The sequence below is a fragment of the Acanthochromis polyacanthus genome, chromosome 11 (assembly GCF_021347895.1).
Source record: "Acanthochromis polyacanthus isolate Apoly-LR-REF ecotype Palm Island chromosome 11, KAUST_Apoly_ChrSc, whole genome shotgun sequence".
In the NCBI taxonomy this organism is placed as follows: Eukaryota; Metazoa; Chordata; class Actinopteri; family Pomacentridae; genus Acanthochromis; species Acanthochromis polyacanthus.
The window spans coordinates 23,257,348-23,320,749 of record NC_067123.1 but is presented as its reverse complement, the minus strand read 5'-3'; the positions used below and the strand labels follow the sequence as shown (position 1 = coordinate 23,320,749).

General features: G+C 41.2%; 3 protein-coding genes and 1 pseudogene across 4 annotated transcripts in view; 1 reads left to right on the top strand and 3 right to left on the bottom strand.

The window, feature by feature from the left end:
- Window positions 1-3,405: 3,405 nt before the first annotated feature.
- Window positions 3,406-4,594, bottom strand: LOC127536187 (terminal nucleotidyltransferase 4A-like; annotated as a pseudogene).
- A 2,606-nt stretch (window positions 4,595-7,200) lies between these two features.
- Window positions 7,201-18,676, bottom strand: srd5a1 (steroid-5-alpha-reductase, alpha polypeptide 1 (3-oxo-5 alpha-steroid delta 4-dehydrogenase alpha 1)). Of its 2 annotated transcripts, none has more exons than XM_022205388.2 (5): window positions 18,225-18,676; window positions 17,510-17,676; window positions 14,981-15,082; window positions 8,813-8,963; window positions 7,201-8,691 (listed from the first exon to the last, which is right to left on the bottom strand). In XM_022205388.2, the coding sequence occupies exons 1-5, from the start codon at window positions 18,533-18,535 to the stop codon at window positions 8,625-8,627; spliced, it is 798 nt and encodes a 265-aa protein (XP_022061080.1). In that variant the 5' UTR covers window positions 18,536-18,676; the 3' UTR covers window positions 7,201-8,624. The 2 variants fall into 2 exon arrangements, with proteins under 2 accessions (XP_022061080.1, XP_051811847.1); XM_051955887.1 differs by having other exon boundaries at window positions 18,162-18,365.
- Window positions 18,677-19,090: 414 nt separating this feature from the next.
- On the top strand, window positions 19,091-33,160 carry nsun2 (NOP2/Sun RNA methyltransferase 2). The gene is made up of 19 exons (XM_022205389.2): window positions 19,091-19,332; window positions 20,559-20,716; window positions 21,161-21,265; window positions 21,350-21,455; window positions 22,206-22,277; window positions 22,452-22,536; window positions 22,635-22,827; window positions 23,428-23,502; window positions 23,657-23,787; window positions 26,017-26,090; window positions 26,169-26,299; window positions 27,507-27,603; window positions 27,815-28,032; window positions 28,358-28,450; window positions 28,538-28,673; window positions 30,107-30,187; window positions 30,728-30,866; window positions 32,288-32,327; window positions 32,444-33,160. Exons 1-19 carry the CDS (start codon window positions 19,150-19,152, stop codon window positions 32,766-32,768), a joined length of 2,442 nt encoding a protein of 813 aa, XP_022061081.1. The 5' UTR covers window positions 19,091-19,149; the 3' UTR covers window positions 32,769-33,160.
- Window positions 33,161-59,795: 26,635 nt separating this feature from the next.
- ube2ql1 (ubiquitin-conjugating enzyme E2Q family-like 1) overlaps window positions 59,796-63,402 on the bottom strand; it is a 16,986-nt gene continuing 13,379 nt past the window's right edge. Inside the window, exon 3 of the mRNA XM_022205391.2 lies at window positions 59,796-63,402. This exon is cut by the window's right edge and continues 394 nt beyond it. The gene's annotated coding sequence lies outside the window, so the exon portion shown is untranslated.

Here is a 63,402-nt window from a genome sequence, read left to right as displayed (position 1 = left end):
ATTTCACATTGCCATTTATATATGAGTATACAATTCACAATTTGATAATTGCAGATGCTTTGGAAGAAAAAAAATCTATCATTCACAGTTATGTTTAAACCCCTCATCATGTGAGTGCCAGGCAAGTCATTTTAACAGTATGTTCTAATGGAAATCCAGTGTATTTTATCAGTGTTTGATAGTTATAATGCCCCCAAAAAACAAAACTAAGAAAGCACTTCAACAACTGAGCTGCTGACACTGTTCTTAAATGGATCAGGTATCAACCACACGACTATCCATAGTGCCTTATTAATGTAGAGATGTCAATAGCAGATCCTGAAGTGCTTTGTCCGGGCAGATCCAGGCATGTTGTATTCAGAATTCGATTATTCTTTACTATGTATCCACCGCAGCCTGCTACTTTGGGCAGTGCTGCTCTCCTTAATGATAGCCAGCTTCCACACTGGAAGCATTTCAATGCATATGAGAGTGTGAAGTGGGAAATGAGTTGGTCACACAGGTCACTGACTCTGTTCCGACACCTGGGTTGGCAAAAATTCACAAAGCTCCAAGTAGTAACAACTCACAAAATCTCACCCAGCTCTTTTCTTATTGGCAGTGTTTAAAACTTTCATTTTAACCTGTGCTGATCACTTTTAATGTTTAATATGACATGATGTGTCCAGGCATATAGGTCATTTTCAACGAGGTCACAATGAAACTTGGTCATTGTTTGGTCTTTGGGCTCTCTGTGCAATCTGTACTTTACCATAGATTGTTTTCAACAGCATCACTTTACATCCATGTGCATTTCTGCTTCTACAACATTGATGTGTCTCCTCTCTTGGAAATGGTGAAAACATCACCCCACACAAGCTTTCACTACTATCAAAGCACTAATTTAAGTTGAGAAAAGTAACAGTTTGGGCCAGAGATAAAAATAGTATGTCAAACTTACAGGCTACAGCTGTTCAGTGTGTCAGATAAATATTTAATCAGCACTAAGGCAAATATATACTGGGCTTAAAGATGACCAGCACTAAATAAATATTATAAAAAAGGGAAAAAATTAATAATTTCTCTGCCCTAGATTTGGCCGTATGTATCACACTCTGTAATTGCAATCCTTAATGTAACTACTCGCCCAACAACAAGCCAGAACTCATTTGGTTATAGTGAGGTAGGAGAAAAGCTTAGGATTATTTTGATCTTCGGGAAAAACAAATCAAAACATGTGGTTCATGTGTTGACAAAGGTACAACACAAACCTGTGATTTTGTAAAACAGAATTTAGTATAAGACTGTGGGTCACATCATCCAGACTGAGCCTGAAGAGTCTCAGGCTCACTGCTGATATGGTTTCACAAATGACCGCAGAGGGGCATAATGTAAAGATTTCTAACCAGTCAAATGCATTCGAACAGTGGAAGTCTGTTCATGCCTGTGGCCATTCATTTTTGTAGGAATGCATGCCATGATGTCAGTGTGAAATACAGAACAGGGGGACTGTCACAATCAATTAGCAGAGCCCTGGAGGAAATGCACTCAGCCCATGTGCCCACTCCTTGGTGAAAACTCTGCCAGCAAACCAGTCGGACCAGGCGTGTCCATGTCAATGGTCCAGCGCTGACAGAGGACACGGGTATTGCTGGGTACCTCTGTGACAAAATATGAACTGCTCTACAGCCATCCGAGACAAACTAGCTTAAGGTCAAACATTCTTTAAGCTTCCAACTTCAAACACACTTCAGTGACTTTAGGGCCCAGAACTAAAGTAATTAATAATATTCCCTGCCAGACTCTACGGTAACGGTCTAATATGTTATTGTTACATTCACAGTTTAACTTTAACCTATACTTGAATCTCTGCTTATCACAAAATTGATCCAGTGTAACAACAGTTATCTGTATTGCACTCTCAGTTTTAAGTGCAACTACCTTCCAATGTTGGACTACAGAGAGCACCCTGAAGGCAAATCACTGCAAGACTCGTCAGTGCAGCAAGCCAAAACTTGCAGAAGAAACCCTGTACAAAAATAATACTCTGAGAAAATGAAACATGCTATTAATTCACTCATTATGGGGAAAATAACAATAGTAAGCAACTTACATTTGCAGTTCACTAAGATTTAGAGGCATTTGGGAAACTTAACATAGGCATGTGGAACTGCTTTCATGACAAACACTGATTCGTTGTACAGAAAATTCCCAGATGGGTGCAAGCAGCTTTTACAAATATCACAAGTTCTTGCAACACATTTGGAACTTCTTTGGTCATTTGTTTTGTAAGAAGGCTTCGGTCTGTGCAAAATGATCACAGTTATGGAAAAAAAATAAATCAAGCACAAAAATCCCAATATATTCAGTTCCACAGTTCTTATTACACCAGCAGGGTAGGTGTCATACATTTGCACTGCACTGACTGAGCATTCATATCAAACAGCAAGAAAGTGAGATCAATCTTAAAATACATACTCCAATTAATATGTGATCAGTCTAGTCAGTAGAACCTAAGTTTACTAAGACCCATCCCAAAATGTTATGTCACATCTCCATAAAGAATAACCGGGAAATAGACAGTTGACTGTGATTGTGAAAGGCCAATTATCCAGAACTTCATACAATGGAGTAAACATCTAACTCAACAGACTGAAAACGTTCTACTTTACTTTCATTAAGTGTAGTAAAATGCACTGAAAACTACTAAAACATACAATATTCTCATGTATACCAAGCATACTAGCATACTCTAACTACAAGCCAACCTGTTACTTTTATAATCAAGCAATTAACTCAGAAGATTAGCCACGGGTGTATAAACAGTTCAGTTACTAGCAAACAACCCTGTAAGCTAAACGGTTGAGGTATTTTATATTTATTTGCTTTAATATTTGGAGTTAATCACTAATTCAGGTTTAATTTCATTTGACAGAAGTCTAGAAATCCTGTTTTCAATTGCTAGCTTCCTAGCTTTAAGTCGAGCCTAAAGGAGAAAACCGTTAGCTAAGTTAGCTGTCAGGCTAACAACCGGACTACGTTTAAAGGCAGCAAATCCGGTCAAAACCTTCTAAATAAATAACCCACACGCAACAAACTACGTTGTGGTTACATTATTACACAACTACTCACATTAGGCGTTTTGTAACTGTAGTTCTCTACAGTTTATTGTAAATGTGTGTGTTTTTAAGCGGTGTAGTTTAAAGTTTGGAAGACAAATCACGACACTGGTCGTCTTTTTCGCAGTTATCTAAGGGCAGTGATTTAGCTAAGTAGCCGACGGCAAAGGGAGGGAGGGAGGAGGGGGGGGGCGGCAGCAAACAGCCCAACTCTATAATATTCTGCAATACTGTGTGTGATGGGGCTAGGAAACAAATACACTCCATTCTACTTTACCATACAATTTAACAGTAAAAATTGCACAAAATACACTATTTCCAACCACTAAACCGAGCACTAAAAGACAGACGTTACTTAAGTTTAGCTTTCCCCCAGAGGGGTGTTTTGTTCAGCCACTCACCCGAGGACCCCGGGGTTGTACTTCCTCGTCTTCCAGGGCGTCCAAGTGCTCGCATAATTGCCATTAGTGCAGTTTGAAAGCAAGTAATTCATCCCATAAGTGCTCGCCTTGTTGTCACTTTCCTTCGGCCTGGATGGTGATTGTGTGTGTGATTTACAGGTACAGAGGGGTGAACCGGATAACGCTTCACGCAAATCTGCGGTAAATTGAAAGCCGTGTGCTCCTGTAGGTGACGGTGATGATGGTGGTGGTAAAGGTTGACATTGTTGTCCATGCTGTCGCTCAAGTTGAACACAAGGTTGGCACCCCCGACGTTTTTATTCATGTTGCCCGTCACATTTCCACCCATAGTCCTCTCAAGTGAGCAACCAGAGGGGGGACTGTCCGTCCCGGATTCCTGTGAAGACGACGAGGAGACGGATACCGTCTTCTGGGGCAGGATTTTTCCCTCTCCTGCTTCAGCAACGTTTGCCGTGGAGAAACAGTTATGTAGGTTCCCGTTGGACAGCGCTATCCCCAGCGAGGAAATCGCAGTTCCGTTGATACTACTACTGTGTGTAGTGCCGTTCATGATGCTGTGATGGCTGCTGCCGTTACTCAGGCTGGCAGTAACGTTACCGTTGCTGCTGCAAATGCTCTTGCTCGATGCCATCGCGGTCGCCACATTTTTAAAACATCCAGCGCCGGGTAATTCACACACTGGTTGTGGTTTTGATTGTGGAGCTGCTGCTGAGTGGAGAGTGTCCGTACTCCCTGAGAGGTCTCCCAGACGTGCATCCATAAAGCGTTCGCAGGTCCTTTCTGTTCGGGCTGAATCCAAGCTACCCTCGGATCCATTCAACTTCTTTCTCTGGTCACCCCCCTACAAGTACCTAACTAGCACAAGCGAGCCCGTCGTGAATCTGCGCCGCTCCCTGGACCGTTCAAGGGTCGCTACGCTGTCCGGGGTTACCAAAACAGACGAATTTAAACATTAAACCGAATTAGGACCATTGATAAAGTGGTCCCTTTACACCGCTAGCTGGAAAAAATGCTAGCTGATTCCTACGGGAATTCAATATGGCGTATTCTCTTCAAATCCATGCGCATGCGCTCTAGCAGGGGTTTCTTTAAATGATGACTGCGCCCCCCATCCGCCCACTCCTCCATCACCCCTCAGCTGGGCGGATGATGAACTGCACAGAATAAATATTTGAATTATTTGCTATATGTTTACTTGAACAACAAATGGAGCGCACGGTGAAATGTCAATAATGAAATAAAGGGCTGCTGGAACAGAGGCTTGTGAAGCAGTGCCTCATCAACCAGAGGTCCTTGCACACTGGAGCTCAACTTCCCTGCCATCACCAGTGGGTGGGGGGGAAGGGTGGGAGGGTTCACAGGGGATCCCCCATCGATACCAGGCTGGACAGGCTGAATCTTGCAGGAATCATAGATAAGTGTCAATATCCTCGCTGCACACAGATGCTATTTTTAAACTGAAATCTTAAGGATGAAATATGTTTTTGTAAATGCACTGCTGTGGAGTTTGGTTACCAAGGACTCTCTTTCTTTGTGCGTAATCCACTCATAGAGCCACAGCTTCATGTGTGAGGAAAAAGCCCCCACTGCAAACATTTCAAATCCTTGAAAGAAAGAGCATTGTAATTCTTCAACAGAACACAATTTCCATAAACATTAGACAGACTACATCCTGTTGTCAGCTCGCATCTGAAACACCATGGGGGGCCACTATCACAACCTCTGGCCCTTGAAATGCTGCTCACACATGTACGCACATGCAGCAGTACACTCACACTGCAGTCCACAGGGTAACACACTGAGTTTATCCTCACTGTCTAAATGGAGCTCCTTCTTTTTCTGTTTATTATTTCACATGCAAGCTGCAGCCCCTGAATCCAAATGCTCATTTTTGAAGGGGTAGTACACAGCAGGTGGTGTTGATCATCCCAGACTCTGTATCAGCCCCAGCAACAGCCGTCTCCCATCCCATTAGGCTCTATGATGGAGCTGAGGCAGGCTGGGTAAGACATAACCAGCACCTTCTGGGATGCATGTTGAAGAGAGTGAGGGAGAGGGTGTCTTGCATAATGCCCGCCCCCAACCTCTGCTGCTCACGTGCAGCATGTGACAGAGTCAAGGAAAACCCCCCAGAGCAAACTATGTGTCGGCTAGGATATGTAGCTCCCTGTGTAACACACTCAGGCACACACACACAGCTGCTCACTCCCACTGTACGCCTGTAGAAATCCAAGCTCTTCTTCCAATCTCCCTCTATCTTACACTGTATGAAACACAGCCATTTGAGTGACACGCTGAACGGGTTATTCCTCTCAAGCCAAATGCCGACACTGTGCAACAGTGTGAGTGTGACTGCAAGGCTGGTTTGCCTCATTGTCAGCTTTTATGGGATTACCACATTGGTGGCGACTGGACCATAGCCGACAGATGCCTGACACACAAACACACACATAAACAGAGACAGGGTTGGAGAAGTCAACAACATGCTCACAGGCATAACAGTAACAGGAGATATTATTAAGGAAGCAGGTACTTGTCTGAAGCTGCATGTGGCTTGAATAGTAATGAGGCTGCAGCATGTTCCAGATATTTAACCCACATTAGTGTAAAGCGAGTTTGAATTTCCGCACATGAACACATTGCCCGCGGTGTGTTGCCCCCACTGCACAGGTAGGTGTAGTATACCAAGGACACCGACACAATAGACCCAGATAATATCATCTAGCCGCAGAGGAGCAGCTCCTGGAGGTTCACAAGCACAAATCTGGGCCACAGACTTTACATACAGTCAGTGATCTGGAACTGTAGTTTAACCTGCACCAAGAAAAATCACTAGAATTTGGGCCAGAAGATGTAAGCATGCTAGTGTGTGCCAATATTTTCATCACCTGTTGGGAGTGAATGTATCAAATGTACGTTTTTTTTATTTTTACAAATGACATTTGTGTTTGCGCTCGTGCTTCTTTACATATCGCATTTGAAAACCACCAAACTAAAAGAAATAGTGAGAAGTTCTGTAATCAGTGCCCACTTAGAAAAAAAATGAAGCTAGATTTTTGATTTAAATAACTTGCATACTTGTTTATGATTCTAATTGTGAACTCTGCCCTGCTTTCTCTATGACTTTTATACAGTAAAATAAATGATCAAGTAAAGAACAAAATCTTTTAGGTCTTTCTGTTGCCACAATATGACATCTTAAAGAAAGATAGTTGACAGTGGGCACTAAAAAAAAAAGCCAAAATAAAATTTAAATCTGAAACTGAAATGTTTTCACTGAAGGTGGCCCACAGAAAAGTTCTTTATTTTCTAGAATGCAGCACTGCGTTTCAACATATTGGAATATATACATTGCATATTGCAGGATAGCTCCCCTTGTAGAGTATCAGTATCCTACGTGACCGAAGGCTTGACTCTGAGAGCCATTTCATAGAGGTGCTTTGCATATAAAAAGAAAATCCATTGCCGTCTGTCTGAAGATGAATGGTATTACAGTCAAACAGCACAGCCTCTGTAAATAGTGGTCGTGTAATATACTGATGCAATTACAAGGAGCATGGATAAAGATACGCAGGGGAAATAGCCTGGAAGAGCGAGGGGGAGACCAGTAACATGAAGGATGTCACTCTGCACAGCCTTCAGCGACACGCAGACATCGCATTTCATCACACTCAGACACGGCAGTTCTATCATTTATTGATGACGCTGTGTGTAAAAATGATGACAAAATGAACATCTTTTAAATACATGTTTTTAAAATTAATAATGGTATAACCTTGGTGGTGACTGGTGGTGGAAGGAATGGAGTTATGGGAAGAAACAGCAGCTGCACTTTTTTAGAGCAGGTGCACTGCAGAAAGCTTCAGTATATACAGTAAACTGTGTAGCAACCAGCGACATTTTCCCTTTTATGTTAACTGAATTTTTACCAAAGTGATGAAATAATTGCACTTGCTTTCGGTCTGAAACTATTTTGTGAAACACATTCTTACTATCTACAAAGTAAGACATGATTTAGGAAAAGTCCTGGCTCACACTGACTGAGATTATCTGGCTCATGGTAACAGTGATGAATAACAGAGCAAATGAGATGCTGAGATCAGTACCAGTATTTACTATTCCTATCTATTCTTCCAGCTTCAATCACACAGATATTCAGTATCAGACATGCTCCTGCATTCACATATTGTCCATTTCTCTTTTTCATTTCTTCTCCACCTCTTCTTCTTTCCTCTCCTTCTCAGAAACCCCAACAGGAATGATGTGTTGAGGCAACTCTCTCGTCTTTTCATTTCAGGCATGGTTGAGTTATTGAGCCGCGCTTGATCTCCATCTGATTTTTCCTGCAGCCCACTAGCTGGAGACAGGCCTGATATAGTCTCAGTCTTTGCAGGCCAACAGACGCAGTTACCTTTTATTCCAAAGCGGCTTCTCTTCCAGGAGCTGGAGATGATGAGGTCAGTAGAAAATCTCTCTGATGACACCCAGAGCAAAATGCAGCAGGCAAGCGGGTTGAAGTTAATTCACGCCTCCACACTCTGTCTATTTAATTTGAATAAATGTTAAAAAGATGGATTTTCAACAGATGAGTCTCGAGGATTAATGAAAACTTTAAATGTCTGCTTTGCATTCCCAAATTTATGCTCCATCTGGGAGAATATGCAGATCAGAGGAGAGTCTTAAAGCTGTTTATTGCTGGTGCACAGTGTTATAAATCCAATGTATTGCTGTTGAGGTGCACGTCGTTCACTATCTTATTTCCTCTGGCGGAGCACCAAATGTTGCTGCACTTCCAGTACATTCAGTGCACGCTTGCTGAGGTTCCATGGTGCTTTACGGATATTATTACCAAAGTAATGGCAACAATAAAAATCTTTTTAAGATGATGGCTTTTAACTGTTGGTTGCTCACAGCTTGGATGAGATCTCTTACAAGCATCCAAACTGTGTGTGTCTGTTTTCAATGAGAACGATTCGGTATCTTCAAGGCTTGTTCAGACATCAGAGTTTTCCTGAATTAAAAAAAAAAATGAAGGGAACGATCCTCTCAACCGCTGCAAGATGTACGGCCCTTTTCAATCTTCTGCTTAAGTTCTCTGTGTTTTCTAGAACAGAAAGGGAATCAACGCCTTCCTGTTTTTAGGGTAGTCTTCAAACTTTTCAATGTACCATCTGCAGAGCAACAAAGAAGAGAGAGACAGACACTTTTCTATTAATAAAGCATTTTCTTTAAAGTCTGGAGCACAGTCCAGGAAAACCTTCTTACTGAGTGTATGTGTGCTGTTATTCTTACTTGTGGTGGGCCACAGCCCTGCTGGCGAGGACCACTGCAGTAAAGACGGCAAAAGCTGAACTGTGAACAGAGTGGCCAGCCAGAGCGAAGCCGGCCCACTCTGTTATCTCTCCTAAGAAGTTGGCCCCAGACACATATTCAAACATTCCGCCTGTGGGTGGAAGACACTGAAATTAGGGCAGGTGGGTTTATCCTTTTATATATTCACTCAAGCAAAAACAACCAAAATATTTTTACTTTGCAAGAAAAATAACATCAGATGGCTTTTCACAGACTTCCATTCAATACATAACAGAATAAGTAATGACATTTCCGCTATCTCTGAACGCATTTCAGAGGCAACATGCTATTAAAAAACTTAAAGGGCATTCATACAACTAGCTCCACACTGACCATAGATGGCTGAGCACTCACTATTTGACTGCAGGCCATGTGCTACCCTCTATGTGAAAATGGCAGATTCTTGGCTGAGGGGATTCCAGACGTGCCTGGAAGTTGATTTGAAGCAACAAAGCTCACAGCTTCCTCCCGCCTCGCCTTCTCCACTTCATTTTCCTTAAGGGTCCAGGACGGATTGTTTCAACAGGTTCACTGCAAGTTCAAGCTCAAGGTGCCATTGTTGTGACTGTGTTCGGACTCAGGGGACCCACTGTCTTTGTGAAGCTGTTATGATTACTGATTCATTTAGGAAAAGAAGGAAAAAGCCAGCTTACGGCTTGAATTTGCCAAACGTATAGCTTTATCTACGTACTTCGCTTCAGGCTTTTTGTCGAAAGGAATTTGGAGATGAGCCTAAACCTTGTTTACCCAACCCCCTCCTTACATGTCACATCTCATAGAATGCTCATCCATTTTCACATTGTAAAGGTCACGCACCAAAAAAAATCCACCCACTTTTATCTGCTTACACTGTTTTTAGTTTTGTTGTCTCTATGGCAGCAATATGGCGCATTCACTGCACATTGATGTTATTAAGAGCTAGTGAATAAAAAAAATTAAGTTACACATAAAATATTCCCAACGGCAGTTATTATGTCGAGAATAAGTGAAATAAAACAGCCTGTGCAGAGAAGTCTTTTCAGTGGTATTGTTTCAAGAATTTGTTAAACAAATAAGGTAATGTGGCCCTAATTTTTTCTTTTACAGGAACAGGTGACATTTTGGAAATGAAGTAGTTTGGTTTCTGTTCAGTATGAAGCTGGAGCAGGCAGTCAGTTAGCTTAGCTTAACAAAACACTGGAAACAAGGAGAAACAGCTGGCTTCGATTTTTGTACAAATGTGTTCTTTGTATGAATACATAAACTATTACTTCAATTAGATCACAAAAAGCACTTTTTAAAAAAAATATCAGTATTCTTTAACTGTCTCAGAAGCATTTACAACTCCGTATGCAGGCCATGATGACATGAACACGCTTTACAGCTGAATGCTTTCTTTAGCACGAATACTGAATCAGTCTGGTCTGCACATGTACAGACATATAATGTATATGTTCCAGTGCAGGTTTGGCTCGCTGTCCAACATGATTACTATCAACACTGTGCGGTTTAGAAAATTGTCAGTGAAAGCCAAACTAAACACATTACAAGCACTGCGACTTGGACTACATTAGAGTCCTTTTATACACTAATGTCAGGGCTCACGGAGGGCAAAGCGGGGAGGAGAAGATAACTAGTGACAACCTGTGATTCTGCTTACACTGTGATCCTGTATAATCATGCGACCACACTGGAAAATTAGCATCTAGCGTTCAGGAACCGCAGTGCTCAGTGCCACGATGTGATTACTGTTCTTTTTGACTTCCTTGTCACCCCACAGCAGTGCTGGAAAAAAAACACTCAGACTCTGAAGCTAAGAAGAAGTAGCACCACAATGTAAAATGTACTATAAAAAAAACACCATTTCTGTGGCATTTCACTGTGATAAATGGAAGTATTTTAACCTAGTATGTTTTACTGTAGATTGTCAGGGTGTTTAAAGAAAGCACAGTTAAAGCATAATCGTGCAGTGAAACAGATTTCTGTAAGTGCCAGCTGCCAGCCAGCTAACTGATTACTCATTCAAGTCCAGCAGTGCATTTTATCGTATTCATTTTTGATTCTAATTAAATAGCTTTGACTATCAAGTTGCAATTCACCATGCATCTGAGTTTTACAAGCTCTAGCCTCTATTTCAAAACACAGCAAGCAAGATGATAGACTCCCTGTCTGCATCAGTCCTGCTGGAACATGCTTGATATGGATGTGTGTGTTTGTACTCAGCTGAGCGGTTGAGTGTTGAGTGAAGAGACATCTTTAGGGTTTGACAAACATCAAGAATTGCATTGATTGTACAGGCAGATGACTTAATCATTATATGATCAGTTTGGGAAACACCAGTGGCAGCAATTTGATGATTGCGTCAGCATGAACAAATCCAGTGGAAGTCTTTTCATGTACACAGATGTTTATGGGCTTAATGAATGGGCAAATTCGTTACTTATCTTCATTTACATCGTGCTTTTTACAGTAGAACATGATTAGAGGTTGAGCTCATTTTTTTCAAATGATTTGAGTCATGAGATTCAAACGATTCGTTATTTTAGAGTTGTTGTATGTTTTTTTGTTTTTAAACAAAGATTTACTTTTATTAATAACTTGGTTTAAAACCAATACATAGGCTAGATAGAAGGTGAGATTAAAACATGTTCCTACTGTAAAGCAATACATCAATCATTGTATTATGCTATGTCTGGAATAACCTTACAGTGACTCGTTAAAATATGCAGTCATTAAGATTAGTGTGTATAATGGAATAGTTGCATTAGAATGTGACAGAGGCCCCCAGATTTGGGTATTTGTGGCTAAAATCTTTCTGCAGATCTCACCCCATTCTCTCCCAAATCCACTGTTCCTGTGGAAAGCACTGCAGCGGAATAACACTTAATTGGGGCAGTTTTTGTTCTTTAGGCTCTGTGCTCTCGACAGTTAATTTAAACTAAAATAATGGATACTACAATAAAGTGCCAAGGCCCAGTTTTAATTTAAGTAGGTTTACATCAGTATTAAAAGAACTGCATTGGAGATACAGCCCTTGTAGTGCTCGGTACGGGGGTTCAAAAGTAATGGGACAGATACAAATGAGATTCAGCTACATTCTGGAGAGCATTCTGGACTTCTTGCAATCACAAAAGAGTATTTTCCTCACCATACAAGTCATTATGTACTGTTCCACAAGACCTGCACTCCTTACTCTGCCACACAACTCTTAATCAACACCAAGCTGCAAGTGAACACATTTACAATCATGAGCTCAATTACTTTTGAACCTTTGCAATTTGGGCTCAATGTGTCGAAAGAGCTTATAACACATTTCTTTCATACTAATATCAACCCACTTAAACTAAAGCTGAGACTTGCCATTTCAATGTAGTACCAAGAATTTTCTTTCAGGTTGCATATGTTCAAGCACAAGCCTGAATAATAAAAAACATGTAGATGTCCAAATAAAGCAAAATGAAGAAACAAAAAGATAAATTAAAAAAACCCTGGTTTCTTTCAGTCTGGTGTATTTCCCATGAATGTGGCTTCAGCAGCTCAATATATCATGCTAATTTTGCGCTCTGCACCTCCCTTGTCGGGGTTTAGGGTAATGATGTAGGATCCACCAGCCATCATCAACAGTGGAACAGGACAAGAACATATTTAACACCTTCACAGCCACAGTGGAGACGAGGCTTGCTTTGATCAGTGGAGCTGAGACACAAGGACACTGCAAGCAAGATGCTTTCCACATCTGATACAAGGGTGCAAGGTAATAAATCAGCAGGAGAGCTAGAGACCAAACTTTAAAGGATTCCTCTACACGGACTCGTTTAAACCCCCACTCACTATCTGGCCAATAAAAGGAACCAAATGGCCACCAATACTCATTCTGACTGGGATGGCAACTTCAAAGACATCCCACTTACTGACAAGGAACTCTGAACTTCAATTAGAACCAACAAAGACAATCATCTCACAATTCTGAACTAAACTCATTTTGAATGTACCCATTTCACAGAACAAATGAACTTCCAATAACTTCATGGTTAATCTATATCTTGCCTTGTCTTTAATCCTGTGTTTTATTTGTTTTGGTATCAGTCATAATTTCAACATGTCTGCCAGTCACATATGATCGTGTTTGGTATCATCTTAATCAGCTATCTGTCAGTAATGCACCTAGATACATCCTGTTCACCAAATTACAACGTTTTTGAAGTTACAGACACCACAAAAATGACCTGAAAATATAACTCTGTGAGGGACATCTGGACATCAGCCCTCCCCGATGGAGGATGTACTAGACCCCTGCTGAGTTAATGATATGCAAAGGTCCACTTTAAAAGACCACATCTGAAAGCACCATTTTGAGTCCTCATTCACCATCGCAGTCAGGAGTCTCTTTCTACCATTGGGAGACCTTTTTTTTTTTTTAACCACCCTGAGTCTCTTTTACCATTTGGAGTCCATCACAGTCAAGAGGCTTCCAAACCAAGAGTTCTCCTACCTGAGAACGATCCAGACTCCGAGGCTCCACTCTGTCCACTGCTGTTCTGACCAACATCAACAAAGGCCGACCAAACCGTCCATCGAGGCATCGGCATCATCATCATGGCACGCAAGTACCTTTCAGTCACTTGAACTCGGTGCAACTTTCTCAAATGATCTTTCCAAAGATAAAATTCAAAGGCTAACAAATTAGCCTACTATCAAACTGGCTGCTTTCAGGTGTGGTCTATTATCCCTTTCCCCTCAGAACATCATATTTCAAGCGTAATATTAATCTCAGTGTTACGTTAAAATATTGTGTTCTCTTCCTTCCTTTTCCCATCATTCACATCCTACCATCTTATTTGTTTTGTGTTGTTGTTGTGCATCTTAATGCATGTTATCGTTGTTAACTTTAGTTTAATAAATGTACATGAATATAAGTTCAGTGCCTCCGTTGTTTTGTTGTTTACGTTTTGGTCCCTAACTTGTATAGATTCCAGCTACCTCAATTTTATAAGCTAGATAATTCCCCTTTCAATTCCTGAAGCTCTTCTTGACAGCGCAACAAGAAGTGTTTCATACACTAATTATTATATTTGTCTCATCTAAATACTTCGCTGGTCGAATATCAGCTAGACTATATAATAATTCTGTATAAAACCCTTAACCCCATTTGAGCAAACATTAACCCTACATGAATATTGGTGAAGAAACATTATTATAATCTTACGGTTATAATTGGTGGAGAAAATCCTTACAAACATATATTAAGAAATCCTACAATGAGGAGTCACTCAAAACAACTTGTGAACAGCATTTAGTGGCAAACTTTAGCATGATCTCTCAGCAGTTTTCCAAAGAAAGACGCTTTGTACATAGATCACTTCAAATGTTTATTTTCAATCTGACCAAAGTTAAACAAAGAAACTAGCTGCCAGGAATGGACATTTTGCCAACTGCATCAGGAATCTCCATGCAGGGATACTTGCTGATCTAATTACTGGCATAAACATCGGCACACACTGGTGTGTTTACACGTGAGCGCTGAATGTCATTGTGGGGATGAAGGCAGAGGCAGAAAGACAACAGGACGTCCCGAAAGACAGTTTACCTCGGGAAACTGGTGATGTATCTGTGCGTGTTTACAAAGAACAACAACAAAAAATCTGTGCTGCAATGAGTGGGACCTGCTGATGCCAGACAATGAGAGTAATCCCAGCTGTGGAACTACAGCTAATGAATCTGCAGCTTTGATAAACATTGTCATACTGGAGATGGTGCTTCACTTGCCCACAATCAAGTAGAAGAAACGCTCCGCTCTCCATATGGTCAGGAAAAGCTAATTCAGTTAGAAAAACATGCATTCCAGGTGGTTAATTTTTGTGTTTACTTTCAGTCTGACTCAAAAATAAACGTTTAAAATGATTAATATCAGAATCGACTTTCTTTAGAAAGCTGCAGGGAGTTGATGCTAATTGTCCGCCTGCTTGGATGCCGTTTTGCCTGAATCTCGACAATGTAGCCAAAAAGTGCAAAGTTAGCATGACGCTCAGAGCCACAGTAGCAAGATCAATGAGAAACATGACAGGTTGAAATAAACTGAACCAGTGTCTGGACTGTAAAAGCACTGGACCGAGTAAAGGCCGTCCGTACCTGTGGGAATCTTGTAGCCAGTCTCTCCAGGCTTTCTCAGGTTCCTCAGGATGTGGTCAGAGTGCACATTCACCAGCCAGCCAAGCAACCACAGAACAGACCCTGGAGACAAAACCAAAAGCTGCTTTAGCAAGACATTTTACTGACAAAAACCAGGCAGCAAATCTGTACTTTACAAAAACATTTAAACGTTTTGATCAAAACTCTTGTTTGCTTTCTTTCCAAAAGTAGCATGAGAAGAACAACAGCATCTGCATGGATTCAGTGAGTTTAGCAGTTTTCACCTGGTGATCTGGTCATGACACAGAGACTGGACCAGACACTATATGGTTTAATGAAGGGTTTACGCCGGCATTGCATACAGTCTTTTTGTCTTATTCATTTGCTTTCCACAGTGTAGAAGCGTAGAGGCCCAGGTTTGCAGAGTAGTAATAAAATAAACAAAAAATACAAGGCCAAATAGTAACAACTAAATAAAGATTTTTACAAACTGAACAAACCCTTGATCAAAAATACACTTAAAGCTCCCTAGCCTTGGCTAATACCAGCATAGAAGTCACCAAATACACACAAAGTATCTCCGAGGCTTTAAAGGTCCTGTATAGTGAAAACTGATTTTTATTGTGTTTTGTGGCTGTTACAAATTTGGAGGTGTAAAGAAAAAAAAGCTGTTAAGATATGAAGACGTTTACTTCTGCCATTCCTCAAATCCCCAGAACTAACTAGTCTCCCAGCTTTACAAGACAACAGGATTCAACTCAGCGGCTATGCAGTACCTAACTAACCAATAATCCTTCAGCTCAAACGGAACAAAAGCAGACAGTGTGCTCTTCCTGAAAGAGGCGGGAACAGCAGCAGCTCATTGCTTTTCATAGCAAAACAGCTCTTTTAGAATAGGCCTAAAACCAGGATTATACAGTCGTGGTGACATGAACCATCTTTATGTAAGTATTTTGAGCTGAAAAACTGAAGGATGCACTGTGGGGACATGCAAGACTTTGAAGAGGAAAACAATATGGGACCTTTAAAGGAGCCACATAAACAGTCCACCTACTTTCTACCATCTACACCCGCAACAGGTAACTTGGCTCATGAGGCAGGGATTTCTGAGGCCTGGCTGGGCTGGCATTGTTATGGTAATCAGCCCTCATATCTGTGCTACAAGTATGCCATTTCTCCAAGGTTCCAATCATTAAGCCACTGCTAGATGCAAATTGCTAGTATTTCTATGAAAAATACAGCATGTATCTGGTCTTTATTTCCTGTTCATCAGTAGTACTGTTGCTGTGACCTACCATAACAAATCTTATGTACCACACTACATGGATACAGAGATGTAATCTTTTTCTAAACTCATCTGTTTAGTCTGTCACATTAGTATTACCTGTCACCTACAACCTGTATCAAGAGAAACTAATTTCTTCAATGGTGACAATAGTTATTAAAAAATAAAACTAGATACATACGTGGTAATTCAGACATTGTACTCTCACATTTTTGCTGCGATTCTGGACTTTTGCTATAGATTCTATAGAGAGTGGGCTAATTACACTAATCAGTCTAATTACAGTACATCAGCCAGAGTGCAGACCTCTGAATTGCCACCCACGTCTCAGACTGAACTGCCATTTGTTATGACGTGTTGAAAAAGTCTGATTATCAGGCTATTATTACATCATTTTCAGTAAATGCATTGCCTGAAATGGATGTCAGGCTGCCATGTATTTATGAAATGGATTTCAGGCAACGTGTTCAGGGAAAATTGGAATATAAATTTCAATCAGAATGAGATTCATATTGTTGCTAATTCATTACACAGTATTTAACTTCTTGTTCAAATCTAGGTTGCATAAAATGTTCAATATTCAGAAAGTCGACGTTGTGTTTAGTTCATATCCAGGAGCCATTTGGCCTCGACAATGTTTAGGTAGGTTGAACATGTCAAAGTAACATCCACACTAATGCCAGGCATTAAGGTTTTACATTAGAACACTGCATTTCTTTCATATCTTACTTTATTTTTGAGACCAATCTTTCACAATGGCTCTTAAATTCAGAGTCTTCTTTCATTCGGTGAAACTTGTCTTTATCTGATGCAGATGCAAGGTCTGATAAGGTCTGTAACAGTTTGTTGAATTTGCTTGAGGGGAAAAAGCAAGAAAAAATGCTGGCATTGAGGGTAGGAAAGCGTAAGAGGCACCTGTGGTGGGAATGACAATACGGACAAAAGAATGTAAAGGACAGCAACGGTTTTCCTTTCTAAAAGCAAAGACTTGTTACATTTAGGAAAATAAAGAAGAGTAGAGAGAGGTAGAAGAAATAGAAATAATATATTTGTGGGATGGTATAAAATAAAGATCCTGCATCTTGCAAAATTCATGAATTATAATATATTTTTTCAACATTTCATACTAATCTGCATACACAAAATTATAATAAACCACATACAATGCTTGCACTTATGTGCAAAACAAAACCTTATACCTTACACTTGTGTTAAAAATGGGGAACCAGACACAGAACACCTACCAATGATGAAGCACGGTTGTGTAATCCAAGAAGCAGGATACTCAGCGTAATGGCTCAGGTACCTGACCTGCATGTACCCGTTGTACATGCAGAAAACAAAGGCCAGGAAAAAAGACAGAAACGGTGTCGGCTTCCCTCCTCGGATTAAAAATGGATAGATAAGGGCTCTGTAGCAAAGGAAACAAATATTAACAAGAATCAGTTGTATAAAATACTGGCTTTTATACTGACATGGTTCAGTTAGCATACTATGGATCTCTAAATACAGGGAGCCTTTTGAGATTCTAATGTTTCTGTGGCAGGTGTACAAAATTAGGGGCAGATCAGTTCCTGGTTTGGCTGATTATTGAATTGGAAAAATGATTTCCAATAAAATTAAATAGTTTTAAAATGTGCTATAACGGCTTTGATGTCACTGCCTTTTTATATGTGTTTCTTTACTGTGTGGTCTTGAACACTGCCCTGCCTTCAGCACTATCTGATTGGTTATAAGTCTTGAGTAATACCCAGCAAATGGGAACCTTCAGGAAACGTTGCAAATATCCATTGTTGATCTCGTTGATTAGAATGATCAGTATCAATATTGGCCCTGAAAACCACATCAGTTAAATCCCAGTTAAAAACACAGAAAAATCCAGATATTATTACCCACCTGACTATACACTTCAATGCCCCCAGTTGTTGAGCCACGGTTTAATTCACTGTGGTCACCTACCTCTGGACGTAGTGGCAGAAATACATGGCAATGAGCAGCTGGTTTGGCAGTAGTGACGTTTTTGCAGAGGATGTCCAAAATACCAGACAGAAAGGCAACAAGAAAGCTGGCAGCTCCTGAACGAACCAGGCAAACCTGACGTTGACTGGAAATCCATATTTGCTCGTAGCATATCGGCCGTATGGGACGTTTACGAAAAGCAAACTAAGAAAAGTGCAGGCTGCCATGAAAACCATAAAGTAACCCATGCAGTCCAGAATGTACCGCTCCTCTTCTTCAGAGGAGAAGAGTTTGGAGAGGAGTGCGTCCATTACGACGGGAGAGCTAATATTACCAAATTAAAACGTAATATAATTTATGTAACTATCTATCTGAGGGTGAGCTGCTTCAAGAGCTAACCCTCCGGTATGCTCGGGGTGGCATGCCTCATGCTCGCGACTGAGTCTGACCAATCATAGCCCTTGAACAGATATCGTAACAGATCTGATCAGCGAATCACAACGCTTGGTGTTGCCTCAACATGGTTCGGTGTCTCATGTCGTTAAAATATTCATGAGCTAATTTGGATACTGTAAACTTTACTTGGTGGCTCGCTGTACTGACATATCAAATTAGAAAAATATACACTTGCACATATTTTCATGGGAAATTCAAGCTCAAATAAATACTTTAATATTCAAAAATAAATCAACACAATATCAACTAAAAATGAATTTCGTTCAAAGTGTAGTAATGTTGCAATACACTTAAGTAAATAAAATCATATTTATGTGCCGTCATATTTAAAATATCCCAAGAAATGGTCAAAGTGCTCCGAAGATGTTTAACTTTAGTTCAGGCAGATTTTGCGGCCACCTAGGAAGGGTCCTACTTCACGTGCGTCACAGGCAGCACGCTCCGTGGAAACAGTACAGCACAGCGGCTCATGTCTACATGCTACATACATTCACTTTTTATCCGAGTTACAAGACACTTTTCTCCGCCTCCACACAGCACGCCGTTCCGCAGAGTTTTCTCCAGAGTTGTCTGTTGTTCCAACATGGGGAAAAGAAGCAGACAGAGGCAGAAAAACCAGAGCGCTGGGGGCAGGGACGACAGAGACAAGGCTGTAAGTCTCATACTTCTGCTGCAGCAAATGTTGCTAATGTTAGATGCTCAGCCGGGCCACGTTTATGCATTTAGTATAAGCGAAAGGGGCCGAGTCGACCACTGTGATGCTTCTTGTATTTTATCTTTACTGAACTAGTGCTTTCATGCTGCTGGGACACAGCTGCGACGCCAGAGAGCTCTGCTGTTAGCTACCGGTGACTTGGCTAGTTTCAAAGCCATGTGTGACCTAGACTTTGCTTAAAATTTGTTAGCACATTTTGGCCATGTGTATAGACTTAAGGCGTTGTTAGGATCTTGACACATTTGGGGTTCGAATAGGTCTAATTTATGATGATTTATAGGTATAATCACATGTAAAAGTGCACCCTATGACATAAATATTTGCAAACGACTGAAATAAACCAGAGCTACCAGTTTCAGCTACCAGCTGCAGTGGGATTGGCCTGTTTTATAGGTTATTGGTACTTAGTAATCTTTGCAGGAGACTCAGGTGGGAAAAGTTCACCTAAAAAGTAGTAATAATTAGACCAAATTGGCCGTATGTGTTGCTGAAAAATACACCCAGAAACTTCTGTTCAAGATTGGTCTGATGATAACTTTTGTTAACTACATCAACAGGAGATAATTGTTCCTCTACATCCTGGTTGCCTTCATTCCTTTTGTTTTCATGCATCTAAAGTCCATTGTTGCCTTACCAGACACCAACAATTACAGACTCTAACTAGTACAGATCGTATGTATGCTCATACAGAATGTTGCTCATTTTGTCAATAGTGTAAAGTGGATCTCCTGCTTAAATGACACATTAAGTACCCCCAGCCTTGGCTATTTGAGGTTTGATCAACAATATTTTGCATTTGAGGGGTTTATTGCCTGATAACAATGACAGAGGAATAAATGGCTATTTATATAATATTCACGGTTGTATCTGCTAAAGACATTGTGGAGACAAAACACAGGCATGTATTTCACATAAAGAAAAGTTGATATTATTGAAAAATGCCAGACCATAGTAAAGAAGTCACAGGTTTTATGAAAATTTCTGTCAATTTTTATAGTTGGCTTTAAGCAAAACCAATAAAATTACACGATTTTTGAGCCACAGTTCACATAGCATCTTACTATGCAAATGGCGACACCTCCATTGAGATTTAGGTGGTTTTCCAGTTGCATCTGTGATTATAATCGGAAATGTGATCCTCACTACATCATTGCGTGTTGCAGGGCTGGGGAGCCGGGTATGCCGACATCGTCAAGGAGAACAAGTTGTTTGAGCACTACTACAAGGAGCAGGGCCTGGTGCCTGAGGGAGAGTTCGAACAGTTCATGGAGGCGATGAGGGAACCGCTTCCTGCAACCATCCGCATCACTGGATACAAGAGGTGAGCTGGACAGGTTTAGAATTAATGTGCCTCTTCGTGGCAAGTGTACACACCTCCATAGATCAATATTTGAGATTTTTGTGATTTATTAAGGTCAGTATTCCATTAGAGTTTTCATATTTGAATTGTAAGGGCAAAGGAAACATACTCATTACATAAAAGTGACTATGAATATAAATGTTTAGCTGTGGTGGATGATACACTTGTGATTGCTAAAGCTTTTGAGCAATGCCTTTCATGACACACATTAGCTGTTGATGACAGAAAAACCTCATATGAAAGAGTAAGGCAGAAATAATGGTAATGTAATTTGCTAGCCTGTTGAAATAAACTCTGAAGTTTCAGCTTTTAAGGATGACAGTTGGCTGGATTAGTCATATTATGTTGAATCACTGCTGCCTCGCTACCTCATGCCAGTTTCTCCTCTTTCCTGTCTTGTTCCAGCCATGCCAAAGAGATCCTTCACTGTCTGAAGGAAAAATACTTTAAAGATATCCAGGAGCTGGAAATTGATGGGCAGATGATCGAAGCCCCACAAGCTCTCAGCTGGTAATAAATATGATATGATTTGCCCAAAGCTGAAAATACACACCGATTCAAGCGAGCTAGTAACTCCAATTGTGTCCTCTCCAGGTATCCTGATGAGCAGGCCTGGCACACCAACATGAGCAGGAAGATCATTAGAAAATCTCCCCTGCTGGAGAAGTTCCACCAGTTTTTGGTCAGCGAAACTGAGTCGGTGAGTTAAACATAAACTAAACAAAACATAAACCAGACAGGCCTATGGTTTAAAATTGGCTGAGTTCACCAAATTTACTCTGTGAGGAAACCTGAAACTGTAATTGACCTTCTGATTTCTGACACTTTGTGGACTTTTTTTTTTTTTTGCTGCGGTCACATTTTTGCTCACCGTGGGCTCATTTTTACTGTAATATAAAGTCCTGCACTTCAGTGGAAATAGCATAACAATGGCCAAAACGATCAAGAATTCAGAAATGTCTTCTGTGCAGCATGACACTGTCACAGTGTCATACATCATTTTAAAAAAATACAATTTCGTTAACCATTCTTTTTACAAAAAGTAAAAAAAAACAGCACTTTTTCTCACCATTTTGAGCCATGCTGCATCTAATTTATTGCTCAAGTATGTTTTTATTTTCCTCTCAATGAAAATATGTTGCCATACTCGCCTCCTCTCTGCTTTGCCTAAACACAGTCCACAGTTCCGCCGAATCGTCACAGAATTTTCACACACACACATCACTGTTGATGTGTGTGTGAAAATTCTGATGAAATGTTACAATTTCATACTTTTTTTTATACTAAAACATTTTGCACACAATAAATTCAAGAACTGTCAGGAACCTTTTTTTAAAGGCAACGTGGCTTTCAAACCCACTGGTGTGTGTTGGTGTTCAGAGGGTTAAAACAAAATGTCAGAAGTCTTCAGATGTGGGGAGACGAGTCTAAACTTTATTTGTCCTTGCAGGGGAACATCAGCCGACAGGAAGCTGTCAGTATGATCCCTCCTCTGCTCCTGAAGATTGAGCCCCATCACAAGGTAAAAGCACTGCCCTTTTTTAAAGGTTGAAAATAGCCGGTCTGACAGTGCCTAATGCATTTTCTATTTTTTCTCCCTTATTTGCCCATCTGAGACACGTTTCCTGTGCATGGCAAATAGCTGTTAAGAAAAAAATAGATATTAAAGTGTTGACATGCATGCATATCTATGCAGATCTTGGACATGTGTGCAGCTCCAGGGTCGAAGACCGCACAGCTGATTGAGATGCTCCATGCTGACATGGACGTGCCATTTCCAGGTAACAAACACATTAAACACTGAGAATGTTGTAATCGCAGCTTTCTGTATATTTAGCATCAGCTGAATGTTGTTTTCATCTACACCTCCGCTCTTCAGAGGGCTTCGTCATCGCCAATGACGTAGACAACAAGCGCTGCTACTTACTTGTGCACCAGGCCAAGCGTCTCAACAGCCCATGCATCATGGTGGTCAACCACGATGCCTCCTGCATTCCCACGCTCCAGATAGACTCAGACGGCAAGAAGGACATCCTCTTCTATGACCGCATCCTGTGTGACGTCCCCTGCAGGTCAGCAAATGTACCTAGATTGTGTTGGCACCACTGATATGGAGAGAACGGGTTTGAAAGCTGCTAAAAACATATAGATATGGCCGATGAGCTCTGCTGTATGTGTGGGTGTTTACTGGAGAGGAGATTTTCTGTGACAGATGGCAGTGAGGCTTCACCCTGTCTGTCAAATGCATAAAGTCTTAAAACTCCCTAAAAGTGGCTTTTAATAATTTCTTGGTTTGCTTCAGGTTTCAGTATAGTGGTAACATATGCAGCCACATCCTCCATCCCTTGAATTCTAGCATCATTTTGTGGCCAAAACAGAACTGCATTAGTTTGCAAATGCTGCCTGAGTTTGGCCAGTTTGAGTGCTGAAGCCAGGAGGCCTCTGCCAAACACAACATAGGGAGAGGGAGGGGAGGGAACGCAGTAATGAAGACAGAGGGAGGCAGGCAGCCGTGATGTGAGCAGTCAGCTAAAGCGCAGCGTTTAGACAGTTTATGCTTTGCAGACATTTTCACCCTGTGAGAAGTGTTGGGGATCTCCGGTGGTTTCAGCGCCTCGGGCCAAGCCAGGGATGTGTTTGACTGGTGTTGCTGTCTGCTCTGTGTTCCGCAGTGGGGACGGCACCATGAGGAAGAACATAGACGTGTGGAAGAAATGGACGACCAGCAACAGCCTGCACCTCCACGGGTGAGTGTGCTCGTACTTATGAGGCAAAACAGGAATTCCTGCACTCGTGTGGTACCGCGAAATTGGCTGAACAACAGGGGAATGGAGTTCGTTCTTTTGCTGCTAATTAAAAAAGTTGGCAGCATTACAGAGTGTGTGTTTGTGTGCTCACCAGGCTCCAGCTGCGGATTGCAGTGCGCGGCGTTGAACAGCTGGCTGTGGGAGGGAGGATGGTCTACTCCACCTGTTCACTCAACCCTATAGAGGACGAAGCTGTCATAGCAGCACTGCTGGAGAAGAGTGAAGGTAACAAACACAGACCACTCACAGGAATATACATTATGTGTTCAACATTTTTTGCATCTGTATTCGTTTCAGAGGCTCCAGTCTTTACTTTTAATCTCTGTTTGATTCTTGAATTAATGAAGATGAATAATATGTTTCCTTCACACCTTTTGTTCAGTCTTCCACATACTAATTCCAAAATCAACCCAACACATGTCTCCATTTTTGTGGAGGTCAAATGGCTTGAACACACCACATCCACTGCAGTTATCTGATTAAAAGTTCTAAAGTTTAAAATTAAACTTCTTATGTCTTTCCCTAAACTGTTTCTTGACCTCAGTGGAAAATGTCATGAGATAAAGGAAGGATATGACACAGAATTGATCAAGATTTAGGAAAAGAAAATCAGTACCTTTGATAATTTTACTAATACAGGAAGGGTTTGGTTTGATCATACAACATTCTGACACATCTACAAATCGGCCTGATAGTTTGCAAACTGTTTAGAATTGTCTGTAGTTCTGCTTAAATATGTCGTAGAATCTATTTAAATTTTCACAGTAATTAAAAGTAAATAAATAGAAACCAATAAAACAAATGGAATAAGGATTTTTTTCCTGGTTCAGAAAAAATGACATATATGTCTTCAGGGAGTGACGATGCACAGTTTTAACCATGATCAGTTTATTTGCAGTAAAGACAATGTTCTGTGCTACCTTATTAGATAGAAATCTGTGAATTTTCCTTTTATTTCAGAACATTTGATAAATGTCTATCATTCTTGAAAAAGTGAATTTTTATGATCTCATTGTTTGTGGTTTTCCCATGATGCTGCTACAGCAGAAAAAAAACCCTACTTGGTCATTTGTTTAGGGAAAAGATTCCAATACTACAAGGATTATCCTCAAGAGTAATCATTTAACTGGAGCATGAAATTAGAGTCGGATGTTTTCAGTCTATCAGATGACAATGTGTGTGTTTGTCCTGTATTAAAAAAAGAACAGAACAATCATCTATCAAAATCTCATCTTCACAACATTTTTGTGCAAGTATATAAAGATACAAACAAAGGAGATCTCTGAGGACCTCAGAAATAGACTTGTTGATACACATCAGGCTTTAAAATGTTACAAAAGCATCTTGACAAAGCTACTGCTCGAGTCTGGAGTCCACAAATCCACAGTCAATCAGACTGTGTACAAATAGATAAAATTCAGCAACACTGTTATGTCCCTTGGATGGTTGATCAAAGAAGATCACTCCTAGAGCAAAGCGTGTGATAGTCAGCAAGGTCACAAAAGCAGCCTTACTTTAGTTGATGTTAAAGTTCAGAAGTCCACCATCAGGAAAACAATGTAGAACAAAGGTTTACGTACTTCTGCCACATACAGATGTGTAATATTGGATCATTTTCTTCAATAAGTAAATGACCAGATATCATATACAGTAGTTATCAAATTTGTTGGCTTTTAGGACTTATGTGAAAATGATGATGTTTAGGGTTTATTTTATGACCTATTTATGCAGAAATAAAGATTCACAAACTTTAAATTACTATCTGACAAACTAATCTGTCAAAAATGAGCATTCCTAACAAAACTTGTCACTTTTGACAGGTTAACCCTTTAAGCTTCAGTCAATTCCAGCCGTTTTCAGTACAAAAAATCGCTAATATTCTATTTTTAAATAAAAAAAATTACGAAAAATACGGGGAATATTGGACGCACATCACGAGGTGCATTTCCTTGAAAATGACCGATTCGGGGATTTTATACGACTTCAGGACATGTTTTGGACAAAATAGTTTACTGGCTTGTGTCGTCTGGATGTAAAAGGTTGGATTATGGCCGTTTTTTGTGGAATCTTTTTTTTTGTGTGTAATAATGAACCCGGAAATGTGAGTCGCGCTGTGTGCGTTGAAGCCGTGTATAGAGAACGGATGGATGAATATTTGTTTTTGTCGGACAAATGTGTTTTTCTCACCCGCTGTGGTAATCGCATCTGAAAGTGGTTTATACCGGCGGATTCATGAGAATCTAAGCTTTCCATCGGCGTATAGTGTTTGTATAATCGTGTTTGCAGCCGTCGGACATTCTTGAAATTCCTATGCAAATTAGTAGGTGTACTGCCGGCGGTACACCTACGACGCACTGAAGCGTAAAGGGTTAAGTATTTTACTAGAGAATAACATCGAATCTTAACCACTGTTTTATGGCCAGCTTGTAATATCTCTTCCATTTATGTCTCTAGGAGCCTTGGAGCTCGCTGACAGCTCAGCTGACCTGCCGGGGCTGAAGTGGATGCCTGGCGTCACTTCCTGGAAGGTACAGTTTTTTGCCTTTGTCATTACTGAATTGTGTACGTCTGTGTCCTGACTTTGGATTGTAAACTTTCCTCTCTAGCTGATGACCAAAGACGGCCAGTGGTTCTCCGACTGGTCCGAGGTTCCGAGCAGTCGTCACACACAGATCCGTCCCACTATGTTCCCGCCTAAAGACGCAGAGAAACTAGCGGCCCTGCATCTGGAGAGATGGTAGGTTCATACACAACACACAAAAGGCTTTATTACACAACACAAAATGTGAAGGACTCTGTTTATGCCTTTTGAACTCTGTAACCTTAAACTTGAATGTACAGAGCACAGCAGTAGCAAAGGATGTTTGAAAGGTAATCTATCCATCCTAATAAAAATGACCCCTTTTTCTTGATGGTTTTTAATTTTTGCAGTGTTTGTAATCTCTTCTCATCTATTACATTTTTCTCCATTTTTGGGGCACAAATATTTCCATTTTAGAATATATACAGAAGCTTTATGTGATTTTTAAAGTATTCAGCTTTTGTTTGTTCTTTGTGCTTTATGTTTGACCATGTTATACTCCACAAAATACATTTCTGAATTATCTCTACTTCTAGCTACAGTTATACTGTTTTCATAGAGTTAGGAAGGCTTCAATTATATTTTTCTGACAGTAGCTCAACTCACAATAGTACACTGAACAAAAATAACCTTTTAATGTGGGCAGTCTAAGGCACACCTGTGCACTAATCATGGTGTCTAATCAGCATCTTGATATGGCACACCTGTGAGGTGGGACGGATTATCTCAGCAAAGGAGAAGTGCTCACTATCACAGATTTAGACAGATTTGTGAACAATATTTGAGAGAAATGGTGATATTGTGTATGTGGAAAAAGTTTTTAGATCTTTGAGTTCATCTCATAAAAAATGGGAGCAAAAACAAATGTTTTGCATTTATATTTTTGTTGAGTGTAAGAGGAATCTCTGTAACCAAAGCCCTGACATTGCTTTCTTATGTTTCCATCCCCTTGAAAGTATTTGCTCATCTTGAAAGCAGAGGTAGAAGTACACACATACCTGCAGCCTTTTCCCTTTCCATTGATGCCAAACTCATTAGCTCAGTAAAGTGTCTGATTTTTTAATTTTTTTATTTTTGGCTGAGCTTCTCTCACACATACACCCACTCAGCATGGATGCACATACATGCACACACCTGCACTCTCACATCATAGCAGATGATGTCATTTCTATCACGGTCTCTGCTTTAGCCCTTACACTGACCGGATGTTGGGCAGCAGAGGGAGCTATTGTCACATGTTGTCCGGGCACCTCTTACTAAATGCTGAAAAGGGGAATAAATGGAATTTTGTCCTCACAGTAGGTGTCACTATAAAACTCAAAGGCATGATTTATGTTTCTGTGTGTCTGTGTTTTAACGTCAGTATGAGGATTCTGCCTCATCACCAGAACACTGGAGGTTTCTTTGTGGCCGTGTTGGTGAAAAAAGCCCCGATGCCTTGGAACAAAAGATATCCTAAGGTACTTCCTCACAAACACACCCACTTAACAGACGACAGATATTTCTACGTCTTACAGATTTCTCCCCTGTTGCGTCTGTCTTTTAAACCAGCAGCACCCCCATCCCACAGTGCGTCACTCACCTGTTCAGTTTCACTAACCACAGCTGGGGCTTCTTCTTTTTCCCTCCTTGCTGTCCGGTCATCCCTCCCCCCATCCCCTTCGTCTCCAGCTGAGGAAGGACGTCTCGTCCAGCTCAGCAGCCCAGAGCGAAGTGTCTTCGACGGCCTCGTCACCAGCCGATGCTCCCCGACTCCTCCCCGAGGGTCCTCCAGAGGAGATGGAGAGGGGCAGCTCTGAGGGAAAAGTAGACGAGGAGGCAGAGAAGGAGGTGCCCAAAGGAGCTTCTGTGGCTCAGGAGGCCAGTGCCAAACAAGAGGGGATGTGTGGGTGAGTCATACTGGTTTGGTGAGCTAATAAACCTAATAAGGAAAAGAGTCTTAAGCCTTTATAATAAAAAGAAAACACATTTTTGAATAAGGATCGACAAACCCATCAGTCGTCCTGAAGAAATATCCACATTGTCTGTAATAGATCATCTGTCAGGTTCAAGATGAACATAATGTTTATCAATAAAAGCTCATATAAAGTGTGTTTCCACCCTTTTTTTTTAGCCTACTGCTATGGATTTTTTTTTTTACAGCAACTAAATGGATATTTGTAATTAAAAAGAGCTGAAGCAAATTGAGTCATGAACATCTCTTTCTTCTCTCAGTCCTCCTCCCTCCAAGAAGATGAGGCTGTTTGGGTATAAAGAAGACCCGTTTGTGTTCTTAACTGAAGACGACCCTGTCTTTAACACCATACAGTAAGTGCCTCTTTGTATTTGATGTTGACATTTTTAGCTTTTGACATTTTGGTGTAGCAAACATTTTTTCCCTTTTTTTTCCTCCAGATCTTTCTATAATCTGTCTGGTGACTTCCCAAAGCTCAATGTCCTGACCAGGACCCACGAAGGCAAGAAGAGACACTTATATATGGTGTCCAAAGAGCTCCGCAACGTGCTGCTCAATAACAGTGAGCGTATGAAGGTGTGTGGGGTTTTTAGTTGTTTTTAATGCAACACTGTAGATTAGTGCACACTCTGAAAACCAGACTGGGTGATGATGATGGAGCATTTCAGCCTGGTACAAATAGATACAGCAAATCCATAATCAATTGTTTCCAGGAGACAATGTATCTAATCTGCTTGAAAGGGCATCATGTTTATCTAGGCGCTGATTTATTGGCTTTACATTGAGATATCAGTTTGTTTTTGTAGTGTGTATGAGAAGCAGCATAAACAGATGGGACTGTCTCCCAAATCCCTCTGGTCCTCCACCCTGTAGCACCTGCACAGGTGGCACTCTGGGTGTGTGTATGTCTTTGTTCTCCTCAGTGTGTCATGTTTCTCAGTTTTTCATTGCCTACAGTACACTGAACTACACATTTGCATGTTTGTTTTTTTTTTTAACACATTTTGGACATCTTAAATATCATGAAGTCTGTATAGACTACCGAGACTAAAGTCTATGAAATTGTGCTTTTTGTCCTGTTTGTGCTAATAGAATATTGTTAAGTGTGTATATTTTGATTTCTTAATAAATTACTTAGATTTCTTTCATGCTCCTTAGGTTATAACCAGGGGTGGAAGAATAATTTAGATCCTTTACTGAAGTGAAAGTACTGATACAGTATTGTAATAAATACTCCCTTACACGTAAAAGTCCTGTATGAAAAATCCAGCTTATATAGAAGTACATGTATTAGCAGCAAAATATAGTTGAAGTAGTACAGTACTGGTGTCATCCCTCTGACTGACATATTATCATATATAATATCTGACATTTAAATTATTACTGAAGCATCAGAATAGTATTGAGAGAAAAAAACACAGCTCTGATCAACAAATCGAATTTTGCTAATGATAGAATAGCCACACATCGGAAGAAGCATTAGAGTTTGAAAAGAGCCTGTATTTAGAGTGTGTTACATAATCCAGAGTGTTAAAACATTGTTAAAGTAACTGTAGCCATCAGATTCACATAGCATAGTAGAAAGTACAACATTTCCCTCTAAAATGTCTCTGAGTCAAAGAACAAAGTAGCATAAAATGGAAAAACTGGACTTAAATACAGTACTGAAGAAAATGTACTGGAAATAACAGTACAACATTTATCCCAAATGTGTAGTTGGATTTTACAGTGCAAACCAGCTTCCACTCCTGCTGAGACGCCAGAGACCTGCTGTACAGTTTTCTAATGTCTTCTGTCGAAGCTGCCTCGAGCAAGAGAGTTTGGTGTAATTACAAACACATTACCAGTAAGACTACAACACTACAAGTACAATAATTAGTCACCGACTCTAATTGATTATGTTTTCAGAGGTTTTAATTTGGCATCATTGTGGGGTTGTTTTTTTTGTTGTTTTTTTTTTTGTGCAGAGCCATATGTCAGCCTGCTTTTGTTTATGTTTTTGCTTTCAGGTCATTAACACAGGGGTAAAGGTGTGGTCTCGCAACAGTGATGGTGAGGAGTTTGGCTGTGCCTTCAGACTGGCTCAGGAGGTAATACACACCCACACACGCATTATGAATTTGTTTGGACCCATTTTTAAGTCAGGAACAATTCATCTGCACACATTAAATGATCTTCAGTGGAGTGAAAATCATTTTCTCTGCAGCCGCTTGTTCTTTGTTCCGCACAGTCTTGTTAATTGAAAGCTGTATTTATTCTGAAATTCTTTCTGAATCTTAGCCACACGTCTTCACACAACATCCACAATTCTCTTTTTTTATGCAAATTAGCCTCATGATGTGAAGTGATGCTTGGTGAAATACAAAGCCTGTATTTCGAGGACTTCCAACACACCGCATATTCTTTGAGTGTATAACACATTTAATGTTTTATGTTCAAACAGGAATTTCTCCTTGCCATTGCTACTGTAGCCACAACAGAGGCTGAATAACAAGGCAGCAAGACGGCAGAATTCACACTCAAACAAGCTGATAATTAATTCATTTTACACGCACGGTGTCGCTGTAAGGAATCAGGATCTTTTATAATGGTTTGCAGATTGTCATCGACATCTATTCTCCGTCCTGCAGGGTATATACACTCTACAGCCGTATATTCGCTCGAGGATAATCCGAGTGAGTGTGGAGGACATCAAAGTGCTGCTGACCCAGGAGAACCCTTTCCTCAGCAAACTGGAGGATGATGCTCATGCTCAGGCCAAGAAAATGGGTACACAGTGCAAAATAGTTTATTCCATGTTATTAGACTTTTATTCTAACTGCATAAACACTTCTGGAAAATTAAAGCTTAAAGGTGCAGTTTGCCAGATTGTGAATATAAATGTAGCATTGTTATTGCAGCAAGCAACTATCTGCTATGTAAAGATGTACATAGATATTCATATACAAATACAAAATGGGTAAATGGAGTCCTTAGCAGCGATTGAAGTTCCAGTCTGTGTGATGTTTTGGTTGTTGGTACATGCAAGTCCCTCACTTTGAGACTGGCCACAAACACCAAGACTTTAAAAACTAAGTATTTTATGTCTGCTTTTTGCCTAATTTCTGTGTTGTACATTTTAGCTCAGTGTGAGTCTCTGCTGCTGTTTTTGCTGCTTCTCCACTTGCATCTCTTCTGCTCTGGTGTTTGTGTGTCTATTTCCACATATGCAGATATTGTTCCAGTTCACTAGAAGCAGACCGTAACGGGTATAAGTCAATCAAAGAAAAGGTTTTTCTAGCTGGCAACATGTCCTTACGATTGTTCGCTGTGTTAAAACATGTAAGCATGGGCTAACGGTTGTGACTAGATGTGGGTTTTTTGTTGTTGGTTCTCATGTACACAACTTTTTGGTTGTAAATGAAACTTGAAAGGAGGGCAGAGGTTGGGCAGACATGCATGTTTGTTTTGTCCGAGATCCCATATCCACTGGTTCTGAAAGTAGCATTCATACTGGACCTTTTAACGTTGTTAATGTTACCAGATTGGTGACTGATAGAAACCAGCAAAGAGAAGGAACAAGCTGCAATCGTCTAGAGGTTGGAGTAGTAGATCAGTAACTGGAAGGTTCATGGCTTCACTGGCAACAAGTTAAAGAGGAAAGTGAATATGCAATGTCATAGAGAAGTAGTTATAATCCTTTTTCTCCAATACAAACTGCACATGGCAAGCAAGGAGGCCTGTTTTTGCAATGTGATGAAATATTAAAATTAGAGATACATGATATTGGATTTTTGCTGATGTCTGATATGCTGATGTTTTCCAGCTAGTTGGAGCAGGAAAATAGTTGTAGCTCATCGCTGATACCAATATACTCATGTTGTGAAATTATAGTATTTTACTTTCTCTTCTCATGGTGGGCCACAATCAGGTACACCCACGGAGGACAGTTCTGTCTGTACGTACTTTCTGGGAAAAATGACACAAGTACTTCTCCCTAAACGTACAACATGGCGTATTTTTTTGATAGAACATTTGTTTTATCTTCTTTGCAGTGTTCAATTTGGGCTTATTTGGATATTTCATTTTAAAGCCTTTATCGACTGATACCGTTTTCAGCGTGCGTGTTTATAATTGAAATTGGTTTTGGAAGAATTCTTTGTTACTTTCCAGTCACTAATCATCTTTATCTATAATTGTTCTCTCCGCAGGAATGGGTAGCATTGTGCTGAAGTACATTCCAAACGCAAAGTAAGTCATTAAAATGTTTTTCAGTGTTTATTTGTGTATCTTATGGTTGTCATTGTAAGCATAATGGCCGTGTTTTTGTTCAGCTCTAAAATAAACCGTCACCCTCTGTTTGTCAGTAACCCAGCAGAGCCTCAGTGTCCCATCCAGCTGTGTGGCTGGAGGGGAAAGACGTCCATCCGAGCCTTCGTGCCCCGCAATGAGAGGTTTCATTACCTCCGAATGTTAGGTGTGGAAGTCTTCAGAGACAAACAGGGCCTGGGGCAGAAAAGAGGAGATGGAGAAAAGGAAGGAAAGGAGGAGGCAGAGGATGAGGTGGAAAAGGTTGCAGAGGAAGAAGAAGGGGCAGGAGATAATGAGACAGAGCTGGACTTGGAGAACGGTGATCAAAATGGCTCATCGAAACCAAAGACTGACGATGGCAACAAAGAGACTAGTAGCTGAGAATGTAGAGGTGAGGATTGAATGAAGATGTGCTGGAGCTCCAAGAGCTCTCGACCAGGTCCAAAACCACACTATGTGGCAGAGGAGGGTAATGTGCCTCTTTGGGTATCTCTGTTTGTCACACTGCCAGTGCAGTGAGATTCCCTCCCAGAGATGGACTCCTTTGGGATTTTTCTTTTTTGGATGGTCTCCAGGAGTCAGCTTTTTAGTTAAAAGGCTTGTCTTATTTTATATAGCTGTTTTTGATGTTTTAACAAATGTATGCCACTGAAGGAGTGACATCGGTTTTCTTTAAGTTGCTCATGTTTTGGGATGTTTGTATTAATTGACATCTCATTTTCTACCCCTGTAATTAGGCAGAAGTGTGGAGCTGATTAAAAGTGTGAGCGGTTCATTGTGTCACCGGTCAAATAATTTCCCTGTAAGATCATTGTGGGCCTGTTGAAGTGTAAATTGCATGCTTGAGAGGGGGTTCATTAGAATTGAATAGATGTTGAAGGATGTGTGAACCCCTACGGCGGTAGCTGCCACAGGCTTGCCTTAAGGATTTTTTACTCCACATGAAAAACTGAGGGAACATTTACACAACCTATGTTTTCAAATGCAGAAAAATTGAAAACAAAACAATCATCCCATTAAAGCCTTGTTAATAATGTAGCTAAGACTGGTGGCGACACTCACAGTTGATACATATCAAAGAATATGATGCCTTGAAAATTCACTCTCTTCCTCAGCTCTGTCAAGTCAGTCATTACTGTTTGACATAAAACACATTGCTGCTGGTGTGCTAGTGAGAATGTCAACACAGAAACTCTATTAAAACTGCGGTATACTGCAAAATACAGAGGTTTACCTGGTGGTGATAAGCTTAATCAGCATTACGTGAACTCGTCTGGCACTTGCTTTAATGTAGCAATGTTCATTTATATGCAAAAGTCCCATAATGAAGCTTCAAAGGGTCCCCAAAATTGTTAGAATTCGTCCTGAGGGAGACATGAATGTATCTAATATTATGAAAACCCATCCAGTGTGTCATTCAAAGCTACAAATGTTAAGCTCATGGTGGTGCTAACGAAAAAGTCCATACATTATCTGGGAACCATGATTGTCTAACAAGGTTGATGTCAGATATTTCAGTTTAAAGTGCAAATGCTGAGCTTCAGGTGGTGCAAGCATAGAAATGATTGTCATAGACTGCATATGCATTATGGATGTTGCCTCCGGGTCTAAAAATGACATCACTGAGGAAGTGTGTGAAGCCTGCATCCTTTCTAATCAACAGCAGGGGGCTCTGGTTGCAAAAAGAAGTCCAATCGTTTCAACGCCTGATAAAATAAACCTATATCTCCCTTTATTTGCCACATCAGTTAACATTTTCCTAATAGGTTTTTGGTCTCTGTCATTAGCTTCAAATCTCCTTCAATAGCACATGATGTTCGTTTTGTAAATCATGGCCCCATTTACAGTCAAATCAGGGATGAAGATGGGTATGTTTCAGGGCGGGGCTACCTAGTGAGTGACAGGTCACTACTGTATGGGCATGCATGGTGTCTTCGAGGTCTCAAACAAATCCACTCCTCATTCGTGATTTACAGTTTCAAAAGACCGTTTTTATCCCCCGCCACCACGAAGTGGAAAAGGGGGATATAGGTTTGGCGTGTGTCCGTCCGACATGAAGGGGACAGCTTTTCTCGGAAACTATTACAGCTAGGATTACAAAATTTAGTATGTAGCTTCACACCATGGACACCTTGATCAAGGTCGAAAATGAGACCTGTGCGATAATGTTTAACAGAGTTATGACCCTTGATCACTATTTTGGATATAGACTCCTAGACATCACATGGTGGGGGATATTGATGACCATGTCGTCTTATTTACCTATCCAGTTGTTCAAACCACTAAGGAACGGAAAAAAAACATGGAAAGCACTGCTGTAAGCCTTCGCTATATGTTTGAGAAGCATGTATTTAAAGGTGGAGGTCTCATAACCTCAAGGTTGTACGGTTTCCTCAGAGAACCATACATTCTTTAAGAAGCGAGAACATATCCACATTTGCTGCATCTTGTCAGCGGTTGCCACGGCAGCTTCACTTTGCTGGATGGACGGACAGACATCTCTCCCTCCTGTTTATTATCCGGTCCAGCTGCCATGACAACAGCCGTCATGACAACCAGCGCCCTCACCTCTCTCTGGTGACGGGAGGAAACAGAGGACTCGGGGACCACAGAGAGCATCATGTGCTGTCTGTGGTTTTCTTCTCCCAAGTCCCTACTTACTTTCTCCGTTATCCGTTGTTGTCCCTCGTTTCCTGTCTTTCGTTTTTTTTAATTTGATCTGTGACCTCGGAAGTGAAAGGCGGTGGGCATTACCATTCAGGAGAGCAGCTGTCATGTCAATTCCCTTGACTGTGGGTATGCAGTGACAGCGCTGTTTGCAGGGGCAGAAGGGGACAAGTCTGGGACTAGAGGAGGTTGTACATGCTTGAGTGGGGAAGTAAACCTGTTTGCTTGGTTTTGTTTTTATACATTTGACCAAATTAGGCTGATTGTACAACCTTCATCACTGCTTTTATGATTCAGAAGGATTGAAATGGTTGAGTATCGGACAACATGGCTGCATGAGGGTTTGAAAAGGCAAAAAAAAAAGGAGTAAAAGATACTTGAGAGTGAAGCTGAAGTCATAGCAAGCGGGAAAGGAGGGGCTGCTGGTGGAGTCAGCCGAGGATGAACACGGGGAGAAAAACGCTCAATCTTTTCAAGCTGAGTAGAGGATAGCGCACGAAAATGAAAGAAGTTGAAAATGATAAAGCCTCAGGAGGATGAAGTGGGATGAGTGAATGGAGGGTTAGAGAAAAGGGTGGCGATGAATAAATTGAATTGGACAGATAGGGAAAGGTTTGGAGATAAGGCAAAAAAGTTGTTAGTGAGTCACAGGCCTGTCTGTGTGCGTGGGAGTGTGTGTTTTGAGTTAAGCCAGCGAGCGGATATGTGTGTATACTTGAGCTAAGCCTTCCTTTGTGTGGTTAAAGTGTGTGCTGGTTTGTCAGCCTGAGTGATGCCTTCTGGCTTTTAGCTTCGACGTTTACTGCCGGCCTGGTAATGTTAGTAATGACATCAAGTCTGCTCAGGGACGTATGCATTAACTTTACGTCGTCTTTTCTCCTCTCGTTGTCTGTCGTACCTCCACTCCTCTCTCCTCCTGCCTTTTCATTTTTTTGTGCTTAAATTTCCATCCAGTCCTAACTTTATTCACACCACTCGCATCTTCTTTCCGTTTTGATTATCTTTCTCCCCGGAAGAGCTTTCTGAAAGCACTCACAGCCTCCTAAAGCTCAGACTCTCTAAAATGTTCTCAAACTGTCATCTCAATTTAAGCCGCTGCTTTAAGTCCTCCCTCAATACACCATTTTTATTGGAGCACTGTTGTTCGTCTCCTCTCCATGTTTGTGTGATACACTAAGCTATCATGGCAATACAATGTCTTTTTTTCCCAACCAACTGAAACTCGAGATTGTTGGGTTATTTCCCCCCAACGTCTCCTTTTAGTCTTCTGTTTATGAGGTAGATTCACAAAGACCTGGAAGAGGCGACAAAGATTTTCAGCTGGCATAGCCTCAGTTTATGCGATCCCACTGTGGATTTGTGTTTATTTGCACGCTATTTATGCCTTTTAGATTATTGTTTTAGTTGTACAGTCTGCAAATTCTGGTTGTAAAACCTGCCTCAACCCAGCAGTTATTTTGGAATTTAATAAAAGCTTTACAGAACAGTCATAAGTCACAACTAAATTGCGTTACGCGGCTGTGCTCTCTGGCTGGTGTTTATCGTCCTCTTTATCAAAGCAATGCATCTGTTTGGCCTTTTCTAGTTTAGAAGACATAGCCAATGTAAAGTTCAACCATTCTGGAAAATATCTGCATTTTAGTTCAAATCCTTGTATAAATTAAATACTTTATTAAAATGTGGAGTTATTAGTAAAACACACAAGTGTTATTCTTTATTAATGATGTAATAATGTTTGTAAAGACAGACTTGAGAGGCTTTGAAAGAGATTTTTTACAATCCTGCAATACAAATATCATTTCTATTATTTACTATATGAAACTTTTATTTAAAAAAAAAAAGTGGCATAAGTGGTTCAAACCAGTACAGTAACTGCAGTGCAATAAATGCTCAAATTAGTGAATTTTCTGCTGAAGAAATGTAAAATCAAATATCTGCCATTTCAAGATTTTTTTAATGAATTTGTATCACCGCTATAGGGCGACTGAATGTTGGACTTTCCCAGTTATTGGGTCGCCAGAAGCATGAATTGTAGTGTCCAGGAACCACTGTCTACACACTGTTTCCTGGACGCTTTTAACATGTTATGTGACGTTGGGTCTGGGTTCAGAGGTGTCAGCACCCACACTGCCCTCATCCATCCTTCCTTTGTAAAATCTCCATCCAGACATCCATCCATTATCTATAACCGCTAAATTCTCATTAGGGTCGAGAGGAGGCTGGAGTCTGTCCCAGCTGACTTAGGGCGAAAGCAGGGGACACCCTGGACAGATCACCAGTCTATTGCAGGGCCACATAGAGAGACAAACAATCACACTTGCATTCACACCTACGGACAATTTAGAGTTACCATGTAACCTGAGCATGTATTTGGACTGTGGGAGGAAGCCGGAGTACCCGGAGAAAATCCACGCATGCACAGGGAGAACATGCAAACTCCATGCAGAAAGATTCGGGAAAGGCTGGGACAGGAACCCGGAATCTTCTAGCTGGAAGGCTAAGTGCTAACCACCAATCCACTGTGCAGCCTTTCCATCCAGACGTGTTCAAAAATAATCTCAATGCAAAATAATAATCACATAGATCTGCCAGTGCTTTGTTATAAAAAAAAATACTAGAGCACAATATGAGACCAGACACTTCCCTCACTGTGCAACAGCTGCAAGCATAGACAGAGTGGTCAGCAACGGTTATAATGCATTATCTGTGTTGAATTAACCACTGGTAGTGATGGATGATGTCTCTGTTTACTTCCAGAAATTAGTCACATGACAGGACCATGACAAATTAGGGAAGGATAAAAAGTGGTTCTTAAGATCCAACCAGAAAGCAAGCATGAGTGTCTGCCCATCAAGGCTAAAACACAGCTCCAGAGTTTTGAGACTGAATCAAGGTCTGTTTTCAGAAGTCTCCATTTGAGGAGTCCTAAAACACTGGAGTAATGTGGAAATTGTCTGCGACCCACAAACTGAAGGCAGAGGCATCATTTGAAGTCATTTTGACTCTCTTTGTCATTGCATGTTGTTGTGGTAGCTTTAAGGTCAATCACAACCTCACATCTTATCTTTTTTGAAACACTTTGATTAACCTTTCCAAAGGAAATGTTAACAGTCACTTTAAACTTTTAAGAAGCTCCGTACCCCCAACTTCTCAGATCCCTGGACTTGGTAGGTCCACTCAGTAATCCTTCTATGACTGGATGTGTGAATGCAAACATATTATTACCATATGATACCATATTATTATTTCCAGTAATGATAAAGTCACTTTGCCCCAATTTGGGAATAATTCAATCTGTGAGGAATTTGCATGTGTGGATCTTCTCCAGATTCCCCCCACAGTCCAAAGACATGCATGGAAGTTAACTGTTGATTCTAACTTTGCTGTAGGTGCATGCATGTCTCTCTCTTTGTGTCTGCTCTGTGATGGACTGGCCACCTGTCTGGGGTGTATCCCACCTCTCACTGATTGTCACTTTCTCTCTGCTACCCCCCTCAGATTAAGGCAACAACTGCTAATGGATGGATGTAAATGTGTACCTTCATACATTATGACATTTTATCCATAACCAGCCTTAGCTGTATGGATGATGACTCAGATGTGGACTTTTTTTCCACTGGTCTTTTAATATGTGCAAATATTGTGTGGCAGGAAAACTAAAATGCATTTTGGTTCTTTAAAATTCAGCAGTCTAGGCTCCCATTGAGACAGTATGGCACAATCATATTACATCGACGTCTACAACACAAATAACACTCGCTTCCACAGCTGCGACACCATGTCAGTCAAACACTGTTACACCAAGCACCAGGGAATCATTACCAGCAATGACAATATCTATCACTGCACTGAAATATGACAACAGAGGAAGTAAACAACTCATTAACTAAGCTAAAGACAACAAATCAACCATACGGCCTTGTCTCAGTACAGGATACCTTACTTTTTCAACAATAGAGAAACAAAGTTCAAAAAAGTTCAAGAGTCAAGTTCAACCAATCCTGACTCATTCAAAGCAGAAGGCTGAAATATCAGCATGTAGGAACATTGGTACCTTTTCCAGCTGTTTGGCTCCAATTCGTAGCTGGGAATTTGCTGGTTTGTTTCACTTTTGAAAACCACTGAGGAGACATGTAGATCAAGCTGAGCCATGTGTTCATCAATATTTCAGGAGTACAGCTGTGTGGACAAAACTGCATTGCGTTGTTTTTGTATTGGACATGTTTCTTTAAGTGTTCACATTTGTTAGTTACCACACTGGATGATGTGATGGAGACAAAAAGACAAGCAGTTTCAGAAAGTGGTGCTGACCTGTGCCCAGAGCCCCTGTTATAAATGACACCTGAACAAGTGATTACGTCATTACCTTGACGAGCGTTACACCATCCGGTGCTTGCCACCTTGCACTATTTAATGACATTAATGATATAAAACACGCTGCCTCCCCTGCTCACCTGCAAGGTGAGCTCACATCAGCATGAATGGATGTACAGGAGTCGACATGGGATGCCACTGAGGATCTAATCCAATTGAGAAGTGCATTCACAGCATCACAGTGTCCTTTCTTCACCTCGTTCGCTTCTTCCCTCCCTTCCTCCTCCTCCTCGTCCTCCACACCACCCCCCTCTCTCCAGTTTGATGCTCTTGCATGCTTCATGCCCTCTAGTGCTCAGCCTTGTGGACATGCATATATGTTTGGGATTATATAATCAAGCTGTTACGCAACACTAAAAGAGACTGAGGGAGGCAAATTCACACACACTTAGAGGGAGAGAGAGAGTGACAGGGAGGAGGAGGAGGGGCTCAGTGTGTGTGTGTGTGTGTGTGTGTGTGTGTGTGTGTGTGTGTGTGTGTGTGTGTGTGTGTGTGTGTGTGTGTGTGTGTGTGTGTGTGTGTGTGTGTGTGTGTGTGTGTGTGTGTGTGTGTGTGTGTGTGTGTGTGTGTGTTGGGGGAATCTAGTGTTTCATGTTTGGATTAAACCAAATCCCACTCATCTCTACACACACATACACACAACCGCTCGCCCTTTTAAAATCCGCTGGTAAATCTCTGGTTATGGCTGTTGGCTCTGTCTGATAGCGCCATTGTGCAAAGCCAAGTGTGTGTGTGTCGTATCCATGTGTGCACGTGCACTCTCCAAAAAAAATAACATTTTTTATGGCAGTTCTCTTCCCACTCCACACATGCACACGAGGCAGAGCTCGGCCTATGCGATTTTATTTCTATCTCTGTTCTCCCATGGTATGACGCGGCAGCTTCCACAAGCTTTAATCCTTTTTTTTTTTTCTCCCCCCCTCTCATCCTCTGTTCCTGACTCGTGCTAAACATGTGTGTGCATGTGTGCATGTTCGTCCATGCACACTCCTCATAAGGAGCCATTAGCAGTGAATACACCGGCTCCCAGGACTGGATGGAGGGCTTAAACCTGAATTCACCTAATGTTATAAAATCCACTCGCACAGGTTAGCAGACACCCATGGGCTTCAAGAGGCCCTCTCGAGTCCTCTTACTGTAATCAGCAGCTGAATAGCACCCACATCACAATGAATCTGTGCACACAAGCGTCCTAGAGAAGCAAAATAAGGACAAACAGACTAATATTGGGGCTGGTATTTGATAAACTACACTTGGTCCAATCAGTGATGGTTTATTCCATCTGCATCGAACATTTTCAAACAGTTTCTGCTTTGATTTTGTGGAAATTTTTTGGAGCAAAAAATATGGATATTTGTAAAGATATTTGTGAAATTTTACATTGATACATCAGAAACTTCAAGAGATACACATTTTTTTAGCATCATTTTTCACACATTGGATTTTGAGGCTCTGTTGGAACAACAGTATTTTAGAAGCAATTCAAGATCCATCCATCCATCCATTCTCTATACACCACTTTATTCTCACTAGGGTCACGGGGGGTGCTGGAGTTTATCCCAGCTGACTCGAGGGAAGGCAGGGGACACCCTGGACAGGTCGCCAGTCTGTCACAGGGCTGCAATTCAAGATAAAAGCCTGAAATTTTGTCTGCTATGTTTATCATGACATTGATTCCGAATGTGCAATGTTGGACAAGAAGATTAAATATTCTCTGATTACAGATAAGGTAAAATCCGAAAATCAATGGAAGCTGTGATGAAAGGTCCCATCTTTGAGCTGATGCAATGATGCAGAAGTCAATATTAATAACTTCTGATCTATATGTAGTTTTCTGTCACAATAATACCACAAACTGAGCTATTTTTGTTGAATTCTCATAATCGATTGAGCAGGTATGTCAAGTTGTACCACAAAAGCAGAAATATTCCTAGATCGCTGCATCTAAGTAAAGCAGAGATCTGGAATTTCAAAGCAGCTGTAAAAACGTTCCTGTCTCTGATATACTGTATTGCCATTCAAACGCAGCCTTAACTTTCAATATGCGAAAAATCGTGCCGAAAGTTAGTTGACAGGCAAGGTGTGTATTTTTTTTTTTAAATAATCTTCGAAAATATTTGATATATCAATCTAAAATTTCACACCGATACCATTTTAAATATTGAGAATTTATGATGAAAAGCAAACCAGAGATGAAATTTGGGACAGAATGACCCTGATGTCGAGCTTGTATCAATAATTCTGTGTATGTATAATGATTATTACAATTTACCAGAGTTTTTAAAAAGCATACAATCCCTTCTTATCGGTCAAATCTCCAAACAGCACGGGGTCATTCCTTACAAACTGCACTTTCTTGCTGCCTGTCATGTTGACGGATCTCATGTATGGTCCGAAGATTTATCCTCCTCGACAGCACAGAGCGAAAGATGGGGTACTCTGTCTGAGTGACAGTTTGGGGTTAGTTTTACCTGCCTGCTCCCCAAAGTATGCTGTCTTTATCTACTGCTCCTCTCTTTCTATCTGTCTCTGTCTGCTTCCTCAAGCTCTCGTCCCATCTCTGCTGATAAATCACAGAAACTTGTAATATTCTCAAGTTTAAAGAATTATGATCTCAGTGCAGAATCCAGGTGAGGGAGAGGTCATCTGTGCTCTCTGCATCCTCATCGGATTCCCCAGAGTTAAGCTGGCAGCAATGTTTTCATTTCGATTTTCTAAAAGATGTAGCTCATATGGCTAAATGTTGCCGCAATTAACTGTACAAAAAGGTGCAAATGCAACTATAGAACTATAAAATAATTCTAGAGGGCATTTACCATCGCTAAGTCCTGTTTTTAAGAATGCATGAAGTGTTCTCTACAGCAGCTGTATTAAACAGCAGCAGCTACAAGAGAGAAGGATGAAGAGTGTTTCTGTTGATGTCAGTGGAGGCGGTTTGTTGATGCTGCTTTATTGGTGCTCGGAGGGAGTTATGAGGCACTTTGCATGCAAAAGCACACTTTTAGCATGAAACAAAAAGCCTTCATTGCATTGTTGATTATAGAAGATCAACTTGCTGGCTTTTATTCAAAATCAGGCCGCCTCTGCACATGTGTGATTCTCCTTAATGATGCCCGCTGTGATTTTTCTTTTGTAAAGGTTATTCAATAAACCATTTTACGTCTTTTCTTTAAGAGAGGCTTGAAGCACTTCCTGCAGCTTCTCAGAGGCAATCTAAATGTGCTCATGTGAGTCACTGACGGTGGAATTCTCAATGTGTCCTCATGTCTGAATTGCCTAACTTGTTATTAGAAGTGAAATTAGACTGATAATAGACCAGGAGCCAGTTGCAGCAGCTTTCTGTAACCACAAACTTTGCTTTGTTTTTGCCAGAGAGGGTTGAAAAAGGGATGAACCTCATAAATCCTAAACATTTACACCCAGTGACCTAACTGATCCTGTACCCCAGCTAACAAACAAATGTTAACTCAATAGTATATGATCGGTAGTAGTGAAGATTTGAAATAGGCCTCTCAGTCCTTGTATCATTTCTGATGGATGAAATCTTTAATTATAATTTTTTTTTTTTTTTGCACGTGTGCGTTTGGTGAGAATTAATGGGACTCGGAAACACCCCCACAATTGTTCTTTGTATGTGTCTGACAGATAAGTCCCAATAAGTCTGCAGCGGTGTGTTTGTAGTAGGATCGCAATCGTGATCATCAGCAGGCAGCTGATGTAGTGTTCACTGGTAGCCATAGTAACAGTGACGCCGTGCCGCTATCTTGTAAAACAGAAATCTTTAACAAATCTGCGGATCCAGAGCATAAGCCACATCACTGTCAAAATTTAATCATTTGGCCAATCATTTCTGACCTTCCCTGAAAATTTCATCTAAACCGTTATTCTGTTTTTGAGTAATGCTGCTAACAGACAGACAGACAGACAAACACACAGGCAAACGAACATACGTCGATCATCACATGACTCCGCTGTGTTCCTTGGTGGAATAAAAGTTAAGCTTTGCTAAATAACCTAAACTCTTACCAAGCATAATCTGACTCAAAAACATACCTTTGATAGCCTATGCATGCTATTGCATAAAGACAACAAAATAATGCCTGTATTTACAAGAAAAGTTAAAGGCAGAGTCGGCAATACTATTCCAATACAATTTGTTTTTTGTCAAATTCAATGAATATCTCTTGGGAAACAGTTCATACAAAGTGGTTTGGACCAATTCACACAGCATTATTCCAGCATGTTCTGCACATGGTTGTGCTTGTCTTTAAATAATTGGTTACATATCGACAATATTCCTCCTGAGTCAAAGACTACACCTTTAAAGTCCCTCTCTAGTTCTTGACTTAACCCCTAAAAGCTTAATTCAGTGTGCCAGAGTTCCAAAATGTGCCAAGACAATAATCCGTCCTTGCCTTAAACTGGCTTTAGATGTCTCTCCATCCCATTCTCTCAGTTCACTGCAACTGGAGCACACCAGCTCACCTACAGCTCTGCTCAAAAAGTGCAAAACTACTCTAGACGACACAATGGCAAGTTGTAATGTTGGGAATCATTCAGCCATATGTGTTCAAAGAAGAATAATGACACAGAAAGCTGTACTCTGCAAGCTGACAGGATTGGTTCTTTAGGTTTGTTACATATGGAAGCCTGATTCTGTGTTTTTGAGACTTTCATTGGTACAATGCAATTTCAGTTTGGAATGGCATGGGCTGCTTATTTCTATCATAATGTGTCTTCTATCATATGAAAGCATCATATGGACATGCTAACAAATTTAATAAGTGTATTTTCACTGGGGGGGGGTTCTTAAGGGACCCATATTGCCTTTTTGTCATGTGTCCCCATGGTGTCTTTCAGTTTTAGCCAAAATACTGCTTGCGGGATTCATTCCACTTTTACCGTGTGACACCTGGTGTTACGGCTGTTTAAAACTAATATTTTGCTCTGAAAACCAGTGCGCTGCTACTATTCCCGCCCCCTTCAGGAAGAGCATGCTGTCTGCATCTGTGATTGACAGATGGAGCTGAAAAATCATTTTCTATGCTTTATTGATCTTCATAGGGAAGGGTTTACTTTTAAAGTCCCACTGGCACAGGACCAGTAATACCAGAGGATCTGTATTATTTATAATCATCGTGGAGGTCATCTCTGATTATAATCCTATGTGAACCTGCCATTTCTGTAATTTGTAACTTAAAAATTCCACCACAAATTATCTACTATATTTTTTCTCCAAACACAGAGATCCTGTGACCTTTTGAGTCTCTTTTTTTTTTTGTTTCCACCTTTCCTCTACCTCTTCTTCACTCAAGAATTTTGGAAGCCACATTTGGCATTTACAAATGAAAGTTTGGAGCATTTTAGATGCAAATTCAGGAGGCTTATGTCGCTACACAGCATGGAGACCAATTCACAGTGAGAGCAATTGAAATCCATCTCCAAGGATAATGAGATGGATGACACACATGGCAGCATGTGGTAAGGAACATTTTGCTATCTGTCAGCAGGCTCTTCTGTTATTATGCAGCAGCTTATTAACTAATATCTGAGGATAATGTAAGTGCATTCAAATTTACAGATTTCGCATATCCTGTACGAATGCATCACACGAAACGCACTCGACGGTGCTTCAAAAAGTTCTCGGCCTCACCAGAAAACGTCACGGTGGGAGAAACAGTGTTCTTGCATTATTTTTCAGCATAGTCTCTTTTCACTTTATTACATCTAGCTGATTTTCAAGACTCACTATCCCTTTGTGGGAGAAGGTCACATCTTGAGTCTCCAGATACTCAACAGCATGCAGGACTTCATCATCAGTCTGAAAATGGCGACCACTCAAGTGGGAACTTTAATTTTGGGAACAAATGAAAGTCAGATGTTGCATGTCAGGTGAGTAAGGTTCATGGGGCAACAGTTCAAAGCCACATATGGCTGCTTCTGCCACCTGAGCTACGTGGACGGATGCATTGTTCTGGAGCAACACCACACCATTTGTTCACCTCCCTGTCGCCAGTAAAGAAATGATGGTAAATCTTTGACTTTATGTGGACACTGATATAAGGCTTTATAGTATACAGTTATGCCCAAAAATGGGAGTTACGCCACTTGTTTCCGGGTGAAGTTGAGAACTTTTTGAAGTAGCCTTGTATTGTATGTAGGGACCTTATTTCTAAATCACATGTGCTCCACTCTTAGAGCTAAACCTGACAAGATATTTAGGGAATGTTGATGCAGCCTAATGCAGTCTATGAACTGTATATTGCTTTTTCTACGCCATATTTATCTGCAGGTGCATGTGAAAGAATTTGACAGGACATCCATCCGTTATCTGCTTAGCTTGATCCCAGCTGACATTAAGCAAGACCCTAGACACAGAAACCTGATCGTAATGTCAGGAAAAGACTAGATGGCATTGTTCTACTGTTCTCTTTCCATCTCTAAGGTATCCTTAGTTGTAGAAATGACTTATTATTGTGGATCTGGCTTCACCCCCTGCTGCTGCAGACTGTGTAGCGACTTCAGGAGAAGTTCTTAAACACAAAACCAGCACCAGTGATCTAATTTACCCCGCTAACCGCCTCCGTAACCTTTTTTATTTTTTCCAAACAAGAGGTAATGTCATTTCTGCTCAGTGTCAAAACCACAACTGAAAGCAAAAAGAGAGAGAGAGAGAGAGGAAGAAACTCTGTTCCGGTAGGTTGAAGGAATGAAGGAGGACGAGGACAACACAGGAAAGAACAGGATGTGTGAGGAGGCGGTAATGGTGCTGGGGATGATGGGGTGAAGGGGTAAGGGTCCTGGAGAGTGAAGGAATGAATGAGAGAAGCAGAGATGGATGAGGCTGATGAGGAGAGGGACAGAGAGGGAGTTGGAGGCGGGGGCTGGGGTGGGGTGAATAGTGGGTACAAGGCTTTATTTAGTGCATGCCTGCAGGTGTTGCCTAGTAACAGAGAGGAAACAGATCGAGGGAAGAGAGCTGGAGAGCACATCTCCCTTTATCTTTTTCACTCTTTCTCTTTCTGCTCCTGGCCTTACCCCACTTCCAAAATCCCAATACGGGCACGAACACACAAACAAAGACACACACTCTCTGTGTTTCTCCCTCAGACTCCGTCGCACAGCGAAAGCCTCGTCCCTCATTAGCAGTCAGGACGGCTGCTGTCCTCCTGTCAGGAAGACGTCCTGGAAAGGAGGGCAAGGAGAGGCAGGAGGAGAAGGAATTGAAGGCATAAAAGAATGAAAGGCATAAAAGATGGAAAAATAAACATGGAGGACAGAAAATGCAGTGAAATCATTCTGTCACTGGCTTTGAATGAGTCTGATATACATTCTGCATCTAGCCGGAGAGCTTATAATATGAGTAAGGAAGGCATCTCAATGAAGTGCTCGATGTGTTGTTCCCATCCAATCATGACTCTTCGTATTATTGATCAAGGTTAGATTGAGGGCACTTTAGGCGGGAATGTGTGTGTCTATGTCTATAATCGACCAACTTACCTAAAGCCTTGTTAAAGAACCCATCAGGTGAGACATGCTTGAGAGTGAGAAAGCGAAATATGATCACTTTGTATGTGAAAGAAGGTTCAGTGATGATGTCTTTAGCAGATCCTCCTCTACGCGCACACAAATTGCAGCAGTGATGTGGCTAATGATCCAGGGATTGTCTAATGCCTGGATTACTAATGAGAATAACAATGCATTTAAAAAAAATTCTCTTTCACGTCCAAGCACTTACAAAAGACTGCACACGCGCTACAGTGTCTGACTGCTGTCTGCTGCTCATGTTCATGCATGCATGTCTTGGTGGCCGCGGGAAGGGTGTGCTTTGCATTTTAACAACCCATCCCTCACTACAGACGTCTGCAAAAGGCTTTTTCTCTCTATTCTTTCATTTCCCCCCTCGCACTCCCTGTCTTGTGCTATCAGCGTCTCTATCTTTCTAATTGTCCTTTGGGAGAGAGATCACCTTGTGTTTTAAATCCCAAATACACCGAGACGCTGGTCCTTAAAACTCAAACTTTATTGACTTTAAAGCCCACAAAGCGTATCGATGCGGTGGCTGTTGCCAGCGGACAGCAGTCAGACCTGATCGAATTAATCGAGGCCGACCCTGACACAAAGGCGGGGGTACGGGTGCACACATGAGGAGGGTCAAATGATTCCACACCAAAAAGCTGTCTGGCTTCGCAGGAAAGCTGGCTTCTTGTGAATGCACTGAAAGAGGCTAAAAATACATTTTTCCCACATGCACTGTGCCATATAAAATATTTATAGTGAGCCCTAGTCTGCTAAGAATGGCAAAGATGCTACAGAGCGAGAGGAGAGAGAGCGAGAGAGCGAGAGAGCGAGAGAGCTGCCAAAGCTTGCTGTAGCCTCCATCCCGGTGCCAGGGCTTACATAAGAGCTAACCGCAGTTTGAAAGAGACGAGTACAGGCTTTACTCTCTCTATCTGTATTTAACACACACACATGCACTCAGAGACAGACAGAAAAAGACAGACAAGAGGACAGATTCTACTGTGTTCTCTCTTCAGCAATCTAGATTTATCAGCCCCTTTTTGACACACTACGACTCGCTACTATGCATGTCCTGATTTTAACAAGCTTCCAGTCGTGGGTGTAATTCATCATCCAAGGGCAAAAGAACCAGGAACAAGAATCATGTGAATGAGGAACCAAGTATTAAGATTTGCCCTGCATTATTACTAGATTATTTACACTTATACATAATAGATAATATAGGTGCTGTCTAGTATCTCTATACTGCAGTCCAGGCAGCTGTTATACTGGCCACTGACTGGACAATTAGTGAGCATCAGTGATCTGCTGTTAGGAACCTGACAAGTAAAACCCATTTTACAAGCTTCAGATGAAATGACTAGTCTAGTCTGTTGGACCAGTACACAGCAGTACCTAAAAAAGTCATAGAAAAATGTACCCAACTGAGGGATCTTTTATCTAACATGCACATTAAACCTCGAACATGACACTTTAGATGTGCTTGCTTTTATAGGGTTTATGTCTTGTAACACAAAAAAAAACCCAGTTCTGAATATTTAATTAGATATTGCTTTGTTTTTTAGTTTAAACATTCATATACATTTTGTAGATTTCTAAACAACCTGGTTCCTTTTGCAGCCATACAAGTTGAGCCTTGCTTGTCATTACAAGGAATGCAGGTTTCAGGCGCTTCTGCGTTTGCTTCATTTTTCAGACCCGGAGGCTACGACCGTCTTTTATGTACAATCTGTTATGTATCTGTTCTTGTGCTTGTTTAGAGACGGGAGAAGAAATGCATCAATTAATATTATTGCCAAGGTCCGTCTATGTCTGTCTGGAAATATTTTCACCATAGTACATTAACATTCACCGTCAGCATGAATATGAAAGAGAACACCCACACTAGTACGATGTATTTCAAGAAATTTCTGAAGACTACTGTGTGATATAACATCCAAACAATCCAATCTCCGCTAATGTCATTTTTAGACTGTGGCATAATTATATAAGACAATTTGGGCTGACACTGACTTTGGCTGTCTCCTGTAATTGTGTCAGGCTGTGTACTCTAATATCCTGTGATGGTGGCATTTCACTCTCGATAGCAATTATGTCAATTGTAAGACTAAGTAGCTTATTGCAAGACGAAGGTGCACAAGAGAAAGTGCTCCGTTATCCTTAAAACATTTTTTAAAAAATCCAAATGATTGTATTGCACATACTCTGTTTCAACATTGTACTCTCACTCTGTTGAGAAGAATAGTGATTTTAAAAAATGCAATTACAGCCTCCTCCATAATTATTGGCACCCTTGGTTAAGATGTGTTCTTTAGCTTCTTATAAATTCAACTTTTTTCTAAATAATATAGGACCACAATGAATAAAACAGGAAAATCCAACCTTTAATTAAGTGCATTTATTCAGTGGGGGGGGGGGGGGGGGGGGGGGGGGATCACACATTAAGAAATAATTCTTTTACATCAAATCATGTGTGCCACAATTATTAGCAACCCTGATAAGAATTTGTACACCCCCCTTTTGCCAACAAAACAGCACCCATCTTCTCCGATAATACATTTTTCTACAATTTTCAGTGTGAGAGTATGATTCTGCAATGAAAATTGAATTTATTTTAAGGCTTTCAACACATCAGGCAGTAGTATTTTTTTCTAACATTGTTTTTGAAGACAGAAAAGGACTGTGATAATTTAATGAACCCATCTAGCTCATTACAGATCTGCAGACCCCTGCAAACAACACTCAGGCTGGTACATTTAACTTTACGCTTCTTCCCTAATGTATGTTTTTTTCCCTGGTGTTATGAGTGTTTAGGGGACGTCACTGTCTGATGTAAAAAACAAAAAAAATCTCCCAAGTCACAGTTCCTTTGCAAACTGCATCAGGTTGTCCTCCAAGATTCCTCTATAATTTGCTGCTTTCACTCCACTCTCTACCTTTATAAGCCTTGCAGGGCCTGCTACCAAGAAGCATCCCCCCATCATGATGATGCCACCACCATGCTTGATAGTACGAACGGTGTACTTGTGTTGATGCATAGTGTTGGGTGATGCTCAGAAATGTTGGTCTCATCAGACCAAAGAACCTTGTCTGAGTTGACTTTGGAGGCATTCTGGCAAGCTTCTTTGCCAGTGTCCAGTAAAGCTTTGATTGGTGAAGAAAAGGAAACAGCTGTTGTATTTGGTTTCATCCATTTTAGCAATTGAAGCCCCTAACTCCTTCAGAGGAGTCATAGGTGTCTTGGTGGCCTCCCTCACTAGTCTTTTTATTGCACCATCATTCAGTTTTTGAGGACGACCTGCTCTAGGCAGATTTATGCATTTGCTGTATTACTTCATTTTCTTTATGGTGGATTTAACTGCACTCCAAGGGATATTCAGGGACTTGAACATTTTCTTGTATCCATCCCCTGACTTCTACTTTTCAATTAGATGCTTGGAGTGTTCTGTTGTCGTCACGGTGTAGTTAAAAACAGTAGCAGTGATTCATCAGGGACTGGATCTTCCAGATACACTTGAGACATAGTCACTGCACTCAGATAATCTCCATTTCACTAATTGTGTGACTTATTGCATCATTTTGCTGCACCGGTGTTGAATTAAGTAAGCCACTTTAAAGGATTAAATACTTAGCGACCACTTATTTTATATATATTTTCTATATTTAAATAATTGCCATTACCCTTTGGAAATGGGTTTTCACCTTGCCATGAAATAATCTTTTTTGTAAATTCTTGTCAAAAAAAAAAAAGCCGAATTAGGTTGACCATAATTCCATGCTGAAAAGCAACAAAAGTGGAAAACCGCCATCATTTTTGTAGGCACTGTTTCGGAATCATTCATGTCTTACACAGCATATTCAAACAAAGTAAACACATCGCTTGGTGGATGACAAACAGTCATACTAATGAGCATCAGCAGCTTTGCTAACTGAGTGCTGATAGAGGCACACTTACTGTAATTGATGCAAACAGCCTCCATTCTTCAAACTGCTTTAAGTGACCTCCTTTAATTTATCTGGCAGATGTTTGCTCATGGAACAAAATCAATTTTTGATGGCCGCAATTATTCAAATGCACGCGCACACATATACAATGCACGCATGATCCATGTGTAAATCCTCCCACACACACTCACACTCACACTCACACATTCACACAGTCCATCTTATCCATACATCTGTGTATCAGCAGGGGAAACAAATTCATTATTTAACACCATATTTCCAAGGCACACGCCAGCATATTGGACATGGAGGCATTATGCATGCAGCCCATATAGAATAAAATCAAGTCTCCAGTGTCCCTGCACAGTAAAGCTCCATCTCATCCTACGCTCAGGCTACAGCATCGCTAATCCACTCAGTGTTGCATATTATTTCTGCTGTGGAGAAGAACCATGGTTCACCTCCAAAATATGACCACTGTAAATCATCCTGTGGGAATTAACATGATTATCAGATAATATACAGTGTGTGATCGATGTGTCATTGATGCTAGTATTTCATGCATTTTGAAAGACAGCTGGACTGACGTATGCATGGGGGGAGGGGGGGATCTATAATTCAACACAGGCTTTTTGATGGCTTCTCCCCGGAGATTTCTGCCCCTGTGGTTTTTGTCCTCTGACCCCTTAAAGCCCATTTCGGCTTCTACTGATCCTCCTGACAATAACTCCATTGCCACTTGAAACGGCAAGTGTCTTGGTGAGCGTGAGAGCACTCGATGTACTGTATGTGTGCGTCTGGTAAGGTGTGCGTGTGTTTGCGTGCTTTACAAGCAGCAAGCGAGCGTCCTCTGACCAGCTCTCAACATGGCTGACTTCACACAGACATTCTGGGAAATCTCCTCGGCACTGAGTGTGTCAGCGAGGACGGGGCACAGGAAATGGAAGTCACAAATCACATCTTATCTAATGAAGCTAATATAATTCAACTGGAAAGGAGAAGCTAACCCGCTGCGCTCCTGGCTGTGTGCCCTTAGATCACTGTCTTGTTACTTCCCTTTCTGTTTATCAAAACAGAATGAACTCTCCTTCATTGTTTGCATTTGATTTACTGTGGGTCACTAGACCTTTGTGTATTTTAGTAGGGCCCAAATGATTTAAGGAAGTTACATCTAGGCTTTATGATGGATTCTTTTAATTTTCCACAGCAGTTTATCATCTGTGACATGTTGCCAGCTAACAATTGCTACCTTTGCTGTATTAAATCTATGGACTTGTTGTTTCTGTTATTTATTTCATCTTATATTTTCGAGAGTTAGCTAGACAATTAGCAATTTAAACACACTGGTTAATGAACTTGATTATTAGAAGAATATAGCATTCAGATCTGAAAAGTGAAGCCAATGTGGAATTAATCCTAGGAGCTTCATCTGAAGGCAACTAGACTCTTTTTGTTTGCTGAAGGTGTTGCACATTTCATCCAATAAGCTTCGAAAGAATTGTGAAGTCCAGTGGCCTTCAACTGAAGCTCTTAGGATTATCATGACCAGGATGACTGAGAACCAACAGACCCAACACAAAAGTACCTTAAATGCGTTTTTTTCCCCCCTAAGAGGCAGAAATGGGCAACAAAAAATGCTGATTGTATAAAAATCTATGAGAAAATGCCTTTACTTCTCCTTTGATTTGAAGCCTAAGTAAAGACTTTGTAATGACCTCATGGTCTCAACCACTACGTAGTTTCACATCTCCCTCAAAATGGCATGATTTGTTCAGTAAATTCTGATCCCATTTAGAGTGAAAAAGACAATAAAGCAGGATATGTTTTAAGGGAAGGCCACCTGTCATTAACGTGTTGGTATATTGGCGTGCACAGTGTTCTCAAGTTCTCAGTCAGATTCATCCCTCGCTTGCTATTCTGTTACTATGGATTTGTTGAAGATTTCTGTATCATTGCGAGGTAGCGACACGGCGTCACTGTTCTATGACTACAAGTGAACACTACGTCAGCTGCCTGCTGATGAGCACATGATTGCGATCCTGCTACATGTCCACCACTGCAAACTTATAGGGACTTATCTGTTGGAAATGATACAAGGAACAATTGATTAAATCGTGGGTGGTGTTCCTGCCACCGCTACATATTTAGGTCAAGCTATTTGGTATCTGTACTTAATGTGCACGCGCATAACACAAGCCTGTGCTCAGCGCAAGGTCATTTTGTATGTGGGTACATCTATATTAAATGGGCACATTCATGATTTTTTTCAAGATGTCAGTCGTCTAAAATGATACGACTGAGCAGCTTCGACAGAATACTGCGCTTCCTAAATGCTTTTCTTGTTTTATTTGTTTTCAAGAGACTTTAAAAAAAAATCTCAACCCCTCAGAACCATAGTACACAATCCAGTGACTGACTTCATGGTTGCTATGACCATCTTTTGCACACGGTCTATGACTAGACTAGAAATTACAGACCAAACAGGTTTACATGTTAATGTTACGACCCTACAGTGTGACTCACGATGAGAATTTACCTGAGCATGTTTAATACTGCAGATCAAACCACACAAAATACAATTAAATTCAACTTCTTTAGTGTAAATACTACTATGATTGATTTTTCCTGTCAATAAACCTGCTTGACTGCTCTCTCTTTTGTAACACCACAATCCTGTTGTGTTATTTGAGGCAGATGTGAGGTGTTACAGTTATGACTAAATGTTTCTGAGGTGCATAAATGTTTCTCCTTCATTTTCTTACACCATAATTCAGTGGTCACCAACCTGAAAGATGAAAGAAGAAGACAATTTTTTCGTCGTACACTTATGCAGAAACCAATTAATATTACAAATAGCCAAAATATACCTTTAAAAAAAACATAGTTTTGAACACAGTTCTAAAGAAAAGATGAATTAACAGCCACCTCTCTACAAAAATCAGTCGCAGGCTACTTTTCACTTAAAAACCCCTCTCCTCTAACACCTCATTGTGCCTTTGTAAGATGTACTTTCATTTATCATCAAGATATATGTTTACTCTGAAAAGCAAGTTAAACTATTACGCAGAAACAGATGTGGTTTGACTGCGTTTAGGAGGTTTTACCCTCCATCCCATCCATAAGCCTGAACAAAGATAGGACACCACCCATATAAAACAGCTTATCAGTGCTTCCTCACCCCTATTAAAATCTCGTTCTGACTCAGCTTACCCCTTGAAAACAGGTGCCATATGCTTGCATCTCTCCAATTGTTGTGGTGCTATTTCATCCTGCTGCGTGCTGCTATTACAAATCGCATAAACAGCTTCCTCTGGGGGGTGCTTGTTGTTTTTTCTTTTTTTAAAATGTATTTTGGCATAAAAGCAATAACTTGAATACATAAACACAATCACGGTCACCTTCCTCTCGGCTTGCTCTCCCGTCTCATTCTGCCTCGGGTTTTTTTCTTTTTGTGTTGTCTCTGAGCCTTGCTTAGGTGGCTTTGGATGTTTTCTATGTCAAGGTAACCTTCAGGGGATTGAGTCTTGTTGTCACACAACCGAATAATGAATTTTTTTTTGTCTCTGGCTGCCAGTCAAGCGGGAGCAAATACATACAAACACACAGAATTGGCTTTTTTTCTATGCTTACAGTGTTAACTAATCAGAAAATGAAGCTCCTCCGCTCGCCTCGCTGCCCTCAGAGTATTCGGCATGGTGTCATCAATATCTTGCTTGCTCTCTCTGATCCATACACTGCTCAGTCCCTCACTCACGCTAATGAGCAGCGGGGAAATATCAACTAGACAAAAACAACAGTGCTCAGGGATCAATTAACCAGGATATGTCAGTGATGATGATAGCAGTGCTTGTGTGTGTTAAGGAGTGGCTGCATGTGTGCTCATTTCGGTTTCGCAAATTTGCATAAGTCAGCAGATATGAGTGGCTGTTCACAACAGGTGCTGACAAAGACTGAATGTTGACTTAAGAGCATATATCTGTGTCAGTTCTCACAACCTTATGTTACCTCAGTGTACAACCACAATGTGTCGTTTTTACACTTTGACTGTTTTATGAATAATCCAAACAAGAGTTGGAAAGGGCGAATCTCGGCCTGGAGTCTTTGTGTGGAGTTTGCAGGTTCTCCCTGTGACTGCGAGAGTTCCCACCAGGTTCTCCAGCTTTCTCCCAAAGTTTAAAAACATGCTGATGTTAAATGGAGATAAAATCTTTAGCTGAGGTTTTCAGGAGCAGGACCACACGTCAATCACTCCCATTCCTGTTGTACGTCCTTCCATACCACTCTGCCCTTCTAACTTGTTCGCTCTTGTGCACCACCCACCCTCCCTATACTTCTACCTCCTTTTCCTGTCTTCTCCTTTACCTTGGGGGTCTGCTGGCCCCAGGAGTCGCTGCTGATCTCCAACTAACCTTTCCCCCCCCACATCACATCAGCTAAACTCACTCAATGCCAACATAATGCTCATTTGCATCCAACAAACAATGAAATTTCAAAGTGATGGTGTGGTCGTAGTTAGTGAACTGGTGATTCTAAATTTCCTGTGTGTGGATTTGAATGTGCTTGGTTGTCTGTCTCTCTGCGATAGACTGTTGACCTGTCCAGGGTGTCCCCAGTTAGCTAGGATAGACTCCAGCCCTCACCCAACCCTACAGAGGATAAAGCAGTGTATAGATAATGGATGAATGGATTGAAGAAGTAGAAAAAGAAGACAACTTATGGTGCCTTTTTTTCCAGTTTGTCTAGCTGCTATATATTTACAGTACAGATATAATAGCAGTGAATGAATGAATCACAATGGTGCCTATCTCAGTTGACTTAAGGTGAATGCAGGGTTCACCTTGGACAGGCCACTATTCACCATTATCCAGTGTAATTGTGCACTTTTACCTCACAGCAAGGAGGTTCTGAGTTTGAACCTGGTTGACTGAAGCTGTTCTGTGTGGAGTTTGCATGTTCTCCCTGTGATTGTATGGCTTTTTATCCTGGTTCCTTGTCTTCCTTAAGCAGTACACAGACATGCATGGTAGGTTAGCTGGTGTACATGTGAGTCTGCATGGCTGCTCGTCTTGTGTCAGTCTTATGATGGACCTGTGATCTGCCCTGGGTGTTCCCCGATGTTCCACTGTCAGCATGGACAAAAATATAGCAACCTATAACCTGATGTTCTGTAGAACACTCTTTTGAGGCCAACCCATGCAGTTGAGTACTTTTTACTACTCCATTTTTCATCTGGTACATTGGCCCAGTTTTCGAGAGCAAACTGATCTCTCAGGCTAAATTGGGTTCCTTCTCCCAACTGTGAATTTCAGCACTTTCCAGATAATCGGGACTCAAAGATCACCACGTCAGAATGGTTCAGTGTTTGCTTCTCATCCGTTCATGGGGGCTTTTAGCTGTATGTTTTCTGTCATTATTCTGCCTCAACTCAGATCACAAGAGCATCCAGCTGCTTGGAAATGGTCTTCCTTTAGTTTGACCATAGTTAACAGATCATTTCTCTTCAGTCTTGTCAGACAACTATCTGTTCTCCCTCTTGTTCATGTTCTCCAAACGTGGCGCACACAGCAATATCAAGTACCTTTCTTCTTTTAAAGTGGAAAACAGTCTAAGCATTGCTTTGCCTAACAGCCAGGTTACAATCAAAAGCAAAAAACAACCGTAAGAATCCTAATTTGAAATGGAAACTACAATTTCAGCACAAACAGCCAGTTGTATTGACAACTGGGCTGGTTTTGTTATTTACTGAAGCCAAGAAACAATGCATACTGAATATACGCTCGAGTCCTGGTGCGCTCTCCATGGACTGAATGTCCATCTGAGGTCATTTTACCTCAGTGTCTGTCTTTCTCCCTCTTTCCTTTGTTCGCTTCCTCTGACAACAGGCTTGTTTTCCTTTTCCTGGGCAGTTTCCACAGCTGCTCCAGTTGTTGTGCCATCTGCCTTTGCAGCCACTTGAGGAAAGCTACTGATAGCTACCTGGGAAAACAAAAGCTCTATGCTCTTCCTGTTTTGGTCGCAGAGTTGTAGGTGGGCTTTGCTTGCACAGTGAATTCTGCTTTATTTTCCTCTGAGATTTCCTAGCCAGTGGCGGACACAAGTGTATAGATAAAATAAGTGTCATAGTGTCGGTTGAAATGCAGATGGTGCCATTATTCTATAACCATTACATTGTTCTATTAGGATTCACTGAATAATGAAAAACAAAAGCAAAAAACAAGTCTATTGCCACTTTAACCCTTTAAGCTTCAGTCAATTCCAGCCGTTTTCAGTACAAAAAATCGCTAATATTCTATTTTTAAATAAAAAAATTACGAAAAATACGGGGAATATTGGACGCGCATCGGGAGGTGCATTTCCTTGAAAACGACCGATTCGGGGATTTTATACCGACTTCAGGACATGTTTTGGATAAAATAGTTTACTGGCTTGTGTCATCTGGATGTAAAAGGTTGGATTATGGCCGTTTTTTGTGGAATCTTTTTTTTTGTGTGTAATAATAAACCCGGAAATGTGAGTCGCGCTGTGTGCTTTGAAGCCGTGTATAGAAAACGGATGGATGAATATTTGTTTTTGTCGGACAAATGTGTTTTTCTCACCCGCTGTGGTAATCGCATCTGAAAGTGGTTTATACCGGCGGATTCATGAGAATCTAAGCTTTCCATCGGCGTATAGTGTTTGTATAATCGCGTTTGCAGCCGTCGGACATTCTTGAAATTCCTATGCAAATTAGTAGGTGTACCGCCGGCGGTACACTGAAGCTTTTAAACAGACAGAATGACTGTAAGATTAAAGACATCTGTGATAAGAAAGTAAGAAAATAGTCTGCTTTACATATTTCTGTCATTTAATTGTTTATCAGCACTTCTCAGGGGCATCAATGTTACCCTTTTTAGAAGATCTTTGCAAAATGAGTAAAACTTCAGCTGTTTTTCCAGCTTCTTTGTTTTATTCAAAGGCGAATAGAACATTACTTGACTTAAACATGAACTCTTTTGACCATGTCTGTGTTGGTTTAAATGATAGTTGGGAATTTTACAAAGCAGGCAGCTTGATTTGTGATTGCAGGAAAAGCACACAAATATTAGCAATGGCTCCTTATGTAAGTGCAAAACACAGCAGAATCCTGGAACTGATGAAACTAACTGGAAGTCAGCCATCATGTCTTTTACATCTGTGCCTTTCCTGCTGTGACTTGTCAGAATGGCTTCATGGAAAAGGCCTGTTCTGGAGAGATCAGTGCAGGTACTTCCATAGAAAACCAGCTTACCTATCCTGCTTTATCCGTTAAAAGTGCAACATTAGGTCGCCGAACAGTGGTGTTTTCAGTGGAAGACAATAGAGTTGTTGTATTCTGCCATGATTTTTTCCACTTAATGTAAACGTCCAACCACACAGTTATGAGATCAGGTTGATGGTGGGCGGAGCCAGCTGAAATTATGTAACTGGATTTGGATGATGAAGTTTTCATTTGTCTTGTGCAACAAAGCTGGAGTGGAGTGAGGGGGATGTCAGTCAAACACAGTCAGCACATGCCCACACAGCCCTGAGAAGATGCCTAATCCATTGAAATAAGCAAAATCACCTCTGTTTGTGTGTGTGTGTGTGTGTGTGTGTGTGTGTGTGTGTGTGTGTGTGTGTGTGTGTGTGTGTGTGTGTGTGTGTGTGTGTGTGTGTGTGTGTGTGTGTGTGTGTGTGTGTGTGTGTGTGTGTGTGTGTCGATGGGTGGACAATGGGCAATGTATGTGCTGGGTCTTTAAGAGAGATAAGATGCTTTCTGTATGGCTTATGTAATACAATATGCATCATGGTGATCCATCCAGTGTTGTTCATACAATTTATATGCTGCAGCTCAGCGTTCTGTGACAATCGGCGTACGTTTGTCTCTCTGCGAATCTGTTTGTCTGTGTGCAACATTACTCAAGAACCGATAAACAGATTTGGATGAAATTTTCAGGGAAGGTCAGAAATGACACAGGGACCACCTCATTGGATTTTGGCAATGATGCGGCTTATAGTCTGGATCCATGGATTCGTTAAAGATTCCTGTATCACTGCGAGATAGCGGCACAGTGTCACTGTAACTATGACGAGTGAACCCTGTGTCAGCTGCCTGCATCAGTTCCCACCGCCCGCTACATATTTATCCATACATAATGTGCACATGCAATAACACACGCCTGTGCTCACCAAGGTAATTTTTTATTTTTATTTTTTGTGTTTGTGGGCAGATATATATCAAATTTCCAGATTCTGTGCTACCGTGATTTCTGAATACACAAATTGAGGAATGAACAGCCGAGGCGGAGGACTGTGCTCTCTGAGTGCTTTGCTTAATATGTATAAACCTTCAGAAGTCCGAATCTGTGTTTTCAGACTGTCATTGTGCAGTTTAAAGCACTTCAAGGTGCATTGACTTCATATTTCACTAATGACTTGTCCTCTAGCACATAAAAACACAATATGGACATGTTATCAAGGTGACAAACTAGATTTTTTTTTTTTTTTTGCTGACAGTGCTCTTTAAATGTTATGTTCAGCTGGAGACCAACCTTAATCTGTCACCATGACCCCAGCACACATGCTCTTCAACACATCACTTAGAGGCAGCCGCTCTGCCCTCAGAGGGAACACTGTGTTTCCATCACGCTGAAGGAGCCCACTGATAAAAGCACAGGAGAAAAGAACGGGTGATTACAGTCTGTCCTTACTGAGAATGTCAGAAACGATGTCTTATCGACTGCAGTAAATGAAACTAGGACAATGCAGGGGCCAGGCAGAGGACACAGCAGCCTGAAGTGGGTCGTTACATTGTATGCAAGTGTAGCTGGAACGCTCACAAGCTCCCAGATGTGACAGTAACTCATGATGCAGATTTGAAACAAAACCACCAAATCAGCAGAGTTTGAATAAGCTGTAACTTTTATTGCACATTCCTGTTTGGTCTTGCAACGACCTTTCACCTTTTGAACTTTAAGACCTCGGTCTCTACCAAACACTCAAGTCAGGAGTGGGACCAAGTTGCCCGCAGTAACTGATCACTGGTCAGATTCCCAGGTAGATTTGAAGCATGGGGAGGTCATACTGATCGTCGAGCTGTGACTGAGGGGAACTTCAGACCAGATCTTTGTGTTGACTGCATTACTCACAAGCCAAATCACTGTATAGAGCAGGACCAATGGGGGAGGGACAGCAGTGACATCATGGAGGGGACGAGGAAGTATTGAAGGGAGCGAGGGAATTTTCTTGATTCCACTGTAATGCGCTCCCAAAATACTTCCATTATTATCTTGAGGCTTTCCAACCTTCTGTCCTTCTTTGCTCCCTGAAATCCCCCCAAATAAACACACCTTCCCCGATCACACAAATACATAGGCTATCATTCTTTGTAGTTTTTTTTCTTCTCGTTTTCTTGTGACAATACCTGCAACATGCTTCAAATCTTCATTTTGGCAAACCACAAATAAATTAAAACACAGACATTCATATAACACAATGTGACATTTTTAGGACGCTTAGAAAGAAAAGAAAAATACATACAGTACAGAACCCAAAAAAAAAGAAAAAAATACCAAGAAAAGAGAAGCATTTGCATTTTAGTTTTTTACCCACATTTTTTCTTGCTTTTCTTGAAAAAAGATATACAGTAGCTAGCTACCAATCACATATCACATGCAGATATAATACAACATAATCAGTTCACCCAGTTAGTGTCTGCAAACTACCAATCTAAACTATATCACAAAATTATTCTCTTGAAACCAGCAAACACTCAGCGTTTGAGATATTTTGTCTTAATAATAATTCAGTTTACAGTTTTCTCCGCTGACAAGCCAAGAGATCACTATACGATCGACCCTGAAATGACTAGCCAAATTCAAAGAGGACTAACACGCTTTCGTACATGATCACATACCAGATGGTGTTTTGTTGTCTCTTTTTTCATGATGGGAGTGTAACACACATATTTGCTCACACCTGCACTCGGACACAGACGGGCATTTGTTATCGACCACAAACGCAACACGAGGGGAGCTCTGAGACACGGCGAGACCCAATCCAAACGTGGCATGCTGGCAGCACGGCTCAGATTGGGCTCAAGGCCAAAAAATACTGCGACGTAGACACGCGTTTAAGTAGCATCAGGAATATGTCGAACAACTGGAAACGTAGGCTGCACTTGTTGGTGTTCGTGCCATCGGTCCTTTTTCTTTTGCGCCTGCCACGAAAATGACAATCTTAGTGGAACGGGGTGCAGCAAAACGAAATCCTGTTGCATCAGCAGTTGCAAACACATGCATTGATCCTCATCCCGGAAGGACCTCTAACCCTTACCGGTTTAAGCCAACCTTTCGACCAATCAGCATTCGACCTACACACAGCGTTACTTCCGAGTGGTGTTGGCTTGTTGGAGCACCGCATGCAAACCGTAGCTACACAAACAGACACCAAAGTGGAGCCATTATTCCATCTTTAGTGTTGTGAACATCCCTCTTTACGATCACGGTTGCGCCCGCTGACTGGCATCGAGCTGCTCCTATACAACAGCCCCCTCTCACCGAACCTCTTTCCTCCAAAAACAGAGTAGGAAAGTGACAAAATGTCAGTGCCGAGCGGGAGGTTTGACATCCTCCATCCTTCGGCTCGCGCTGCTCTTCTCTAATGACGCTCTGCTGAAATGTCAGACCAATTAGCAGCTTTCCGTCTGACATTTAACTGGCAGATAGCAAAACAAACACACGAGGAGCCCACTGGACTGGACGGACAGATAGTCTGTGACTACTGGGCTCTTGACTGATTAAGATTGCTGCTGCTACCGCTGCCGTACAGTTAATACTAGATATTTATAAAGTCCTCCTGAAGGCTGGAACTCAGGAACTCTGTGTCTCTTAAATAATCAAAGCAGGTAGAGCAAATAATATCTGTCTTCGGCCATTTTGCAAGCCACCTGACATTTCCGAGAAGCAGCCGGCAGTGATCAAAGCTCGCACGATTCCCTCCTCTCCCTCTGTTCTTCATCTTCTCCTCCTCTTCACCCTATTGCCTTCAGTCCCTCTCTTTCAGCAGACATCAATCAGGCGGGCTCTGAAGCGTACACTCATTTAAAGCACCACTCCATCCACGGCGGCGCTTGAGCTCCTGTCTGTCTTCATTTCTAGGTGTTACCGCCGCCGTCAAAACCGCAGGTGTATGAACGACAGAGTGTGTGTGTGTGTGTTTGTGTGTGTTGTGTGACTGTGTGAGTGAGGCTAAATGTGCGTGTGTGTGGCCGTCCCGAGCACATCTAAAGCGTATTTTCTACTGACCTTTAGTTCTTTACATGGATTGGAGAAGACAGACGAGGCTATGTGCACATAGATATTCGTTCACAACTGCACACGTTTACAGTAGTAATAATCAGGAGCTGACAGAGACAGTGGAACAAGACGGAGGGTAAAATAGCAAAAAAAAAAAAACAAAGAAAAAACAGCACTCCCTTTAGGTCTTAATGTCATTCACAGTAAATCATATTTTTCTCTGTTTAAAGGGTTGTCTCCCTTGCTTACACACACACACACACACACTTACAGAGGCCTGGCCTTCAGCTGTACCATCTGGTATCTAAATCATGTGAATTACAGTCGTCTTCCTCTCCTACACACACACACACGCGCGCGCGCACACACGCACAGTAACATGAGAGTAGAGAGAGAAAGAAAGAGAGGTGATTGACTGTCATTCTATTTATCATACATAGTCTCTGCATAAAGCAACATGTGACTTTTTTTTCTCCATTAGAAATCAATATCCATCTACGCAACAGTGAGCTCTAAATTTAGCCACAAGAGACGGAGAGAAAGAAAGAGAATCAAAGTGAACGAGCGAGCTAAAGAAAGAAACAGATAGAGAGAGAGAGAGAGAAAAAGAGCACAGCTCCATGTAAATTACAATCTTCATGTTGCATTGAACTGTGAGCAACAGCACAGTCGAAAGAAAGGAGAAATGAAGGAGTGAATGAGTGAGTATAAACGCCAGTGCACTGCCCGTCTATTAAACATTAACAGCTTCATTTATATGTAAATGACCCGACAGCTACAGAGAGAGATGGTGGGATCTAATGTGAGTTCAGTGCTAAAGAGAGGAAAGGAACGAGGGATGGGGACAGGGGAGGATGGGATGGGATGGGATGGCAAGGACAGGAGAGGGAGAAGAGTCTCCTTCATTCAGTAGTCTTTCACATGAGTGGAAAAGTCCACACTGTCCGATTTGTCCGACTGCACGTGCATGGGTGTGCGTTGGGGGAAGAAAAAAAGAACAATAAAGAAATCCACCTACAGTAACGGACACTCCGATGCACGTGCACACACTCCCAGCTGATGTCCGATGGAGTGACACACACATACATACACACACACACACACACACACACACACACACACACACACACACATACATACACACACTCACACACATGCACCTCCCTCTCAGGCCTTTCTGAAACGGGGGAATGAATCCCCGGGCCAGAGGGAGG

Excerpts from the sequence above, each read along its gene's own strand:
- srd5a1 (XM_022205388.2), bottom strand. The coding sequence starts at position 18,535 with ATGGACGCACTCCTCTCCAAACTCTTCTCCTCTGAAGAAGAGGAGCGG. Across the intron at positions 15,083-17,509 it reads ACAACCGTGCTTCATCATTG|GGTCTGTTCTGTGGTTGCTT; the intron begins GTAGGTGTTCTG and ends TTTTGTCTCCAG. Across the intron at positions 8,964-14,980 it reads TGGCTACAAGATTCCCACAG|GCGGAATGTTTGAATATGTG; the intron begins GTACGGACGGCC and ends TTCCACCCACAG.
- nsun2 (XM_022205389.2), top strand. The coding sequence starts at position 19,150 with ATGTCTACATGCTACATACATTCACTTTTTATCCGAGTTACAAGACAC. Across the intron at positions 22,537-22,634 it reads CATGGACGTGCCATTTCCAG|AGGGCTTCGTCATCGCCAAT; the intron begins GTAACAAACACA and ends TCCGCTCTTCAG. Across the intron at positions 23,788-26,016 it reads ACTGCTGGAGAAGAGTGAAG|GAGCCTTGGAGCTCGCTGAC; the intron begins GTAACAAACACA and ends TTATGTCTCTAG.